This window comes from Mercurialis annua, linkage group LG6 (assembly GCF_937616625.2).
Source record: "Mercurialis annua linkage group LG6, ddMerAnnu1.2, whole genome shotgun sequence".
Classification (NCBI taxonomy): Eukaryota; Viridiplantae; Streptophyta; class Magnoliopsida; order Malpighiales; family Euphorbiaceae; genus Mercurialis; species Mercurialis annua.
In genome coordinates this window covers 35,237,811-35,309,899 of record NC_065575.1, presented here as the reverse complement: position 1 = coordinate 35,309,899, position 72,089 = coordinate 35,237,811, and the positions used below count along the sequence as shown (strand labels likewise).

At 37.4% G+C, this 72,089-nt stretch overlaps 4 protein-coding genes and 1 pseudogene across 4 annotated transcripts; 2 read left to right on the top strand and 3 right to left on the bottom strand.

The window, feature by feature from the left end:
* Positions 1–285: 285 nt before the first annotated feature.
* LOC126687800 (uncharacterized) lies at positions 286–2,259 on the bottom strand. The gene has a single exon (XM_050382354.1). It carries the CDS (start codon positions 2,257–2,259, stop codon positions 286–288), a length of 1,974 nt encoding a protein of 657 aa, XP_050238311.1.
* A 39,311-nt stretch (positions 2,260–41,570) lies between these two features.
* On the bottom strand, positions 41,571–44,095 carry LOC126685971 (uncharacterized). Its single transcript, XM_050379977.2, has 2 exons — positions 42,146–44,095; positions 41,571–42,065 (listed from the first exon to the last, which is right to left on the bottom strand). The coding sequence occupies exons 1-2, from the start codon at positions 42,656–42,658 to the stop codon at positions 41,571–41,573; spliced, it is 1,008 nt and encodes a 335-aa protein (XP_050235934.1). The 5' UTR covers positions 42,659–44,095.
* Positions 44,096–44,114: 19 nt separating this feature from the next.
* On the bottom strand, positions 44,115–45,648 carry LOC126685972 (uncharacterized). Its single transcript, XM_050379978.2, has 2 exons — positions 45,313–45,648; positions 44,115–45,208 (listed from the first exon to the last, which is right to left on the bottom strand). Exons 1-2 carry the CDS (start codon positions 45,343–45,345, stop codon positions 44,831–44,833), a joined length of 411 nt encoding a protein of 136 aa, XP_050235935.1. The 5' UTR covers positions 45,346–45,648; the 3' UTR covers positions 44,115–44,830.
* A 1,308-nt stretch (positions 45,649–46,956) lies between these two features.
* LOC126654023 (uncharacterized) lies at positions 46,957–48,356 on the top strand (annotated as a pseudogene).
* Positions 48,357–62,593: 14,237 nt separating this feature from the next.
* LOC126687007 (transcription factor MTB1-like) lies at positions 62,594–65,329 on the top strand. Its single transcript, XM_050381350.2, has one exon. It carries the CDS (start codon positions 63,192–63,194, stop codon positions 65,055–65,057), a length of 1,866 nt encoding a protein of 621 aa, XP_050237307.1. The 5' UTR covers positions 62,594–63,191; the 3' UTR covers positions 65,058–65,329.
* Positions 65,330–72,089: the final 6,760 nt, after the last annotated feature.

The window sequence follows — 72,089 nt, the reverse complement described above, 5'->3', positions numbered from 1 at the left end:
AGGTCTGCCGAGTATGACGTTGTAAGCAAGCGGCATAACAACAACCATGAACAGTGTTTTAAATTTCTTAGTGATACCGAACAGGCCTCCTTCTGTGGATCCGTTTTCTTTCCCCAGCTCTACCGTTAATTCTGCTACTCCTTCGGCTTGTACCGGTTTTCCCCCTAGGCCAACTAAGGGGGTTTTGACTGGTTTAAGATTCAGTATTGAGCAGCCGATTCCGAGATATGCCTGTTTCGTGATGAGGTTAACTGAGCTTCCTTCGTCTACCAACTGTCTCATCACCTAGAAATTTTCTATCAAACCCGAGATTACCAGCGGATCCTGGTGGGGAAAATCTATTCCTTCCCCATCAGTTGGACCGAAGCTTACTTCTGGTATAGTTTTCGCCACTGATATGTTCATCACCATCTTCTGCCTTTTTCGTCTTCCTCGCTTGTATTCTGGGTCCGTCATTCCGCCTGCTATTGTGTTAATTATTCCTGACACGTTTTGTCTTTTTGGTGGCGGTGCTTCCTCTCTTTTTCCATTGTTATCCCTTTGGTTTCTTCCTCTTGAGTTGTAATTTTTGCTCTGTGCTACAAAGTCTTTTAACCAACCGACTTGTACCAAACGGTCGATTTCTTTTTTCAAGCTTCCGCATTCGTCGGTGATATGGCCATGGCCGTCGTGGAACTGACAATATTTTTTCCTGTCTCCCTCATATTGTAGTTTGGGTGGGTATCTCACTGGCTCATTGTTATTTTGTATCCACATCAAGATGTGTGATCTCGGGGTATTGAGTGGAATGAAGGCTTGGTCTTCTACTTTTACTGGTCGGTGTGGGTCTGCTCGCTGTGGACCGGCTTGTTGTTGGTTTCTTGGTCCGAATCTGTCGTGCCTTGCACTTTGATCGAAGTTAGGCCTCGGTGTTCGGAACGATGTTGTAGTTTGTGCGGCTTTTCGCCGCTGTTCTTCGTCTAAATTTATGTAGTTCCAGGCTCGGTCCATCAGCTGGGAGTAAGTTTGTACTGGGTTTGTTATCAGGTTATCCCGGAAGGCCATCATTGTTGTGTTGTCTTTCATTGCATCTATCACAGTATCATCATTCAAATTTCCCACTTCGACCGCTTCTGCGTTGAATCGGCCGATATAACTCTGCAGACTTTCTCCTGGTTTCTGGTAGCAAAGTTTTAAGTCACTGGACTTTTTCTTTCGTTGTATGCTCGGTGCGAAATGTGTTCGGAAAGCTCTTGCCAGCTCGTCGAAGCTTCGGATGGAGCCTTCTTTTAGGCTTTGATACCAGATGGCAGCTGGTCCTTTTAGGGTAGTCGGGAAAAGTTTGCAGACGGCCGCTTCGGACAAACATTGTACCATCATGACCACTTGGAAACAACTCAAGTGCGTGATCGGGTCCCCTGTTCCATTGTAATCGTCTAACTGCGGTGTTTTGTAGTTTAAAGGGAAGGGTTCTTCTCGTATTTCTGCCGACAGTGGGTTTCCGATGTTCAGGAAGCTTGTGTTTCTCGGCTCTCTCCTTCTACATTTTTCCATCTCGGTTCTAACTCTTTCGGTGATTTCTTGCTCCAGGTTCTTTTTCTTTGGTGAATTAGCGCCCGAGCTGTGTACGCTCTCTTCGATCTCAACCCGTTTTGGTGTCTTTTTATGCCCCTCTGGAGTTTTATGTCCGGTCTGTGCTGGCTCTGGGTTTTGTTCTCGTGGATTTTTCTCGCGGTTTGCTTCCTCGGGTGTTTTTTGGCCTTGGTAGAATTCCTGTGGGTAAGGTGGTGCAGTCGGTATGTATGGTGGAGTGGTAGTGTTATCCTGGGTTGCAGTTGGGGCTGTTGGCCGAGTATGGACCTGTTGTACCTGTTGAAGGAAAGCTAGCTGCCGAGTATGAAATTCGATGTATTCTTGGATTTGTGCTGGCGTAGGATTTTGGACTTCTGTGGTGGTTTGTCTAGGTGCGGGGGTGGTGTTTGGGGTGAATGCGAGGTTGATGGGGGTTACACCCGGTCTTAAGAAAGTTTGAGTGGTTTGGTGCGTAGGGGTGGAGTATGATGTTGGGGGAATGTTACCCGACGATGGCATTCCCCACGGGTAATGAGTGGTAACCCCTGACATAGGGCTCTGGTGAACGCCTGCCATCGATGTAGTGACCGGGCAAAACGAGCTTTCGCCGCTAGCTCTTCTCGGTGGAGCGTTGAGCCCCTCTCCCGTTCTACTGCTTTGCGTATTATTGTCTCCGATTGCGGGATCATCTCCTTCTACTCTGCTCATCCTATTAGTTTCCAGAAGGATAGAAAGGGGGAAGCTTTCTTATTTTCTTTCCCACAGACGGCGCCAAATGATAACTTGTGATCTTGAATCGTAGCTAGCTCCGATGAATACTTCAAGGCCGTACCTACAAGGTACAAAACAACCGTGAGAAGGGTGCCGGAAGGGGATTCCGGCAAACCACTCCGACGGTCTAGTTAGTAACTGTTTTAGTGAGAGAAAGAATAAGAAGTGAAAAGAGGCTAAGAGTTTAGAGAGAGAAAGAGAATTAACCTTTTTACCTACTTTTTCATAGCCTTTTATACTATGTGTGTTGTTCCTCTTTGTCTGGGCCGACAGGCCTGATTTTGTTCTCTTTGTCTGTGCAGATGTTGTCTGGAATGTCAGGGTACGTTCTGACAAGTTTGTCGTTGTGTCTTGTTGAAGGTAAACTCGGATGGAACCGAGATGGTATGCATGGTGCTCGGTGCGGCCGAGATGGTATCTTTACGTATGGCGTTCGGTGACCGAGATGGTATATATGGTGTTCGATGCGGCCGAGATGGTACCTTTACGTATGGCGTTCGGTGACCGAGATGGTATATATGGTGTTCGATGCGGCCGAGATGGTACCTTTACGTATGGCGTTCGGTGACCGAGATGGTATATACGGTGTTCGGTGCGGCCGAGATGGTACTTTTTCTACGTCTGCTGTTAATTATGCGTTCTGGTTGATTAGTTGGATTGGTTTCTCGTCGTGATCTACTCGGTTTGTGTGCTATTTCGGGTTTGTTCATTTGTGTTGTTATCACTATCAATCTTACTTGAAACTGCAAAAGTAATTATACAAAAACATAACTTAAATCTAAAATCCAAAAGCATATAAAATATATAAATAATACATCTCTGAAACACTATTGATACATGATACATTTCAAATACTTAAATAATACACATGACACATAAAATTATTAATGTAGAGGAGATTTATTGCGTCAACCACATTCTTTAGAGCTGACTTCACCTTGCTGACTACCATTTGATCACATATTGTCCAGCCTACGTTCACCTTGCTGACTACCATTTGATCACATATTGTCCAGCCTACTAAAATGAAGTAGATTATACAACGTACATGATACACGTGAGTCAGAAAAAATAGCATATATAAAATACACTACTAAAGCGGTACTAACATTCTACTACATGATGTATATAAATAAGAGCGTATGTTCGTAAAATTTATGTAAAAAATAGAGTGATAAATATACCAGAATGCAGGAAACTTGCCAAAGCTGGCCATTAATGAATTCCACAGTTAATGGTGGTTTGTCTCCTAATCCCTTTTTATATGTTTTTTTTTTATGATTATGAATTTTAACATTTTTGTTTGGAATTGCCAAGGGGCAGCTAATAACGCTTTTTTACGCACTCTCATTTCTTTCCGTGACTGCTATAATCCCTCTCTTGTTGTTTTAGTTGAGCCAAGAATTGCAGGGGTTAAGGCAGACAAGATTATCAAACGGTCTGGGTTTGATTTTTCTCACAGAGTGGAGGCTCAAGGGTTTAGTGGTGGTATTTGGCTTCTTTGGAAGTCCAATATTCATGTGTCTGTGGTACACAACCACCATCAATTCATCCATACTTCAATAACTCAGGGTCACAACAACAATGAGAAGTTTCTGTTTACAGCTATTTATGGCAGCCCACATCCTTCTAAGCGCCAAATTTTGTGGAGGGATCTTTCCTTACTTCGTATCGATAACGCCTTTCCCTGGCTTTTAGCTGGAGATTTTAACGCTATTCTGAATGCTTCGGAGAGGAGAGGTGGTTCTCGGTTCAGGAATGCTGGGTGCCCTCACTTTAACAATTTCTTGGATTCCAATGCGCTTCACCAGTTGGAGTTTATTGGACCTGCTTTCACTTGGAGACGAGGCACTCTTTTTCAACGTCTTGATAAAGGTATTTGCAATGACAATTGGATCAGAAAATTCCCGGATGCCATTACTCACCACCTTCCTAGAATTAATTCTGATCATCGACCGATCCTTGTCAAGTTGAATACCAATTTGCCAAATATTAGAGACCAAAAACCCTTTCGGTTCCTCGCTCCGTGGCTTACTCATAGTGATTTTAATCAAGTTGTTAATAATGGTTGGGATAATAACAGCTCTCTTAAGGATAATATGCTCAACTTTACCAATAATATCTGTGAGTGGAACGTCAATGTCTTTGGCAACATCTTTAAGAAAAAAAAGAAGTTAATGTCTCGGATTAGTGGCATCCAAAAAGCGTTGGAAAAACGTAATTGTAGCTATCTTACGGAGCTAGAAAATCAGCTCCATAAAGAGCTTGCTGATATCCTTTTGAGGGAAGAAACGTTATGGCTTCAAAAATCAAGGTGTGATTGGATTTTATTTGGTGATCGCAACACGTCTTATTTCCATGCCAAAACCATTGCTAGACGGAAGAAAAATCGCATCTGCATGCTCAAGAATCCTGAAGGGAACTGGTGCGATGATGATATTCTCCTAAGGGACATGGCAGTGTCTTTTTTTATTGAGCTGTATACTGAAGACGTTCATTGCAGGCCTAATTATCCACATCGTGGATTATTTCCTGTCCTTCAAAATTCTATGATTACTTGCCTGGACAGGGAAGTTTCCCTTGAAGAAACCCACAAAGCTCTTTTCGATATGAAGCCTTGGAAAGCTCCTGGTCCTGATGGAATTCCAGCGGCTTTTTTTCAAAACCAATGGTCGGTGGTGGGGAATTCTGTGTATTCATTGGTTCAACAAATTTTTAGGGATGGCATTATGGACCTTGATTTGAACAGAACTCTCATCTCCCTTATCCCTAAATCTGACAAGCCAGAAACTATCAAAGAATTCAGACCCATCAGCTTGTGTACGGTTTTGTACAAATTAGTGACTAAAATTATCACTAATAGACTCAGACACATTATGCCGCACATAGTCCACCCAACCCAAGTTAGTTTTATTGCGGGTCGGAACATAACAGATAATATAATCATTGCGCAGGAGATTATTCATTCAATGAGATACAAAAAGGGTAAAGATGGCTGGTTCGCCATCAAAGTCGACCTTGAGAAAGCTTACGACCGTCTGAACTGGAATTTCATTGAGGACACTCTTTCAGATGTCGGCTTTCCGCCCAATTTGATCAAAGTTATTACGCACTGTGTGTCGACCTCTCATATGAAATTATTATGGAATGGGTCTACTTCTCGAGAGTTTAAACCTTCTAGAGGCATCCGTCAAGGGGATCCTCTATCTCCCTATCTTTTTGTTTTGTGTATGGAACGTCTCTCTCAAAGAATTTGCTTGGCAGTTCAAAACAGAGAGTGGATTCCGATTAAATTGAACAAAAACGCTCCTAACATTTCTCATCTGTTTTTTGCAGATGATTTGGTGTTGTTTGGCAGAGCAGATGAAGGCAATGGTGCCACCGTTAAATCTATCCTTGAAGAATTCTCCATTTGTTCTGGTCTTCGTGTTAGTTTAAATAAAACTCAAATCTACTTCTCTTCAAATGTGGAGTTCCAGAGAGCGGAGAATATTTGTAACTTGATGGGGTTCCAGAGATCGCATGATTTAGGAAAATATCTTGGTGTTCCTCTTCTTCACTCTCGTGTTTCTAGAGACACTTATTCATATATCCTTGAAAAGATTAAAAGGAAGCTATCGGGGTGGAACGCTAGTATGCTTTCCATGGCGGGTAGGCTTACCTTAGCCAAGTCCGTCTTGATGACCATCCCGGGCTATACGATGCAGACCACATCTCTGCCTAAATATCTTTGTGATCAAATTAATCGGTTAGTTCGTAACTTTGTTTGGGGGAACCAAAATGGTACTAACAAACCGAGTTTAATTAATTGGAATGATATGTGCTCTCCTTGTTACAATGGAGGTGGTGGTATCCAAGATTTAGAAAAGCAAAACAGCGCTTTCATGATGAAGATTGGGTTCAACATTATCGCTAGGCCTGATCTGCTCTGGGTCCAAGTAATAAGAAGCAAATATAGATGGTCTCAAAATGGGTATACTTACAAAGCTAAAGGAGTTAGCTCTGTTTTGTGGAGGCACCTCGCTCATATTTGGAATGACATTGAGTTCGGTATCCATTATTCTCTTGGTGATGGAAGAAACGTTAAATTCTGGAGTGACAATTAGCTAGCTGATTTGGGACCGATTAAACTCTTAGCTTACTCCCCTCTTCTTAACTCTGATCTTGATAAAAGTGTGGCTGATGTGGTCGTCAATGGGTCTTGGGACTGGGCTTACATAACTGGTTTGGTCCCTTATTCGGTGCTCATGCATCTTGCTGCAGTCAGACCTCCTCAAGAGTCAGATGGGATTGATCATTGTTATTGGGGTCTTACCAGCAATGGAAGATTCAGTGTCAATTCAGCTTATAAAATGCAGGTTAATGACCACGGAGAAGAAGACAGTAGTAGATGGAAGAGTATTTGGAAATGGCCGGGAGCTCATAGGGTTCGAACGATGCTTTGGTTGGCTGCGAGGAACAAGTTGCTAACAAATTATGAACGTGGTCGACGACACATGACCGACGACATATCGTGCATGATTTGTGGTGATTGTACTGAGGACATTGATCATGTTCTTAGACATTGTATCTTAGCAAGGGAAGTTTGGAAAAAGCTTATGCCCACTAATTCTATTTTGTTTCAGAATTTTTTCCTTACTCCTTTTGATGAATGGCTTTTTGATAATTTGCAGGGTAATATTAATGGATTGGAGACCGAGAGATGGATTATTATTTTTGGCATAACTTGTTGGAGTCTTTGGCAACAGCGCAACAATTTCATCTTTAATAATGGTCGTCGCAGCTCTGATTCTCTTGTTCTCGAAGTTCTTCGGATGGTTGATTACACAAAACAAGCTGAACGTTACAATATGCTTTCTACGCCAGGTCTAGGAAGGAAAAAGGAACTTCTAATTGGTTGGAGTCCTCCTCCTCCCTCTGTTATTAAGATCAACACTGATGGGGCTGTTCGGGCTCCGGCTAATAATGCGGCTTCAGGGGGTATCGCTCGGGATAACAACGGTAACTGGCTCTTTGGATTCAGCAGAAGGATCGGTTATTGCTCAGTTCTTCAAGCTGAACTCTGGGGAGCTTTGGACGGATTAGAGATTGCTTGGAGCAGAGGTTATAGAAACATAATCTTGGAACTAGATAGCAAAATTGCAGTGGACGCCCTCCTCCGATATGACATGAGGATTAACGCTAATTCGAACCTATTGGCTGCAATCATGAATTTATTGAAAAGAGATTGGATCGTTCGCGTTCAGCATATCCACAGAGAAGGAAACCGTTGCGCTGACCGGATAGCTAGTTACGGTTTTTTTCAGCCTCTAGGCCTGCTCGTCCATGATAGAATGTTAGCAGGAGTTTCCAAGATCGTTATTGATGATATTGCGGGGGTTTCCCTTCCCCGTATGTGTAGAACTCGTTAGTTCTTAGGCCTTGGCCTTTCCCTTTGTATCAAAAAAAAAAAAATAATTTGCTTTAGTTTAAAAAGAAAACTCACCAAAATTCTGCCATCTCACACGTTTTATATTTTATATATCGTTTTCTTATATTCATTTTTTTTCATTTTCATTTTTTATTTTCATTTCTATGCTAGCTAGCAAGATATATATGTCCAACTTGGTCTGCTAAGAGACCGAGCTGAGAGCCAAAATTCATGCTCGTATTTGAGTAGTTAGCAATGCATTGAATTTCAATTTTATAAACATGTACTTCTCTAATATTTTTCACATCAACTGAACTCTTTTGCATACCCACAAAAATTATACCAATAAATTAAGAATCCAATTATCATAAAAATTATATTTTTTCATTGTTTTACAATACTTGATGAATAAATGAAGTGAGTAAGAAACATTGGAGTTAAGAGCACGAACGAGACTAAAACAACGATGGTGAGTGGAAGTAATCGACAACTGGATATTTTCAAAAGGCTTAAAACAGCAAAAAAAAAATGAATTTAAAAAACTGAAGGAATTCTTTCCCAAAAAATAATTGACGAAATTTGAAAACTAGTTGAAAATTTTCAATACCTAAAAATTATAAAAAAATTAAAATTAGCAATAAGACATAAAGAAATTCAAAAATCAAACTTCGAAATTCGAAATTCAAAATTGAAGCTTTGAAAAAGTGGTGGTTTATGAGAGGGAGAAAGAGAAAATGGGGAGGGGGGATTAAAAGAGAAATAACCAACAATTTGTGCATGTGTTACTCGCTTATTTCTTTTTCAATTGTGTGCCACATATAGGACTAGAAAATTATATTTTTTGTGTAAAAATTTACCGTTTTCAGCTCTGTAGTGTAAACATCAACTTAACATTCAATAAAAAAATTTAGCCCATTTAGTGTTTTTATAAAGAGTCAGCGTTTTTAGAATTTTTGTATAATTTTTCCTAAGAATTAACATGGGTCAGGCTAAATGATGCATAGGCCCATCGTAACTATCTCCATACATTGTCTGCAAATTGCACTCAAGCCCAATTCTATAGCCGTTCTTTCGTATTAATTACAAGCTCCATTATCAATTGCTACACACCAAATCAAGTAGTATTTGATTTGATTCTATTTTAAATTAATTTTACTTTAAAATAATTTCAAATATATTTATATTTATAATTTATAAAATATATAATGCGTCTATAATTTTATAACTTTTATTTAGAAATTCATAGTATTTATTTTTAATCTACTATAAAATTTATTTATTAGTTTTACTTTTTTTTAATTCCATAGAATCTGCTTTGTTTGGTTCATACAACAATAAAGGTGATAAGTCTTTTTGAAATGATATAAATTTTAGAGAATGAAATTTTTTTATAATACACAAATACCTAGAATATTCAAAAATAAATATAGAAATGGTATATTAAATCCTTTGTGAAATACAATATCTAGTCAAATTAAACTATTTCAATTAAGTATATAATTTGTTTGCTTTGAATTGAATATTATACTAATTTATTTTGGGATGCGAAATATAAAACTTCATTTACAAATTAAATAATTTTTATAGTAGAACTAAATTGAAAACTATGTTATATTTTAAAAAGGAAAAATATTTGTTTATGCCCCTAATATTTATTTCGATGTCCAGATTGACTCTACGTTTAATTTTGGCTGAAATACACCCCTGAAATACACCCCTGACTCAAATTTTCTTATCATCTCTTTCCTACGTGACTGATGACATGGCTGGACCTAAGCACATGTTTTGTTTATGCCTCTAATGTTTTCCTTGAGGCCCGAATGTTCCCTTAATTTAATCACTAATTTAAATTATTTTTTCAATAAAAATTGAAGGATATATTTAAAAAAGAATTACACTCCATAACTCTGGAGTCAGAACAAAAATCAGTACCAAATATTATAAGTAATTTTAATTTAATAATTAATTTAATTAATTATAAGTATTATAATTTAATCTATAATTGAAATCTTAATTAATAAAAAACTAATTTTATCCCGCCACCACCACACTCCATTCACCGTCGCCTGTATTCTCGCACTCCAAACAAAAATCGGACAAAAACCGCTCATCTTTTTTAGGGTGAACAACCATTGTTCATCCTCGAAAAGAGGATGAACCGAGGATGAACAGATCTGTTCATCCTCTTGTTGAGGATGAACAGACACTCATCGTCAAGAGGAGGATGAACGTCCGCTCGTCCTCTTTGGATAAACAGTGGTTGTTCATCCAAAGAGGATGAACGGTGTTCGGCCGAGGTCGATGGCCGGAGTTGGTGGTAATCGGCCGGAGTGGGAGAAAAAAGGCGGTGGTGGACAGAGTGTGACAGTGTGGTGGTAGCGAGACTAAAATTAATTTTTTATTATTAATTAGGATTTCAATTGGGTTATAATTATGGTTAAATTAGAATTATTATGATTAATGAAGTTAATAAAAGGTTAGATTAAGACTTATTCATCAAAAAATGCCAAACTTTTGCGGCTTAGGTCAATTTTAACCAAACCTTTAAAAACCACCATATTTAATCAAACCTTATATGTTGTGTTTATTTTTCAGCCATTTTTGAATCGAACTGAATTTTGTGCCTAAATGTCATCCATGTCACTGCCAACTTAGCAAAACTAGCTGACATGGCATATTCCAAATCATTAACCCAAACCTAACCAAAGCAAAGACTAAATCAAACAAAATCAAATTCAATTAAATCAAATCAATTCAATGTTTTTTTAAAATTATATTTAATTAAAATAAAATATTAATTATCTCAACATTTTATTCTATTCTGATTAAACTTGACGCCGACTAATAAATTTATTTAAATTTAATTTTAATTAATTTCTATATAAATTTTAATCAGTTAAATAAAAATATAAATTAAATCATCTAAAATTAAAATAAAAATTTTTAATTACCGCTAATTTATTTCCTAAATTATGTTATTAAAATTTTCGATGCCTAAATATTTCTAAAAAAAATTAAATAATTTTTTTTTGAATTTTTTTATCGAAATTCAAACCCACTGTAGTGGTGGGTCTGTCAAAAAATGACAGATCCACCACCACGGTGGGTCTGTCTGTTCTCACAGACCCACCATCACGGTGTGTTTGTTTGAGAACAGACCCACCGGTGGTGGGTCTGTCATTTTTTGACAGACCCACCACTACAGTGGGTCTGAATTTTTGATAAAAAAAATTTAAAAAAAAATTATTTAATTTCTTTCAGAAATTATGTTGAAAAATTATTCCGGCGGTCGATTTTTTGTATGTGTCTCGGTGACGACAGATTTTTGACTGAATAAAATTAATTAAAATGACGGTGAATTTTTTTAATATTATAATGTTGAGATAATTGAAATATGAATTTTAGTAATTAATTAATTTGATTTAGTTGGGTCTGATTTTTTTTGTTTATTATTTGGTTTGATTAAGTTGGGTTAGTGGTTTAAATGTGTCATGTCAATAAATTTTGCTGAGTTGGAGGTGACATGGCTGACATGTGGGCAACAATTTCGGTTCGATTTAAAAGTGGCTACAGTTGACACATAACATATAAGGTTTGGCTAAATCTTGTGGTTTTTAAAGGTTTGGCTAAATCTGACTCGAGACGCAAAGGTTTGGCATTGTTTGGTGAATAAGCCTTAAATTAAAACTATTTATGATATTTCATACCAATTTTTGTTCCGATGAACTCGCCGGAGTTACAGAGCGTAAAAATTCTAAAAAAATAGTTTATTTTTTATTGAAAAAATAATTTAAATAAGGGATAATCCGGCCCTTGGGATAAACATTGGAGGCATAAACAAATCTGAGCTTGGGTGTAGCCACGTAGAAAAGAGATGACAAAAAATTTGAATTATGTAATCCTGTTAAAAATAAGGGCATAAATAATTCAGTTTTGAAAGGTCAGTGGTGTATTTCAGCGAAAATCAAACGTAAAGAAAAATCCGAGTCTTAGGATAAATATTAGGGGCATAAACAAACCTTCTCCCTTAAAAAAAACTAAAATTCATTCTACTATAATAATATTCATTCTATACGAATTGAATATTATATTTGCAATAATTTTAATATTATTAATTTTTTTTTTGAATTAATCACATTTCATTAAATCGAATCCGAAACAGCTATATTGCTAAGAAAGTTAAAAATTTAAGTCCGACGACCTGACATAAAATAGCTAAATAATTTACGCTAACATGCAATACCTAATTCGCAGATATACTACTTGCAAAAATAAAAAATAAACAGTTTTGCTAGTTAAGTGCAGTCCTCGATCAAAGTTCTCCAACACCGTAAACTTATTTCTGATATCAAAATTTGTAGTCGTTGCACCCGATTCAACCACCACCAGACACATATGACAGACCTTTCAAAAAAAAAAAAGGGACACAAACCTTTCAAAAAAAAGACAATAATTTGTTCACAAAAAACAAACTAACAGTAAAATACAATTTAAAAAAAGCTTATACACAACTCCGTTTTTATTGTTGATTGGTTTTCGATTTATCTTTAGTTTCTAAATATTTTAATAAATGATTTATTAAAAGTCCCTTATTGTGAGTACTATAATTATATTGTTTTCAGATATTAAATTTATCTTTTGTTATTAGCAAAAAAAGCCTAATATTCTACGACATTGATTTGAATATTCAATTAATTTTTACTAGAACTTGAGTCAAGTATAATTAACTTTATAAAATTCATAATTAAACTTAAAAACAATTATGTTTAATTCAAATAATTGATGAAGAATATAATATTTATTTCATGTGAAATTACTAATTTATTACTTTGTTTTAAGTTTGATAAATAATAATTTTACATTTATTATTGATTAACTTTTATTTTTAACAGAGAGTACCAAAAATTTATTAAAATTTAAATTGAAAAAAATAGGGAAAATAGTTTACTACCGGCCATTTTAGGATTCTTTTGCGCAAAATACCTGAAAATGTTACGAGTCCAACCAAATCATAGTAAAATGTGAAATGAGAAAAGAAAAATATGTTAGATTTTTAATATTTAAATGGTTAGGTCCATAAAAAGTTCATAGATCAAACCTTGGAAAATAAATTCCTCACTTTGTAGTCTCCTTACAGAAAAGTATGATAATCTACCAATATCTGTTCGACCATTTTTTTTTTACCAAAGATAAAGATAGGTTAGATTAATTAGAATTTGAGTACATCATAATAAATTAAAAGTTTAATCATAGAAAGACATTTTATTTTTATTTTTTAACTTTTTATTATTTATGGTCCAAACTTTTAAAATCTCATAATCTAACTTTAAATATTCAATTTTAATTATAGTTGTTTGTTTAAATTTGAGTGGGAAATGGTTCAAAATATATGCTATTTATGTTTGAATTATTGGTGATAAAAAGATAGATTGAAATAACATAAAAAGTTTTGATAAAAAAAATACCATAAAAAGCATATTTAATTTTTTTTCCATTCTATGAATGATATTTAAAATTGAAAGTAAAAATAAACAATAGAATTAAATTGACAATTTTAAAAGGTTGTGTCATAAAAAAAAGTTAAAAAAAAAAGAAATATTTTTGGACGTGATATTTTTGGATGATTAAACCGAAATTTAATGTTGTAAAAGATTTGAAAAATAAATTAAACTTACTAATTAATTTACTAAAAACAATGAAACAAAATAAAGATTTATCGGCACAACAATGAGCGAAAATAAAATTCACGCACCATTCACATTCGAAAAACTTTCGTAGCTTGCTTAAGTCCTTATCATACTTCAATTCATCATAAAAAAAAAGACTTAATTACTTAAAAACCACTCACCTTGAACTTTTTTTTCGTCCATACCATGACCTAGGAAAAAATTCATTTATACCCTGACGTATATATTTATGTTTCACCTCTACCCCGAGGCACTAAATTAATCTCTTTTCATTAAGAAAAAAGTTTAAAATAGTTCTTCATTTTTAATCTAAGCTAATTAAAGTTTAATTAGAAATGAATTTTTCTCTAAATGAAGGATCATTTTAAACTTTTATTTAAATGAAAAGAGGTTAATTTAGTGCCTCGGGGTAGAGATGAAACATAAACACATACGTCAGGGTATAAATGAATTTTTTTCTAGGTCATGGTATAAACGAAAAAAAAGTTCAAGGTGGGTGGTTTTTAAGTAATTAAGCCTAAAAAAAAACTCGAATCACCTTCAATACATCAAATTTTTTTATATTCAGATAGGTATATAACCTATTTTGGATTTAAAGGATACTCAATTTTGTCAATGTGTGAGTTACACACCTCACATGACCACCATATACCCCGTCTGACCGACCTGGCGGATTGATTTCATTTAATATTTATTATCTTTTAGTTAAACAATTATTTTAAATGGGAGTTTATCTCTCCTAGAGAGAGAAAACAATTTCTAGAGAGAGAAGGTCGATTTTAATCGGTTTCGAATGCAGGGTACAACAATTTTCGGTTTTTAGCTGAAATCGTCATCTCTCAACTCAGTGGCGGATTCAGAAATCTATATGCTAGGGTCCATATATAGACCAAAAAATTTTAATTAAATAATATCGAAAATAAATAAATCAACCATTAGTTTTCATATCTTACAATATTATGTAATTATATCGTCACTTACAATATTAATTTTTTTTGTTTCAATATATGTTAATAAATTTATAAAAAAATTACACGTTATTAAATAAGTAATTAATATTGATAACTCGTTATATTTTATAAACCATTCTTTATTTATTCGATCGTAGAGAAGCTCAATTTATTATTACTATAGCTATATGTAAAATTAACGTAATTGTTAATAAAAAGTATACCAATAAATAAATTATGAGATAAAATTGCATATATTTTTTTAATTGAATTTATATGTTATATAAATAAATTATTGAATAAAATTCAAATAAACCTATGTTTTTAAAATTTAATATGAGATATGTATATCTCAAAAAGTTTGTTTTACTTACTGATAAATCACTATCTGGGATCCGAGCTTCTATCAGCCTGCACACCACAAACAGAACAGAGGTCAGAAGGAACTCCGGTGGGGGTCACCGGACGTTCACTCCGACGCTCAAGTAAGTATTTCAAGTAGGGGAAGAAGAAGAAGAGAAAGAGCAATCAGAAAGTAGAGAAAAAGAAAATTACCTAGGGTTTGTCCTTAAACCCTCTATTTATAGTTAGGGTTTAAGGACAAACCTGCCTTGCTGGCAGGCTGTGAGCCATGCGGTCCCATAATTCAGTTATGCCTACGTGGCAGAATATCCCTGCGGGAGGCGCGATTTGTTAGGTGTGTCAGAGGAAACATTCCTCACGTACCTGTCAGAAGATCTTCTGTGGTCCCAGGATCTGGTACACGAGCGTGTGCTCTTGGGCCGGACCTCAGAGCCCGGTCAGACCTTGAAGCCCGGATAACTTGGGGACCAAGTTATCATGGTTCTTGTATTTGAGAATATCTCGAAGATCGGGTCGCATGATCCGATCTTTCGGGTCCATGAACCCGGAGCTCGGCCCGGGTCTGAGTCGAATATAACTCGGAGCCCGGATAGAATCCTTGTGGTCCGACCTTATCAGACATGAATGTCTCGGATGATGTTCGAATGCCCATCGATCCGATGACCCCCCAAGTCATGTGATCTATGATTTTGAGAAGGTCGGACGTTGTTATCAGGTCGATGAAATGCTTGACTTAGCGATGTTCGTTCCTGGCGAGGTTGCTTTGCCCCTATTAGATGTGCTACGTTATCACTAGTCCCCCCCCCAGTGCATCGGATATTTATGTCCGAGATGGTAGTGTTCTTCGAGGTCTTAAGTCACGTGAGCGGTGGCTCAATTGTCCTAGTGTTAACCAATTCTGACACCGAGCCGCTTGTCAGAAGGATTAGCTGGTGGGATGTGAAAAGACCTGTCCTTTCGAGGTGGTGTGCATGACAGCTGTTGGGGTGGGTGTCCTTGATGGCGGTTGTACTCCTTACGTTTGAGCCACGTGCCAAGCAGTTATTGCTGGTGCAATTTTCTAGGAGACGTTTTGAGTGAGGAGAGAGAGAAAATTAAAGGCGTGCCTTTTCATTTTTCCCTCTCTTTTTCACTTATAAACTTCATTTGTTCAAAGTTGATAAAACTTTTCGATTTCTCATTTCTCTCTGTTCTTCGTCTGTTTTTGCAAATCACAAAGTCTCTGTTTTTCGTCTTCTCCAACTCTCTGTTCTTCGTTTTCTGGTTGCTGGAGCTTCTACTGCTGTGTTTGCCTCCTTTGCCAAAAGATTCTCTGTGTTTGCAATCGTCTTCTCCAGAATTCTCTGTTCTTCGTACAAGTAAGTGTTTCTGATTTGCTGTTTGCTTTCTATTTTTCTGGTTTGGATGCGTGTTCTTGCGTTTTGGCTGAGTTTTTTTTTCCTGAATTAGTGTATCTGTTTTTAGATTTGGATTCTTGTTTGTTTAAAAGGTTTCATATGTTTATTTGCCATTTGTTCCATGATTTCACTATGTACTTGAGGTTTGAGTTTCTGAGTAGGTTTCTAGAATTTTGACTTCATGTGCTGCGTTATCACTCTGGTAAAAATCTAGGAAATGAATTTCCAGAAATCTGGGAATTCATGGTGGTGTTCTTCGTGTTATGATGATTTCACCCTTTAGAAGTCTTCTGCTGATTCATGATTTCAGTGTTTCGTTGTTTGTTGTGTTTTTTTTTTTTTTGAAACTCGTCTCATCCGAGCTTGTTTCTTTATCCTTAGGCATGTCGGGTGAATCATCAGAACGTGAGGAGGGGAGGGGTTACGACGATGATGATCGAGGGACGGCTGAGGCGTCTGTTGAATTTCTCGTAGTTCGTTCTAGCCGAGCTAATTTCTTGGAGGCGGAAGAGGTGGGGACCTCCCGACCTCGAGTCTCGAAGAAAGCGAAGGGAAAAAACACAACCGCGGATGTTGGTGGCCAGCCCGATGACCGGGACATTAAAGTGTCACGGTGCACCGTTGGTTTTTTAGATGCAGTGCGGGCAACTTTTGGTATCCCGGAGGAGTACGAGCTCTCCGTTATTCCCGAGGGGCAAAGATTGAACGACACTCCTCCGGCAAATACGATCATGCTGACTCTGGAGAACTTGCAATCAGGGATTAGATTTCCTCTGTCCGAGGAGTACCAACGGCTGAGCGCTTATTTCAAAGTTCCGTTATCTCAGATCCACCCTAACGGGGTCCGGCATTACTCGTGCTTCCTGAAGCTCTGTCAGTAGACTGGGGTCGTGGATTCTATGAGGCTCTTCTGCTGTCTGTATCTGATGTCATTAAAAGACCGGAACCATTTCGCATATATCCGGTTCCGACTCTCTGAGAGATTTCAAGGAGGATTATTTCCGAGTTACTCATCCGACCGCCTTTCAGGGGATGATTGCTACCTGGAGTTCGGGGTGTCATAAACCGGATAAATGGTTCCATGTCCCCAGCCCTTTTGAGTCGGCTGACATAGTTAAACTACGAGATGCAACGCCTAGTGGGGAAAAAGCTCATGCCGATGATCTTTGCCCAAAAGTCGTATTTGACTATTGGAAGACTTCGGTGCCCTCTGGTAGATCCTCGTATATTTATGTGCTTTTGGTTTGTGTTTTTTTTGTTGTTTCTTTTATACAACTTGCTTAACTTGCTTCTATCTATTGCTTTAGCTGTATTGACCTTTGTCTGATGTTTCCTACAATGAACAGTATTGATGTGGCCAAGCTCGCTGGTAAGAAACGCAAAAGACCGGTAAACCGAGCTACTACCCCGGCACCTGCTCCTACTGCTAAAGCTCCCGCAGCTCCCGCAACTCCCGGCGTGTCGAGGCCCGAGGTTGCTGAGAACGCTGTCCCCGAGGTGGGCCTGAACCCCGTGCCTCTTCGGGTTCAGTTGCCGGGTGGGATAGAGATCCCCCCTACCGCGGAGCCCGTGGGGACCATCCCCTTTGTAAACTTAGATCAACCGAGACCGTCGATGGTCCGGTCCAGAAAAAAGCTGATCCCCGAGGGGTTGCTCCTGGGGCGACTGGCCCGAGCTCTAAAGCCCCCCGTGCTTCCATGGCTGATCTGCCGAATGTTTCTTCGGATTCTAGCACGGCGGCCTCGGGTCCACAGACGATAACTCGGGCTAGCTTCACTGAGTGGGTAAGTCGTCACAATGATGGTGCCCGGGCTACCTTAAACGAGCTTCCTATTGCAGGTGATGTGGCCCGGGTAACCACTTTGCCTATCGACTTGGCCCACTATAAAACTCACAAGCCGGAAAATTTATTGGCTGTTGTCTCCTCTCTGTGTCTCCAGGTATTTTTACATTTTACTTAGTGATGAATCACCAAACAGAATCCAAGCTTTTCCGACCTGCACACCACAAGCAAACAGAGGTCAGAAGGAACTCCGGTGGGGGTCACCGGACGTTCACTCCGACGCTCAAGTAAGGTTTTGAAGTAGAGGAAGAAGAAGAAGAGAAAAGAGTGAGTTTTCAGTTGAGAAAAAGAGAAATTACCTAGGGTTTGTCCTTAAACCCTCTATTTATAGTTAGGGTTTAAGGACAAACCTGCCTTGCTGGCAGGCTGTGAGCCCAGTGGTCCCAGAATTCGGTTATGCTCACGTGGGAGAATATCCCTGCAGGTGGCGCGATTTGTTAGGTGTGTCAGAGGGAACATTCCTCACGCACCTGTCAGAAGATCTTCTGTGGTCCCAGGATCCGGTACACGAGTGAGCGCTTCTGGGCAGGATCTCGGAGCCCGGTCAAGCCTTGAAGCCCGGATATCTTGGGAGTCAAGTTATCATGGTTCCTGTATCTGAGAATGTCTCGGAGCTCGGACCAGATGGTTCGGTCTTTCGGGTTTATGACCTCGGAGCTCGGCCTAGGTTTGAGTCAAATACGACTCGGAGCCCGGATAGAATTCTGGGTCCGACCTCATCAAGCGTGATTGTCTCGGATGATGTTTGGATTCCCATCGATCCGGTGACCCCCCAAGTCATGTGCTCTATGATTTCCAGAAGGTCGGACATTGTTACCAGGTCGGTGAAATGCTTGACTTAGTGATGCTCATTCCTGGCGAGGTTGCTTCGCCCCTGCTAGATGTGCTACGTTATCACTTAGTAATTTTTCGTGTTGTGTTTTTTTGCCCTATACTTATAAAGTATTTGATTTCTGATTTCAGGCAGCTCAAGTATCCTACTTGGCGGACCAGAATGCCAATAAGAATGAGGTCGACCTTTTGCTGGCCAAGAACCTTCTTCTGTCTGAGCAGGCTAAGGTTCGAAATGCTGAGAAGCGTGCTGCCGAAGCCGAGAAGAAAGCTTCTGATGGAGCCGCCCTGGTTGCTAAGTTGGAATTGCAACTGAAGAACTCCGAGGATCGAAGGTCGGAAGACTTGGAGATGCTGGAAAAGTTGAGAAGTGACGTCAGCCGTCTGGAGACTGAGAAGTCTGCCGAGAAAGAGGATTTCTCGAAGCAGCTTGCTGACGTTACTCGTCGGAACGAGCTGGCTTCCAAAGGGCTCCGGGATTCAGTGGAAGATTTAAAGAAGAAGTTGGCGGAGGCCGTTGGGCGAGCCGAGAAAGCCGAGGCCCAAGTCGCTGAGGGTGCCACCGAAGAGGAGGACTTGTATGAAGATTTCCAGAGGATGCTATACGTCGGCGAGGTCCAAGTCGGCGAGTACGTGAGAGGTCGGTTTGGGGCCGACGCCGATGTTTCAGATTTCAAGCTGGATGTGCTAGAATTACATCGCCGAGCTAAGGAGCTGCCCGAGGATTACGACGTCCCGGCTGATATTGAAGATTACCTAGTTGATGATCAGGACCAGGGTCCGAACTAGTTCTGAGCATGTTTTCTTAGCTTTGTAAATTTTTGGACAAGTTTTATTTTTGCCTTTTGTGATTTTTTGAATATTGAGCTCCGGGCTCTCTTTTTTGTAAGATTTGAATATTTGCCTTGGCAGTTTTTTATACTCGTTTTTTGCTTGTCTGAATGTCTGTGTTTTCTTGTGATATTAATGTTGTCTCTCTGGGTGAATTTTTGCCCTGTTTTGTATCTTTGAAAATTTTGACTATGTATATGATAACATGTTTTCTTGAATAACTTGGTTCGGTTTCCAAGCTGGTTTTGTTAGTGTGAATTTTCTAGTTTTTCTCATGGATTCTTGACTCAGAGTTGGGAGAAAAACGCTAGTATAGGTTCTTTATTATTCCGAGATCAAGTTTGAACAAGTTGCTCGGTGTTAGTGATCTGCTATGTCTGGATAGCCCGATTTGATCATTACCCGGGGTTATGATAGCTCGTAGGTGGCACTTAACCCGTTGATGGTTCGTAACCCGTGGGTGGCACACAGCCCGTAGACGGCGCATAGCCCGTGGATGGCACATAGCCCGTGGATGGCACATAGCCCGTGGATGGCACATAGCCCGTGGATGGCACATAGCCCGTAGATGGCACATAGCCCGTAGATGGCACATAGCCTGTAGATGGCACATAGCCCATAGATGGCACATAGCCCGTAGATATTTTTACCGAGTAGATTGCTCGGGTTTTGAAATAAAAGCATGAATTCTTTTTAATCTTTTTTATTCATTGAGGGGAAAAACTTATGTTTGAGTTTTACAAAAGCCTAACTCAAACATAAGTGAAAAAACCCCTAGGTACCTCGAAATAAAAACAAGTGACTACTGATAGTATTTTCGAAGAACCTGGGAGTTCCAAGTTCTCGGGAGCACTCTGCTCGACATGTGTGCTATCTTGTAAGCTCCTGCTCGTCCGACCTCAGTAACCCGATATGGGCCTTCCCAGTTAGGTTCGAGCTTTCCCACACCAGCATTTCCCTTAGCAATATATGCCCGTCTTAGGACCAGATCTCCGACTAGGAAACTCAAGGGTTTAACTCTCTTATTATGATACTTAGCCATTCTTTGCTTGTATGCTTCGATTCTCAGCGCTGCCTGCTCTCTTCGTTCCTCTAACAGGTCTAGGCATAACTTCTGCTCTTCCTCGTTCTTGGACTCATCAAAGAACTGGACTCTCAGGGTTGGCATCCCGATCTCTACTGGTATCATTGCCTCACACCCGTATGTCAGAGAAAACGGGGTGTCTCCTGTCCTGGCCCTCGGAGTAGTTCGGTAAGCCCATATGACCTTAGGTAGCTCTTCCAGCCACTGTTTATCAAACTGCCCCAGCCTGGCCTTGAGCCCTTTTAGGATTGTCCGGTTGGTTACTTCGGTCATCCCATTGCTCTGCGGATGAACCACCGAGTGAAACGCAGGTCGATGTGCAAATCATTGCAAAATTCTTTGAAGGCTCGGCAGTTGAACTGCTTTCCATTGTCGGTTACCAACGCTCTGGGTATCCCGAATCGACATACAATTTGCCTCCAGAAGAAATCCCGGATCCGAGCTTCTGTGATGGTGCTCACTGCTTCTTCCTCGATCCACTTCGTAAAGTGATCTACTGCCACTATCAAGAACTTTTTCTGCCCCGTGGTTGGCGTGAAAGGTCCCAGGATGTCGATCCCCCATGTTGCAAATGGCCAAGGACTGGTGATAGGACACTGCTCTGTGGTTGGAGCATGTCGGATGTTCTGATGCCTCTGACAGTTCTCACACTTTTTTACTATCTCCTCTGCCTGCCTGACCATCAGGGGCCAGTAGTATCCCTGCAAAACTGCTTTCTTTGTCAACATGCGAGGAGCTATGTGTGCCCCACAGATACCTTCGTGTATTTCCCTCAAAACATACTCACCCTCCTCTGCCGTTAGGCATCTCGACCACGGGTGGGTGAATGACTTCCTGTACAAGACTCCGTCGAGGAAAGCATAATAAGGGGCTTGTCGCAAGATTTTGTATGCTTTGTCTCTGTTCTCTAGCAGAGTTCCGTCCATCAGGTAGTGGGCTATGCCTTGCATCCAATTTTCCAAAGGCTGGGTCAGATAGATGGTTTCGTGGTTGTCGATGCTGTAATGCTTTTGACTGCTTTGGCCAGTATGTCGGCCTCTTGATTTTCCAAACGGGGAACTTGTTCTATCACCCATTTTCCTCCGAGCTCTCGAATCTTGTTCAAGAAGAACTTGACTCTGTCAACGTATCTTCTCATTTCTGGATCCCGAGCTTCGAAAGTACCCAGAATTTGACAAACGACCAACTGAGAATCGCTCTTTATCGTTACATGCTCGGCTTTGACCACAGTTACCATTCTCAATCCGATCAATAGAGCCTCGTATTCCACGGCATTGTTGGATGCCGGGAAATCGAATTTCACCGAGCTTCGGAGTGTAACTCCGTGAGGGCCTTTCAAGACTACGCCTGCCCCAGATCCTTCCAGATTTGATGCCCCATCGACTTCTAAGACTCACTGTAGAAGTTGTTCATCAGCCTCCTCAGGTTGGTCACTCACTGTGGTCTCGGCTATGAAATCAGCCAACTCTTGTGCTTTCAGAGCCGGTCTCGGTTCATACCGGATGTCGTATCCTCCCAACTGGACCGACCAGCTGACCAGCCGTCCTGACATTTCTGGCCTCTGCAACGCCTTTCTCAGAGGTTGGTTCGTCCGTACTACAATGATGTGAGCTTCTAACTATCTCCTTAGCTTTTCCGCTGCCACTTTCAATGCCAAAGCAAATTTCTCAATTTTTGGATATCTGACCTCCGGGCCTTTCAGGACCCTGCTGAGATAGTAAACTGGGGTTTGCAGACCTTTATCTTCCTTCACCAGGACTGCCGCTGCTGTCTCATCATTCACCGAGAGATACAAGTTAAGATTTCTCCTGGCTCGGGTCTGCCTAGCACTAGGGGTGTGCTGAGGTAAACCTTAAGCTCTTCAAAAGCTGTATTGCACTCCTCTGTCCACTTGAAATTCTTTGTATTCTTCAGGATTTTGAAAAATGGCAAACATCATTTGGCCGAACAACTCATGAACCTTCCCAGTGCCGTGACTCTTCCATTCAACTTTTGCACTTCTTTTACCGAGTTTGGGGCTTTCATGTTCATTACTGCCTCGATTTTCTCCAGGTTCGCCTCGATGCCTTTCTCCGAGATGAGGTGCCCAAGAAATTTCCCAGACCGGACTGCAAAGACGCACTTCTCCGGGTTCAGCTTAAGGTTGAAACCCTTCAGCTTTTCAAAAGTTTCTGCCAGGTCCCCTGCGTGATCCTCGATCCCTCTGGATTTCACAACTATGTCATCTACGTAAACCTCGACGTTCTTGCCCAATTGATCTTTGAAAACATGATTAATGAGTCTTTGATAGGTTGCCCCATCATTTTTCAAACCAAAAGGCATCTTCTTGTAGCAATATGTCCCCAGATCCGTGGTGAATGCTGTCTTTTCTTCATCGTCTTTGTTCATTGGGATCTGGTGATATCCCTGAGAGGCATCTAAGAATGCATAGACCACGAATCGACACGTCGCGTCCACCAGTTGGTTAATGTTCGGCAGAGGGAAACTGTCCTTTGGGCATGCATTGTTTAGATCAATGAAATCTATACTAAGCCTTCATCTGCCGTTAGACTTCTTGATCAAAACCACATTGGCTAGCCACTCCGGGTAATCAACTTTCCTGATGAACCCTGCTTTCAAAAGCTTCTCCACTTCGTCTCGGATAGCAATCTGTTTCTCTAGAGAGAAAGTTCTTTTCTTTTGCTTGACAGGCTTGCACTTAGCATCCACGTTTAACTTGTGCGAAATTATCTTCGGGTCTACCCACCCGATATCCTCTCGCTTGTTGGTAAACTCCTCCACATACTGTTTTATCCGAGCTATGATAGTTTCCCGGTGCTCGGTTGGCCAATCTACCCCCAGCTTTACACACATCTCGGATCCCTCTGTAAGTTCGATCGTTTCTAAGTTTTCACGGGGTTTCTAAGCCTTTTTCTCTCGGAGGAGCAGCTCCGGTGTATCGATGTTCATCGTTTCCACCGTGCTGCCCATAGTTGCCATGTAACATTGCCTAGATAGGGTTTGATTTCCCCTAATAGTTATGACCTCATTTTCCACTGGGATTTTCATCATTAAGTAACGAATACTAGTCACTGCACCTGTGCTATACAACATATGTCTACCAAGAATACCATTATATGCTAGAGGCATGTCAACTATCATGAAAAGTGAATGTACCTTCCGTGTTGGTTCCGCCAGGATACCCTCTATTCCGTCCTCCTGGGGTATCTCGATGCCGAGCTCCAAGTCTAGCTCAACCATGCCTTCTGGGATGACTGGAGCTCCTCCCAGCCCCAGGAGGGGAATGTTCACTGGTTTAAGATCAGTCTTGAATCCTCCCATCGTCAAAAAGACTGACAGAGTCAACAAGTTAACCGAGCTACCATCGTCGACCAGCAATCGTTTTACCCATTTCGATCTGATGATAACAGATACAATCAAAGCGTCCTCATGAGGAAATTCTACTCCTTTCGCATCCTCTGGCCCGAAAACAATGCTAGGCCATGGCGATCCCGTAGACACTGACATGACCATCTTTTGCTTTTTCTTTTTGCATTTTCGACCATACTCGGATTCCAAAGTTTCTCCTGAGATAGTGTTGATCACCCCCGTGACTTGTGTTTTCTTTGATAGGGATTGGGCTTCCCTGCTCCCCCTGGCTCCGATCTGACCGAGTTTACCCTTGTATTTCCTCGGTCTTGGCCCTCCTTGGCCACCACGAAATGTTGTAATCGTCCCTGGCAAACCAGCTTGTCTATCTCACTCCGCAAACGCCCACATTCCTCTGTTTCATGACCATAGCCATCATGGAATTCACAGAACTTGGATCGGTCTCCATCCTTTACCAGCCTCGGGGGATAACGAATCTCTTCATTATTGTGCTTGATCCAAGATAAAATCTGCTCCCTCGGAGTGTTAAGTGGTACATATTGTCTCGGTACCCCTGCTCGGTCCACATATCCTTCCGTTCCTCCCCCAATACTGAAACTCGGCTTCGTACCAGGCCCCGTGCTAGGCGGACTGGATTGAGCATTAAACGGCTTGTTACCCCTGTACCCCGAAGTCTCATTCAGAGGTCGACACCGATCTTGACTACGGTTAGATCCCTGAGCATTCTGCGTTTTACTGGGAACCGGGCTAGCCATCCCATAAGCCTTCCTTTGTCTCTCCTCATCCAGGTTGATATAATTCTAAGCCCTGTCCATCAACTCGGTGTAAGTGTCAACCGGGTTGGTGAGCAGGCTATCTCGGAAGACTTGCATGCTGGTGTTATCTTTCATAGCATCAATGGCAGTATCATCGTTCAAATCTTCTATCATGATTGCCTCAGTATTGAACAGAGCAATGTAAGCTTTTAAACTTTCTCCCTGCTTTTGAAAACATTTCTTCAAATCACTGGATCTTTTCTTTCGCTCGATGCTCGGAGCAAAGTGAGTTTTAAAGGCCATAGCGAGCTCCCTGAAGCTAGTAATAGAGCCCTCCTTGAGATTCTGGTACCATTTTTGCGCGGCATCGCTCAACGTTGAAGGGAACACTTTGCACACCGTGGCGTCTGAGACACTTTGGACTCCCATGGCAACCTGAAAGCAACTTCGGATTTACCGTTATATCTGTCAATGGACGGATATTTAAACTTATCTGGGAATGGGTCATCCCATATAGCCTTTGATAAGGGGCTAGCAATGCCACAGGTAGTGAAAGGTCGAGATTCTGCCTTGTGCCCTTTATGCTTATCCAGCTCGGCCTGGACAAGACGAGTGACTTCATCACATAGAGTTTTCTGATGCTGTGACGCTGCACCCGAGCTGTGAACACTTTCAGCCCCGTTTCTCCTGACCGGTGGAACTCCTTCTCTCGCGGTCCGCAGAGGATCTGCCTCCGGGTCTGGGTCTCCCCTCCCCAAGCCAGCGTCTCCGCGCTGTGTCCCCGGTGGTAGATTCTCATCTTGCACCCCCTCCCTACGAGGAGGAGGAGGATCATTCCGACCTTCGTCTCTCGGAAAAGGGCGATCATGCCGACCTTCGTCTCTCGGCAGAGGACGATCGCGCCGACCTTCGTCTCTCGGCAGATTAGTGTCACGGTGGTCTTCGCCTCTTGGCGCTTGATGCTCTGTTGGACCCCTAGGTCTTGGTCGTGGGTGATCGTTCCGACCTTCTTCTCTCGGAGGACGACCATCCCGAAACTCAGCAGCTCGGGGTGGAGTGGCCACGGGGGTTGCCGTGGGATTGTAACCTGGGTAATACTGGGACATGACTGCAAAATGCATCTGCTGGGCCTGATGCAGTTGGCGAGCCATGTATTCTAAATATTCTTGAGCTTGTAAGACCGCCAGAGGTATATATTGCCCAAAAGTTGTTCCTGTTCCCGTAGCCACCAGCGTAGCGTCTACTGGAAAGTTGAGTTGAGTGGGAGACAAGGTATTATGGAGGAAACTCTGAGGCACGGTGGTTCCTGGGGTGGATAAGTTGGTGTGGCTTGCATCTGAAGTAAAAGGGTTTGCCCTAGGATAGTTTTCCAATCCATACAAAGGCACAAAACCAGCTCCACTGCCGGAGGCCCTGGATCCTCCAACCTGAGCATTCGCCGGAGGAGTTAAGCCAGTGATCACAGAGGTCCGACCACTAGCAGAAACTCCACCAACCAAGTTAGTGTCGGTAACCGTAGTTCCCAGAGGGTCTACTCTGTCCAAAACAGGATCATCAGCCATTGTTTCTCGTCAAGATCTGATCAGCAACGTCAAAAGAACAAGAACAGAACAGGGGATATAATACGTTTCCCACAGACGGCGCCAAGTGATAAATCACTAACTGGGATCCGGGCTTCTATCAGCCTGCACACCACAAACAGAACAGAGGTCAGAAGGAACTCCGGTGGGGGTCAGCGGACGTTCACTCCGACGCTCAAGTAAGTGTTTCAAGTAGGGGAAGAAGAAGAAGAGAAAGAGCAATCAGAAAGTAGAGAAAAAGAAAATTACCTAGGGTTTGTCGTTAAACCCTCTATTTATAGTTAGGGTTTAAGGACAAACCTGCCTTGCTGGCAGGCTGTGAGCCATGCGGTCCCAGAATTCAGTTATGCCTACGTGGCAGAATATCCCTGCGGGAGGCGCGATTTGTTAGGTGTGTCAGAGGAAACATTCCTCACGTACCTGTCAGAAGATCTTTTGTGGTCCCAGGATCTGGTACACGAGCGTGTGCTCTTGGGCCGGACCTCGGATCCCGGTCAGACCTTAAAGCCCGGATAACTTGGGGACCAAGTTATCATGGTTCTTGTATTTGAGAATATCTCGAAGCTCGGGTCGCATGATCCGATCTTTCGGGTCCCTGAACCCAGAGCTCGGCCCGGGTCTGAGTCGAATATAACTCGGAGCCCGTATAGAATCCTTGATCCGACCTTATCAGACATGAATGTCTCGGATGATGGTCGAATGCCCATCGATCCGATGACCCCCCAAGTCATGTGATCTATGATTTTGAGAAGGTTGGACGTTGTTATCAGGTCGGTGAAATGCTTGACTTAGCGATGTTCGTTCCTGGCGAGGTTGCTTCGCCCCTATTAGATGTGCTACGTTATCACTTACCTATAATTTAATTTGTATTAAATGATTTTTAATTATTATGTTTGCAATACACTAAGAATGATATTTTAATGTGAACCTGTAATTTTAATTAGCATGCACCAACTTAATTAGAGTTTTAAAAGGTGATTTCATCTTAATTAAAATTTTAAAAGATGGTTTTATGGACTAACTTCATTAGACTTTAAAAAGGTGGGTATAGACTAAAATATAAACATTTGTTATTTATTTACTTTATATATATATAATTAGAGATAGTAAAAATTTCCAAAAAAAAAGGTGGGATCCATGGACCCCATTCTTGTAGGCATGGATCCGCATCTGCCTCAGCTCGTTTATTGCTTTGTTTTTCATGTTGTTATATAAATAAATTGCTCTGTTTATAGAGTTTTATGTGATTTTCATGTGTTTCATTCAAAAGTAAATTCCTAAAAAATCACGAACTTTACACGAAGTTACATTTTAATCATGACCTTTAAAAGTTGCCATTTAAAGGCACGAACTTTCATATTGTTTTAAATTCATCATTTCAGTGTATTTTTATTGACTAAATTCCTCACTAAACCATTAATGAAAGACTCAAGTTATTAATCAACATCAAATCTTGTTATCTTTCAGTTACAGTATTTAGGATTAGAAATTTTTAGTCAAATAAAATACACCGAATTTCACTTTGGTGATAGATTTGAAATAAAATGAAAGTTCGTGACTTTAAATGACAACTTTTAAAAGTCATGATTAAAATGAAACTTCGTGTAAAATTCGTGATTTTTTTAAGAATTAACCCTTTATTCAATATACAGTTTGTGTTTTGAAGCTCATTGGACCGTTCAAGATTTTTAGCTTTTGTTCAAATTTTAGATTCAAATTTTTTCTATCGTTTGAAGTATATTAGTAACGGAATAAGAGATGAATAGAAGTTTTGAAGGTGTACTTGGTGTCGGGGAACTCTGAACTCTTGAAGTATTCCTAATTACATAACATGTGCAAAATTTGTGTCTTTTAATTGATATTCTTGTTTTGTTTGTTTTTCGTGAATCAATTATATGGTTTCAGATAGTTTTTTTCGCTTTTCTATAATTTTGAGCTACGACATGCTTGAACGATTTAGGTTGTAATCTCGTTTTCCTAAATATATAATCCGCCTTTGATAAAAAAATTATTTAATAAAATAATTATTTTAAAGTAATTTTTAATAGTTAGTCAACTTAAAACGCTCTCTTTAATTAGTGTCACGACTCCTATATTCTTTCTGTTAACGTTTTCAATTCTGCAATATTAATTAATCCGTTAGGAAAATGCTTTATGACCCACCTGTAAACACCTATTTTCCGGACAAGTGAAAAGTGATAAGGAAATGAAGCGTACAATGATGATTACCAGAGAAATCTATCCGGATGACGAGCTATCAATTTGCTTGCTGGAATCCAAGCAGGTGTAATCTGCGCACAGTTACAAACTTGGAGAATTAAAACAAAATTAGCTGTAAATAGCCCATAAAGGTCCAAAGAGATTGTAGCATAAGTACAAAAATTGGATTAATTGTAATGTCTTAAAAGTTATTGGCCAATTTGCAAGTTTTACATACTAAAATTGACCATAACCAAACATATAGGTTCTTAGTAGCCCTTTTTAACATTTTCAGGCACCAAACTGCACTTTTAGCACCTATTTACTTAGCCATCAAGCCATAATACAAATTTAATTAATTAAATAGAGTTTAAAGCTAATTATAATACTTCATTACATATCCCTTAGCAATTTAAAGCTTAGAAAACTCTAAGCTAACCCTAGGTCACCCATTCCCCTATAAATGAACCTTAAGTCAACTTGGATAGAGGTGGCACACAAATCCTAGAAAATAGACTGAAAAATTCGACCACCCCCTAGATTATCCATAGCCGAATTTTATACACCACCCACACAATAAATCACATCAATTCTGGTCCTAAAAACACTAAAACACGTGTTATTCTCCAAGAACGCGACATCAACATCAGATTCGAAGCTGGATTCTGCATCTACTTCGCCAACAAATGAGCTAAGAACTCATACCGGTAATTCTGAAGATCCTCTCTTTATTGCTTTTTATATTCATGCCTATTGAATTTAGTTGTTCAAAATTGCATATTTTAGCTTGTTGATTTTGCCATGAAAATTGCCATGTTTAGCTAAAGTCAACATTTTATTAAATTGTCATGAAATCGATGAATAAGCATCTTAATGAATGATTTAATGTGTTTAATCTATTCAAATCCAGAAACTCAGTTAATTAGAGCTCTTAGGATGCATGTTTAGTGTGTTTTTAAGCTTGTTTGCCATGGAAAAAGCTATTTTAGAGCTGCTGTAATTTGCTATTTTCGAGGTTTAAATCAGGTTTAAACACTCTTTTATTTCCATATTTGAATCCCTTGTTCGATTTTATGCGTTTTCAACTGTCTTTGCACGAAAAATGGAGCTAAAACGAGTGAGAATGGACCAAAAAACGAAACCCTGTAACTGCTGCCTGCACCGCCGCCACCACCCTTGTAACCGGCGGCGCCGCCAGAACAAGGGGGCGCTGGCAATCACACCGGCGCCGTGTTCTTCATCCTCAGCTTTCCAGATTCGATCTAAACTTCCAGACGTATTTTCCGACTCATTCGGGCTCCGAATCAGGCCCGATTTGAACCCGGACATAGAGAATTTCATGTAGCTTAATATTTTGTAATGTAACGGGCCAAATTCAATGTAAAACGGACTCAGAATTCCAATAATATAATATAGTGTATAAATCGGGCCCACGAGCCCGAGGCCTAGCAAACCAGCAACTTTTAGAGCCAATTCCGGGTTAACCTGAATTTGGAATTGACCCCGGATAAAACCAGTGGAACCGGATTGACGTGACGCACAACTCTCGTGATTTGACCGCCCGATCCGACCAGACCAATGGTCAAAACCAGCACGAGTGTTAGACACTCAAAAATCAATGAGGTTTAAAAGTATCTCTAACCTTATATGTATATCAAACTGCCCCTGAGCATGCCAACACTGTTTACCGCTTTCCAAAAGCATATCAATTAACCGATGAAAGGATTAATCACATAAATTAGCCAATTAATGCAATTCCAGCCAGTCACTTAGACATCTTAGCACTAATACGAAAAAGTAGTAACGGTTGTATATGTTTTTCAAGATCACCTAATAAAATCATTCTCACTTAAACATGCGGTTTTAAGCTTTGTTCATGTAAAACATCCAGACCAAGCAGACTTATGCTATGTGCTAGAAACCTCTAAGGTTAGATGTATGTTTAGGAGTACCTGTTACTTGCTTCAAATACCAGTCCAAATCGGGTTATATGCGCGCCAAACGTGTTTACTGCTTTCATACTTGTTTATTTACATATTTCATATCCTATGAATTGCATATACTGTTGAGATGAGACTAAAACGAATATGTCCAGTAAATAAAGCCGGTAACAGATAAGCCAAGTATAAGAGTCTCGAGGAGGGTCCACGAACCCTAGTCTTTGATTAGATGCAAGGTATTCTTACCCATAAACGAGTAAGGTTACCTAGTCGGTTAAAATGCATTTCTTAGTTGAACTAGGTGGCGACTCCATTTTTTAAACCATTTTCAAATTGAGAAGTCAGCCATAAGCCTTGGGCGAGCGGCTCCCGAACCCCACTCCGCTCACACCACCATTTTAACCCATCTTATATAACCTTCTTTATGTGTCAGTATTTCATTTTTTCAATTTTCTTTCAAAAGTGTATATCTCAAAAACCAACTTTCTATTCATCCACTCTTTTATTGCAATGCAGGTTGGTTAAGAAAAAATAGGTTAAAAAAGAGGGTTATGTAATACTACTCTCTCTGTTATATATTTTTATTTTGATTCCATAAATTCTATTTTTCTTTGAAAAAACAAATATACAACAGCTAACTTTTTTCTATCAACATATTTTTCCTTTTAAGTTTTATTTTTTCCTTTTAACATATCATTATTGTGATATAAGCTGTTTTATTTTAAAGACGGCGCAATTGATAAATCCAACGATTAAATAGGTATAAAATTATCATTTTTATATTTAATTTCAATTTAATTGCGTTTTTTAAAGTTTGTCAGATAAAATTATAATTTTCATATTTTTTCAAATCTATTGCCATTTAAAAATCAGGGAATTTTTTTATTGCTTGGCAAACGGTGGTAAACGTGCAAAAAATTGTTGTAAGAGTTAATTACATATTAAATTATTATTTTTATATAATTTTTAATTTTATCACGATTTTTTTTCAAATTTATCACGGATTTTCATCTGAAAATTCCGGATATTAAAAGGTGATAGATTTTAAAAAATTAATTAAAAATCATTGGTTTTATATATATGATAATTTTTTTAAAACTTGATTAAATTAAGCATTGATGTGAAATGAGGCGATTTTATATGTTACCAACCCTAGATAAAATGTAAATGATTCATTCGATTATTTTGTTTCTATATAATTTTGCAGCAATAGACATTATTGTAATAAAATGAAAAGCATCAAATGGACATATGTTCACATTTTGGGACGTACGTCCCAAATATTTTGATTTTTTTATGTCGTTTTCCATGTTTGTTGTAAACATTCACGATATTTTACCATTATTTAAATTAGTTCTATTGCTTATTCGATTGGCAAATTAATATTCCAGAGTTATTATTGGAAGAACCCAAAATAATTTAGCTAATGTACATTATGTACTAGTATTTTTTAAATCATTGGCATGGCCCCCATATTCACATGTAAGATGGGATAAAGAAAATTAGCGTGGATACCTAACATAATGAGTAAAACGTTTCTTTTCCAAGTGCCAAAAATATCCAAATTATTATTATCTATATGGATTCCATGTGTTTGTTACCTTCAATTTAACACTCAAATAAATTAGTTTTCATTTTATTAAAATGATTAAATTATAAAAAAGAAGTAACAATAAGTTGGAATTTAAGTAGAAATAATAATAGTTTATTTATTAAACTAATAAAAAATAAATTTAAAAATTAGCAAGTTGATTTATTGTTTATTTTATGATTTTTAGAATTACATTTAAATAATAAATTTTATAATATATCATTTTTAGTTTTGAGTCAAACTTTTCAATTTTTAAATAGGCCAAATGATCAAAAGATCAAACCTTTCATGAAAATTTCACAAAAGTCCAAATCTTTCACTTTTATCCAATTTGTCCTGAAATGCATAATTTTGTTTCAATTTTGTCCAACTATGCAATTTTACTTATGTGGCGCTGATGTGTGGCATGCCACATGAGCGCCACATAGGTGCCACATGAGCAAAATTACATAATTGGACAAATTTGATACGAAATCATGCATTTGGAAACAAATTGGATAAAATTGAAAGGTTTTGACTTTTGTGAAACTTTCATAAAAGATTTGGTCTTTTTTGCTCATTAAGCCTTTCAAATAAATATAAAAATACAAATACAAAATAAAATGCACGTATTCACTTTCGGTTATATCGCCTTATATCACCTTAAATATAGACAAATTTATATAATATGATGAATAATTACTTATTAAAAATAAAATTTTGCCCAAATTTTATTTGACAGTAATAAATTATCCTAAGTAATATTTTGTGTCATGATGTTTATTTTATTTTCTTATTATTTGATAAGATGGATTATAGTTCATGAGGATGAATATCCGCCCAGGTCGTTCATGCCCGTCTGTCTTGCGCCGGATTCGGATAGTAAATTGTATCTCAATTATGGCCTTAGCATGCACTCGTAAAAGTACGAAATTTTTATAGACGGGTTCAGATTTTTATTATTGTATAATTCATCATGTAAGTCCAATCCCGGTCTGAATCTGCATATGTATAGTATAAGGGCCGGATTCGAATAAAAAATATGAAATTCATACTAGATTCAGGTTAGACTCGAACTTGCATTAAAATCAGAAAGTTCGGTTGGCTTAGATCGAATCTGATCTATAAACAAGTATAAAATAAGTCTAAATAACATAAAACAAAGAGATCGAATATGAATACGAATCAGTATATCAAATTTGAATAAAGAATATTTGAAGTATAATTTGTAAAAACACTATTTTACATAAAGTGGTTTTAAAACGTTTTCACCCTTTATGTAATATTTGCTTATAATATCGTGAACTCATTCAGTTTTATATTGACCCTGTTGTCCCTCCCATTTTTCAGGTATGGTGAGTATCAATTTAAATGTGATCACATACATATATGAAATTATTTTATGAAAGTATAATCGATTTAAAAAGCGAAAAATTTACTATGTTTTTAGGCTTGCTACGGTTTCAGAGCTACCACTCTCATTCCCTAGCGCCTGTCGCAGCTCATGAATTTGGGTCGTGACAAAGTTGGTATCAGAGCAATGGTTTAATGTTTCTAGAACATTGTTCTTTTATGATTGGACTATAGGAGAGACTCGATCAGTATTTAGGAACTACTACGGATTATAAGGATTTCCACTCATGTTTTTTAGACGATATCATCATTTTCATCGATTTTTCAAACGTTTTGCAAAAATGTCCTCTCCTATAAATGCTGTTAGGAGTTGAGTTAGATGTGTGCATGAGCACAGTATATGTTCTGTGTTTACTCGAGTAAGTAATATGCTTTCGAATATCTTTAGTCTGCAAAGAGTTGTATACTCTCAAGACTCATATTATATGAGAATATCACTGTTAATTATGATGATTTTGATTTGATTGGATGCTATATGATCGATAAGATATGTCATGTTTTGCAGTGCGATCACTCAGGAGAGTGATATGCTCACGGGTATGTAAATTTGTAATGACTTATGTAATGAGTGAAATGTATGTTTTGTGATCGATTTATATGAGTAGAAAATGTACGTCATGGTTTATAGTAGCTATGGTTTAGCTAATAAGGCAAGCCATTATAGTATAGATATGTCGCATAAGAGATTAATTGTTATTGAGTATATGATGCAATAGGAGAATCGAGAACCTAGATGCAAAACCTTGAGATATTCCTTAGAAAGGAAACAAAATATAGAAGATGCGACATCGAACACACATGAAAAAGGGTTTAACATACCCTACAAAAATGTCAGACATATATGAAAGAATGATATAAGCTACGCCCTGTATATAGATCCATAGTATGTGATACAAAAATAGAAAAGAAAATAACACACCAATAAGATCGATAATAACCCTATTGAAGAAAAGTTAAATGTCATAGAATTTTCGATCTGAATCAACTTACGATGTTTGAAAAAGAAATAAAAGTTTTGTGATTTCTTTTGAAAGTACGATTGTGCGCAGACCCATCATATGGCATTGCCATGTAACATATGATAGAAATGCATCATAGTATCAGCACATATGTATATGTATTTTAATAGAAAAGTAATGATTTTACAAAATGTAGAACATGCATCATACATTTGTTGATACGAGCAAAGATGGAGATTTGAAATAGCAACTCTTTGGTGATAAAAGGTGCCATCACTCTTATGCGCAATTGTACTAAAAGTGTTGAAATACTATGATCGAGATCGTATTGATTTGAAAATAAAACATTTTGAAAGTGCCGACGGGAAAATTCAAAATGATTTAATACGTAAGGAAATCAGATGGGAATCTCTGTGACCATAATAATAAAAATCGTAATAAAGAGCAATAACAAATGCGAATATCGTATAGATGTTGTGTTGGTAGTAAACCTAGTTTTACATATCGTAAGAATAACATATGAAGATGGTAATCGTATAGAAGAAGTAAGTCACTTCGAGATTAAGAGGTGTAGTTATGATAGTAGATATAACTATCGAGATTTATGATCGGTGTATGTAACCATCACCATGGTATGAGCTCGTAATGCGCAAGTACATAAGTATTAGAGGGAACAAAGTTATAGATCGATAGCGCTTTGAAGAAGCGGGTGAAGAAAGTGATCGTTATGGCTAGTGAGCCATATAGACATCAAAATATGTAAAAGGATATGAAGAAAATACTCAATAAAGGAATTGAGCTATAACAATAAGTGTTATCGGATAGGTCGAGATAAAACATAAGAGTTTGGAGTAAGATACCTATAAAGAGGTATTCAAACATAAGAGGGTGTAAGAACCCAAAGATAGATAAATGATCCGAAGAGATCGGTTAAGGTAGTTAGTGTTGAGAAAATTTAAACAACCTGTGTATATCGCATAGTACTCGATAAGAGTTATCGAGGAAAGTAATACGAGAAAATAAGATGGATCAAACTGTTCTCTTGTTCATATAATTGTTCTCTTATTTTGATGCTACTGATTTTGTACACAACAAATTGATTTACATTTTTATGGTGTTTTGTGGTGTTTTTACCACTGATTTCGTATACAACAAATTGATTTATGTTTTTATGGTGTAATTACACTAAAAAAACATATGATACATCATAAAATACAATAGAAAATACCATAAAAACAATATAAAAAACACCAATAGAAATATAAAAAAATAAAAAATAGAAAAGAAAGACAAAATAGAAAAAGATAAAAAATATTTTTTTAATTATAAAATTAAATAAAATAATTTTGGTAAATAAAAAAGATATGAAATGAAAAGGAATATAAAATTTGAGTAGCACAGTAAATTAATTTAAAAACAAAATATTGTAGTGAATTTCCTCATTTAGAATAGATTTATGACCAAAACAATTAAGAATATTTAACTAGCAATTTGCTCTCAATTTATAAGCATTAATTAACACATAAATTAATTTTATGGGCAAATCAGTTACAAACTTGATAATTATAGGAAATTATCCCATTTTGACAATTTGTTCCATCAATTTATAAGTTTTCAGGCCATTTCCAACAATGCACTATTTTGTCAATTTAGTGTGAAAATCTTTTCCAACTGTACTCTATATCCAATTCTATTATAGTATAACTTATTTTTTTACTCTATATATAGAGTCACTCTATTATAGTATACCTTAATATAGAGTACTGTTGGAGATGAAAATAGAGTAACTCTATTTTATTTTTAGTTTTCTATTTTGTAATAAATTTCATTATTAAACATATATTAATTTTTGTTACAATATAGTCCAAATAAGAATTTTTGATTTAATCGAAAATTTAAATACGCAACATTAAATATATATATTTTTTATAATTAATTTAACACTTTATAAATAAAATATATTTAATGTTTTTTATTATGTAATAACTATATTTTTATTTTTTTAATGGATATAATTATTTGATAAATTTTAAAAAGTTTGAACTTATTTAGATAATATAGTTTAACATAAAATAGATTTGCATTAATTAATTCAACAGTTAAAAAAACACACAAGAACGACATTAAAATTAAAATACACGAAATATAAATAAAATACATATAATTTAATGATGGATACCGAATCCTACTGAAAGTATAATGGAGCCGAGTTGCAGGGGATCCACTCTCAGGCGACGCCGGACTCCCCCTGAAGACCGAAAGATACGGAGGAGATGCCGAATCTCTGAGATTCGGTAATACACTAATAAAGACCGAATCCCACATGATCCGCCAAGAGCGCGTCAGGTCCGGGATTCGGGTAAACGACTGAATATGGAAATATTGTCCTATTTGGACACAAACACTACATATGGAAGGATAAGCTCTACTTTAGGAAGATAAGACTATTTAGGAAGACGTTCCTAAATAGGACTCTTATCAGATTAAGGTAGATCTCGACAAATCAGGAGAATCCCTGCGATACGGCCGAATCCCTACAAAGTAGGATTCACCTGCCTAATACAACTCTACTAGGTATATTCGACTACTATAAAAGGAGCACGAGGTATGCCTAGAATCACAATTACATTCACATACTCAAAACGCTGCTCAAAGCTCTAGACTGACTTTAGCATCGGAGAGTTAATCGGACAACCACCGTCCGGTTAGCTTCTACCCTGTTTTGCAGGTTCACTCACCGGTTCAGAAGGCAGACTCCATCAATTGGCGCCGTCTGTGGGAAAAGCTTAACTAAACTTCAAAAGAAGGAGCTTTTCTGAACTCAAAAACAAATCTCATTGAAGAAGATGACTTCTGAAAGAGTAAACCTGAAGAACCAAACGTCACAAAGAAAACGAAAAGCAACAGAACTCTCAACTCCTCCTCCAGTAACTTTTGACGGGGAGGACTTCGGGAGAATAGCCGAAGAGCACAACGAAGCTCTGGTAGTGGCCATGATCATCGAACATTGGAACGTTGAGAGAATCCTGATCGATGAAGGAAGCGCAATAAACCTAATAACAAAAAAGGCCTACGAAAGCCTAGGAGGAGACCTAGCGGAACTAAAGAGAAATGCCACGCCTGTGGTAGGATTTGGGGGCTTGCCGATTAAGCCCAACGGAACAACTACTCTTGACGTCAAGCTAGGAAGGACAGGGAAAAGCGAGGAATTACCTACACGGTTTAGCGTCGTAGAAATCGACCTGCCATACAACGCAATACTGGGGAGACCATTCCTCCACGACTCAGCTGCCGTAACAAGCATAAAGGCACTAACCATGAAGATACCGACGAAACAAGGAATTATCACGATACAAGGAAATCGAGCCGAGGCGAAAAAGTGCTACGAGCAAGCAATAAAAGAATCAGGCGAAGCAATGGCAATAGAAGAAATCCTTAATCACGACATCGAAGAAAAAGAAACAGCACCAGAAGGCGAAACAAAGAAACTCCAACTCGACGGGGAGAAAAGAGTAAATCTCGGCGCAAACATGAACCCGAAGATCGAAAGCGAAATCACGGCCATGCTGAAAAACAACGTCAAAACCTTCGCTGCTAACGCATCAGAAATAGTCGGAATAGACCCCCAAGTCATTACTCATGATCTAAATGTAGCAGAAGCAGCGAACCCAGTGAAGCAAAAGAAAAGGAAATTCTCGGAAGAAAAACAGAAAATAATCGCTGAAGAAGTAGAAAACCTGGAGAAAGCAGGATTCATACGAGAAGTCCACTACCCCGAATGGGTAGCTAACGTAGTGATCGTAAAGAAAGCCAACGGAAAAAATAGAATGTGTGTGGATTACACCGATCTAAACAAAGCGTGTCCTAAAGATAGCTACCCTCTCCCAGATATCGATCAACTCGTGGACTCTACTGCTGGACACGCGATGTATAGCCTAGCCGACGCAGCTCAAGGCTACCACCAAATCCAGATGAAGGAGCAAGACCAGGAAAAAACTTCATTCATCACGGAGGGAGGAACTTACTGCTACACGGCAATGCCTTTCGGCTTGAAAAATGCTGGAGCAACATACCAAAGACTTATGAATTTCATGTTCAAAGACGAGATAGGAAAGCGAGTCCAGGTGTACGTAGACGACCTAATCATCAAGAGCGAGAAGGAAGAGACCCATGCAAAAGATCTGGAAGAAACATTCAACATACTGAATAAGTTTGGAATGAAGCTGAACCCCGACAAATGCACGTTCGGCGTACAAGGCGGGAAATTCTTGGGATTCATGATATCTCAAAGAGGAATAGAGGCGAACCCCGAGAAGATCAAAGCAATTATGGACATGAAGGCACCAAGAAGCATAAATGAAGTTCAAAAACTCAACGGGCGAATCACAGCACTCGGTAGATTCATGTCTTGCTCAGCAAAAAGATGCTTGCCTTTCTTCAAAGCCCTCAAAGGAACACAAAAATTTGAATGGAATGAAGACTGCGAGAACGCCTTTGAAGAAATAAAGAAGTTCCTCGTCACCCCTCCATTGCTAAGCAGACCGCTGAAAGGGGAGACGCTATACCTATACATCAGCACCACGCACGAGACCATCGGGACAGTGCTGGTAAGGGAAGAAGATAACGAGATGAAGCCAATCTACTACATTAGTCGAGTCCTGAAGGGCGCGGAGACACGATACCCCGAGATCGAAAAAATGGCACTTGCCGTACTGACCACAGCTAAAAAGCTGAGATACTACTTCCAAAGTCACAACGTTGTGGTAAGGACAAATCAACCATTGCGAAAGGCGATCCAACGACCAGAAACCTCCGGAAGATTAGTCCACTGGTCCATCCAACTCAGCGAACACGACATAAGATACGAACCTCGCCCAACTCTGAAAGCACAAGCTTTGGCGGACTTCGTAGCAGAAATAACTCCAACCGAGACTGGCCAACCCAAACCAGCCTTGGTATGGGAACTCCACGTAGATGGAGCATCGAATGAAAAAGGAGCTGGAGCAGGAGCCATCCTCAAAGGACCCGAAAAAATCAAGATCGAATATGGAGTAAACATCCAATTCGCCGCCAGCAACAATGTAGCTGAGTATGAAGCCCTAATTGCAGGCCTCGGCCTCGCATTAGAAATAAGAACGGAAATCCTAAAAATCTATAGCGACTCCCAGCTGGTGGTAAATCAGGTCAAGGGAGAATATCAAGCCAAAGAAACAGGGATGATCGAATACCTGAGTCAAGTCAAAACACAGCTTCAACAGCTGGAAGCACAAGGAGGACAATGGGAAATCATTCAAATCCCGAGAGAGGAAAACACCGAAGCCGACGCCATCGCCAAATCAGCGTCAGAACTCGGAGATCTATTCACTAAAATGCAGCTAAAGGAAATTCTCGAATCACCAAGCACCAGAAAAACAGAAGTCATGGCAATCGAGGAGGTCGACTCCTGGATGACTCCACTGATCAAATATCTAGACCGCGGCGAATTACCAACAGACAAAGTCGAAGCCATTCGCACCATCAGAAAATCTGCCAACTACTCTTTTCACAATGGAGTTCTTTACCGAACCTCATTAACTCATCCATGGTCTAGGTGTGTCTCTCCTCAGACAGGAGAATCCATCTTAAAGGAAATCCACGAAGGAATATGCGGCGCGCACGAAGGAGCAGTTACCATAGCAAGAAAAACAATACTCCAGGGATACTACTGGCCGACCATCAAAGAAGACGCAAAAGCATTAGTCAAGAAATGTGATAAATGCCAAAGACACGACAACATCAGTCGTGTACCGGCAGTGCCTCAAGGATCAATGGAAAGCCCATGGCCGTTCGCCACTTGGGGGATTGACATAGTTGGACCGTTCGAAACGGGAAAACATCAAGCGAAATTCCTAATCGTCGCAATAGAGCACTTCACAAAATGGGTAGAGGTAGCACCTGTCGCAACCATCACCGCAGCCAAAGTAGAGGAATTCTTCAAGAACGAAGTAATATGCCGATTCGGCATACCCCACACTGTAATAGCAGACAACGGCAAACAATTCAATTGCAAGCGGTTCAAGGCATTTTGCAAAGGACTAATGATCAATTTGAAATTTACTTCGGTGGCGCACCCCCAGACAAACGGAATGACAGAAGTCACCAACCGAACCATAGCACAAGGAATAAAAAAGAGACTTTCTCAGTACAAGGAGAACTGGGTAGAAGAATTATACAGCGTTCTATGGGCATACAGAACAACTCCTAGAAAAGGAACTGGCGAAACACCTTTCAGGCTCGCCTACGGCACTGAAGCAGTAATTCCAGTAGAAATTGGCATACCCAGTATCAGAGTAAACTATCTAGAAGAAGAAACCAATGAGGCTAGAACAAGACTATGTCTAGACCTACTAGAGGAGAGAAGGGATGAAGCGGTAGCCCGAGCCGCTACATACAAGAAGCAAGCCGCAAAATACCATAACAAAAGAATGAATTTTAGAGAATTTCAAAGAGGCGATCTGATCTTACGAAACGCGGAAGTTGGCAGAGGAAACGCAGGAGTAAAGAAAATGCAAGCTAATTGGGAAGGCCCCTTCATCATAGAAGAAGCTACTGGCAAAGGCGCATATAGACTAAAGACAATAACTGGGTCCATGGTACCCAGATATTGGAATGTAGAACACCTGAGAAAGTATTATCAATAAATTCATGGCTTGTACTTATTTCCATTTTTGAAATAAAAGGCGATTTGGCGAAACAAACCTTATAGGCTCGCTCGAGACCTAATACATACAATTTAACAAGAGTCGTTTGAATCTTAGTTAAAAAATAATTTAGACTCGTCCGAGTCAAATAAATAAAAGGATCCATTCGGACCTACAAATAAATCACACCAGCAGAAGTTTAGATTAACTTCTCAAAATAACAAACGAGTTTAGATTAACTCTACAACTAAAGAAAAGCAATGGTCAAAAGATCATTATATTCACAGAAGAAAAATTACAAAGGATCCGCCACGATCCAATACAAAAAAAAAAGGCGAAAGCAAAAAATACTAAAAAGCAAAAAATACAAAAAGGAGAAAATAAAAACTAAGCCTTATTCAAAGCATCTTGCTTCTGCTTATCAAGCTTCGCCTTCACCTCCTTCGCCAAAGAAGCAGGATCCAACTGATTGACTCCAGAAAGATCGACGCCAGGATTCTGCTCCCGCAGCTTTGCCCCGATCGCCAACCGGTATTGTGTCATGACTTGGGAATAAAAGCTCCCAGAGTCACCCAATCGCCGGCGGAGACGCCCCTCTTCTTTCTTCAGATCATCCCTCTCCTTAGCGAGAGCACCTGAAGAAGATTGTAGAGACTCGACTTCCTCGGATAAAGTTCGAACCCGAGCCTCTAAAGCGGAAATCTCCCGAGTCTTGGTAGATACGGAGGACCTCAGCTGTTGGATCAGACCAGTCGCCTCGCCAGCCTCCTCCTCCATCTTTTGTTTCTCGGAGAGCCAGGATTCGGAATCTCTCTGAAGCTTCTTCAATTGATCCACCGCATCCCTTCGGCGGCGCTCCAAAACAGCGATGGACTGGACCACCTGCGAAAGAAAACAACAAATAAGAAAAATAAAAGAAAAAAGGAGAAGCAAATCATAATATAAAAAAGAAAGAAGCATACCGAAAAACCGCCGAGACAGGCGAACTCAGCCAAATTATCGCCATGTTCGCGATCAATGGACTCAATGTCCTCTTTTATCATAATATTCTCCATGCAAGCATGAAGAATGGCGACGTTTGAAAGACGAGGCGGATTTTGCGCGTCCGCCCAAGCAGCAAACCGAGGCGCCTCCTCAATAGACACCCCAAAAGATTTCTTCTTCTTGGGACGCTTGGTAGAAGCCCCAGCCTGGTCCTCAGCAGGACGCTTCTGGCCAGCAGTAGGCAACCCCTTCAGAGAAGGACCTGACTCCTTCGAAGGAAGCAGAGGCGACTCGGAAGTCGCAGCAGGAACTTGATCGCCAGAAGCGGGATCAAGATCAGGATTCACCGAATCAGGCGTCGGATTCGGCACGGCGATTGTAGAGGGATTAGGAATGCCGCTGGTGACCTCGCCCATATCTACAGTCATATCGACATGAAAATTGTCAAGCAAATGTTCAAGAGAAGTCGACATCCTACAAAACAAAAACATAACAACAAAAGATTAGAAAAATACCTTCTAAAGGAAGACCCGCCAAAAGTATCTCACGACGACTCAAATACTGTTCTAAAAGAACGCTGTACTTGGGCTTGTCAAAACGACAATCCGACAGCAAAGACTGGGCGAAGTCTTTCTCCCCATCATCCAAATCAGGTACGTTAGTAAGCGAAACCTTACTAGAAGTAAAACTCCGCGAAAAAGAGGAGAAAGAAGAGTGCTGAACCAAGAAAAACTTAGGGGTCCAACCCTTCAAAGAAGAAGGAAGACTAAAAAGGGATCGATTCGGTCGACCACCAGCAAAAATAAATTCCTCACCCTTTCGGCGGGAGAAAACATAAAAATAATTAAAAAGAGCAAGCGAAGGCTCCTGCATCCGAACCCTACACGATTCCATAAAAGAACAAAGAAGGCGAATCGCGTTCGGATGCAGTTGACCCAAAGGAACACCTAAATTATGAAAGACCTCTACGATTAAAGACTCTAAGGGAAACCTTAGACCCGCTAAAAGCTGTTCATGAAAAATTACTATCTTAGAAGGCGAATCCGTGCTATGATTCGCCCGATACGATTTCGCCGGCCTCAGAATAACATACGACCCGGGGAAGCTAAAATCCTCGGCATAACCGAGTATCTGCTCTCTTGACAAGGAGCTCCGGGTATATTCTAGCTCGTCACGAGCACCCTTCGCCCCCTCAGTTACTTCTGACATTTTAAAATTTTTAAAATGGGGGGGAAACACGGAATGATGATAAAATTAAAACTCTAAAAGATCAAAAGAAGGGAAAAGAAGGAGAACAAGACGAAGAACAAGACGAAGAACAGAAGGAATAAAATGAAAACTGAAAAACTACCAAGAAATTAAATTAGAGAAAAGGTAAAATACCTCGCTAGCAAATACGCAGGATCAAAAGAAAGATAAGGAGCAACTTGAAAACGAGGAATCTTGACAGCAGAAGAAGAAAACCCACAGAAAGCTTGAAGAAATCGAAAGTCTAAGCAGAGCGCAGAGAAAGCAAAAGTTGAAGAAAGAATAATTGAAGAAAATGAACAATTATATAGCCTAAACCAAAGAAACTGAAAAGACGAGATCCCATAATTACAAATAAGGACTAACTAATGGCGCACGAAGACACTTGTCCTTCATCCAGTCATAACCGTCTACGGATGGACAACACGTGGCAACGCAGAATCTCACTAAAGATGAAACGCCGCCCACAAACATATGAAACGACTCGCCCGTATAAAAGAACTCAGCTCCAAAAGAGCTAAAATCCACTAAGGCATAAATGCCAAACTACTTCAGCTCACTTGCGGGGGGGCTAATGATGGATACCGAATCCTACTGAAAGTATAATGGAGCCGAGTTGCAGGGGATCCACTCTCAGGCGACGCCGGACTCCCCCTGAAGACCGAAAGATACGGAGGAGATGCCGAATCTCTGAGATTCGGTAATACACTAATAAAGACCGAATCCCACATGATCCGCCAAGAGCGCGTCAGGTCCGGGATTCGGGTAAACGACTGAATATGGAAATATTGTCCTATTTGGACACAAACACTACATATGGAAGGATAAGCTCTACTTTAGGAAGATAAGACTATTTAGGAAGACGTTCCTAAATAGGACTCTTATCAGATTAAGGTAGATCTCGACAAATCAGGAGAATCCCTGCGATACGGCCGAATCCCTACAAAGTAGGATTCACCTGCCTAATACAACTCTACTAGGTATATTCGACTACTATAAAAGGAGCACGAGGTATGCCTAGAATCACAATTACATTCACATACTCAAAACGCTGCTCAAAGCTCTAGACTGACTTTAGCATCGGAGAGTTAATCGGACAACCACCGTCCGGTTAGCTTCTACCCTGTTTTGCAGGTTCACTCACCGGTTCAGAAGGCAGACTCCATCATTTAATATTATGGTAAATCGGAGCTTGATCCACCAAAATTATTAAAATAACTATTAAAATTGTTTTGGTGTAGGAGGCGGTGGTTGGTGTTGTTGACCTCTTTTATCCATAATTTTTCTTTTTTCTGCTATCATAAATGCACGAAACTGACGATCTTCAATAGGATTAAGATCCGCAAATAAAATCTCATTTTCTTCTTTGAATTCTTGGATTGCCGCTTTTCTCTCACTTTTGGTATTAGCCTTTTTCAACATGTCAACAACTTGTCTATTTTCTTCCAAAAGCAGTTGCATTTTTTATGTAATTTTGACTCTTTTGAATCTTCCTCCATTTTTCTCTTCGATTTTGCCTTTTTAACGCCAATGGGACGTGTAGATAAAGAACCACCTGCATTAGATGCATCTAAATAGATTGAAAATGATGAAAGGCCAGGTGATGCGGGAGTTCCATAATTAGGATTTTGAGCCTGCGATTCTACGGATTTATTGACGTTTTGATTATTTCTCAAAACTTGATTTGTACCATTAAATTTTTCAAAATCTTTCATTATGTGCCACACATGATCAAATTTGAAACCTTTGATATAAGTCTTATCTTCCTCCAATAATGTTTTTTCTTGCCTTAACTGGAAATAATTAATTAAAATCTTGTTAGAATTAGTATAATACAAATGAAAAATATATACATTTAATAATAATATTATTCAAAAAAAATTAATAAAATACTTACAATGTCTTCATTTGAAGCACCACTAGGATGCATTCTTTCAATTTGTCTAACGCACCCGATTAATTTTCTTACACCTTTCTCAATTAGCCGGTATCAGCTAGTTGATGGGCGTTTAGTACGTATTCCGAATGTAGGTTTTTTTATCTTCATTGTATTTTTCTTCTATTCGTGACCAGAATTGATCGGAACTTTGCAAAATACCAGAGATTGGATCTTGCGAAATTTCCAAATAAATTTTGCATAAAAAAACATCTTCCGCATGACGGTATCCGGATGATCTCGATTTTTAAGGAGGTTAAAGTGTTTGAGATAAAATGAGTTTGAAAATTTTAGAAGATGTTGTAATATGTTGTGAAAAACTCTTATGGATATGGAACTTATTTATACAAAAATATAGAACAAGGACAATAATTCTCTCTGCGTTTAATTTCTACCGTAAAACGATTCACGTGATTTTTTTCAACCATTGAATATAAAAAGTGAAAGGTCGTATCACTTTTATGAAAGAATCAAACAAGGACAATAATTACCTTTACGTTTAAAATCTACCGTTAAATGGTATGCGGGAATTTTTTTTCTACCGTTGGATTAAAAAAAACAAAAAATCGTATCACCTATACAAATAAAAAAGACGGGGACAATAATTATCTCTGCATTTAATTTCTAACGTAAAACGATTCACGTGTATAAAAGGGGAAAGGTCGCATCACCTTTTATGAAAAAAATAAAAAAAGGACAATAATTACCTCTACGTTTAATTTCTATCGTTAAATGGTATGCGGGAATTTTTTCTACCGTTGGATTAAAAAGACAAAAAATTGCATCACCTATACAAACAAAAAAGACGGGGACAATAATTATCTCTGCGTTTAATTTCTACCGTAAAACGATTCACGTGATTTTTGTCAACCATTGAATATAAAAGACGAAAGGTCGCATCACCTTTATGAAAGAATCAAACAAGGACAATAATTACCTCTACGTTTAATTTCTATTGTTAAATGGTATGCGGGAATTTTTTCTACCATTGGAATAAAAAGACAAAAAATCACATCACCTATACAAATAAAAACGACGGAGACAATAATTACCTCTACGTTTAATTTCTACCGTTAAATGGTATGCATGAATTTTTTCTACCATTGGATTAAAAAGACGAAAAATCGCATCACCTATACAAATAAAAAAGACGGGGACAATAATTATCTCTGCGTTTAATTTCTACTGTAAAACGATTCACATGATTTTTTTCAACCACTAAATATAAAAGACGAAAGGTCGCATCACCTTTATGAAAAAATCAAAAAAGGACAATAAATTACCTCTACGTTTAATTTCTACTGTTAAATGGTATGCAAGATTTTTTTCTACCGTTGGATTAAAAAGACAAAAAATCGCATCGCAAATAAAAAAGACGGAGATAATAATTATCTATGTGTTTAATTTCTACCGTAAAACGATTCACGTGATTTTTTTCAACCATTGAATATGAAAGACGAAAGGTTGCATCATCTTTATGAAAGAATCAAACAAGGACAATAATAAAAAAAATAAGGACGATAATTACTTTCTTATTGTATATTGAAAAAACCCTTATAAATTGGTAATATTGAATAGCTTGTCTCAAACTCTCTCCAACACTTTTCTTATGAACTAAAAAATTCTTATCAAAATGAATTTTCATTTTGGCAGTACAATAGACTCATCAAGTTCATCTTCCGATGATGATAATCCACTTGAATTATCAAACGGGGAATATCAAGCGACGTTGCAAATTCTAGCAACTAATAATATAATTATTGATTATTATCTAACTACACAAAGCAATGACACGCCTCAACACGGTGGATCAGTTCCAGGTCATTGTGTGGTTCATCGAGAACATAAATTAGCTGATATGAATTTATTCAATGATTATTTTTCTGATAATCCAACTTACGGTGAGGAGTATTTTCGTCGCCGCTTTCGCATGTCACAAAGTTTATTTCTTCGTATAGTTAATGCAGTCAAACTTCATAACCCATATTTTGAACAACGACCTAATGCTTCTGGAAGAATTGGGTTATGGGGTCTACAAAAAATAACTGCGACATTTCGAATATTGGCTTATGGCATATCTGCCGATGCAACAGACGAATATGTAAAAATTGGTGAGTCTACAACAATTGAAAGCTTGAAATTATTTTGTCGTGTTGTCGTTGAATTTTTTCACAACAATATCTAAGAAGGCCAAATAGTGCCGATATTGCAAGGATGCTCCACGTTAATGAGAAGCGTGGTTTTCCTGGAATGTTGGGTAGCTTGGATTGTATGCATTGGAACTAGAAAAACTGTCCAACTGCATGGGCTGGACAGTATGCAGGTCGTAATGGATCACGTACAATAATTTTAGAAGCTATTGTTGATGATGATCTATGGATATGGCACGCCTACTTTGCCAGGAACTAATAATGATATTAATGTTTTAGAATCATCTCATCTTATTTCCGATATTGCAGACGGTAGAGCTCCTCCAGCACATTATGTGATAGAAGGAAAAGAGTATGATATGGGTTACTATTTAGCTGATAGTATATACCCAAAATGGAGCAATATTGTTCAAACAATTCGTGAAACTCGAAGTCCTAAAAAGAAATTTTTTGCTATGAAACAAGAATCGTGCCGAAAAAATGTCGAACGTGCTTTTGGATTCTACAGTCACGTTTCACAATTGTAGCAGGACCCATACTTTTTGGAGAAAAGAAGTCTTGCATGATATAATGACGACGGGCATTATTCTCCATAATATGATTATTGAGGATGAACGTGACTTAAGTGCACCAATTGTTGATGAAATACAATCTCCAATTATAGATGTTGAAATGGTAGTCGATGAGAACACCCGGTTTGAAGAATTTCTTGCTCGTCATCGAAGAATTAAGGACAAAACTGTTCATGTTGCACTTCGCAACGCGTTAATTGAACATGTGTGGAATAAATATTCACATTCTAATGTTTAATTTTAAAATAATGTGTGTTTGTGTTTTTTCAATTAAATTGGCGATTGTAATAGACTACGTACTTTAATTTTAAAAAATGTGTGATTGTGTTTTTTAATGAAAATAAATATTGTAGTAGATTGCTTTAATTTTAATATGTAATATTATGTTTTTTAATGAATATGTTTTAACATTTTTAGTATTGTTTAATAAATAGAGAATATTTTAATAAATTTTATTATTTAATGTTTTTTTTTAATAAATATAGTTATTTTATATATTAAAAAAATATATAAACATATTTAACAAATATATTATTAGAGTTAATAATATATTTTATTATAAATAAACACATGAATGTATTTTGTAAGTATTAAATAATCTATGAGTGTAAGTGTAAAATGTTTAAAATTTTGTTAAATAGGAATATAGTGAGAATATTTTTTTAGAGTGAAAAATAGAGTTAGTTGTTGCAGATGAAACACTGTAACAGTGTAATTCTAATATAAAATTTACACTGTTTTAAGAGTTATTGTTAGAAATACCCTCAATCGACAATTTGGCATGTTAACTTATAAAATAATTTGTTAAAATGAGACTAATTATCATTAAATTTATAATTAATTTATTTATAAAATTAATTTATATGTTAATGTCCATCGCTTATAAGTTAGGAAGCAAATAACTCTTTAAGTCTATAAATTTCAAAACGAGAATAAAAGAAATGCCAAGTAGTAATCCCGTGCGTTTATCCACACAGTAAGAAGAAAAGAGACGCAAGAGAGATGTCACCACGTAAACAAAGGGAAGGTCCAAAAACGTGGTATTATGGAAAGGAGACACGCCAAACACATTATCACCAAAAATTACTGAAAATATATTATAGAATCCACGTCACGCTCTCTGAAGCACACACCAAAAAGCCACCTCGGTTCACGTTAGAGGCACGTGCTCTTCACGAGCCTTTTTGACTAACTTTTTTTATTTAAATATATTTCAATGTTTTACGCTCTCAATCGGAGGGCCTCAGTTGCTTTGCTCTGATTGGCTATTTAAATCTGTTCTTACGATCAAATCGAGAGTTCTGAAATTTGGACACGTAAGTCGAAGGTCCCCCATGAAAAGCACGTGAGTCGTGTGTGAAGTATTAAACGTGCAGTAAATTGATAGAGCCGCTCAAAACGCGTGACTGTTTAAGTTGATATCGCATGATAAATGGCTTTGTTTAGATCTCGTGGGATTTTTATCAGTAGTTTTTTTGGAGTAAATTACTTTAAAGATCTTTAAATATATTATAATTTATATTTTGGTCTCTCTTATTTAAAAGCAAATTTATTTATTTTTCTCATTTTTAATGTATCAACAATTTAATCTCTCATGAACCGTAACTCAAATGGTATAAGTATTAGGCAGCAAACTGTTAGGTCGTGGATTCGATTCCTCCCACAAGCGCTCCCCCCTCCCCAATTATTAAAAAAAAAACAATTTAATCTCTAGTATATTTTGTGATGCTAGTCAAATAAGTCAAAGAATTTAGAGGAAAATTGATTTTAAATTTGAGGGATGAAATCGTAGACAAAAATAAAAATAGGGGATTGTTCCAAACAGTTCTTTTTAAAATAATTGTTTTTATTTAGATTTTTTTACTCGGTTGACTAACACCAAAAATGGACAGAATGACTAAATCGTTGACGGAAATAAAAGTGATGGATCAAATCGTTTGATTTTCAATTAAGAAGGATTAAAATGTGAATCATGATATTTGTGGGGATGTCGGAGAATTTTCTCTTTTTTAAGCAAATGATAGTTTTTTGAGTAACTCCAATACTACTCTTTTCATTCTAAAAGAGTATATTTTATAGAAGACAAAAAGTACAAATTAGCTTTTGTGGTCAGAGTTTAGGACTATTTAGCCCTTTGAAGTAGACCGTGGCTCAATTAAACCCCTATAGCCATCAAAAATGGTATATAAAAAACAAACACCACTAATTTCGTTAAAATTTCTATTTTTTTTAATAAAAAATTCATATAGGCCTTATGATTTAAGATTAGAACATTTAGCCTCTTCTAATATAAAAGGAGACCAACTTTTTAAAAAATAATAGTAATTATTTTTGGTTATTTACACATTTATTCAAAATTAATGATTATTATTTTAATTTTTTTAATTTTTTATTATTAAAAATTTATTTAGTATATTTTTATTTATACAAAATTAAATTATTTATTACAATAACTTAGCATTTAATTAATAATATAAATGTAGACACCTATCTTCCGGAAAGGTAAAAGTGATAAGGGACTGAAGCGTGTAATGGTGATTTTCAGAGAAAATCATTCGGGAGACGAGCTATCGATTTTCTTGCTGGAATCCAAGCAGGCATTATTAGTGCACAACAGTGGATTTGGAGGATTAAAAATGTAATTAGCCGCGAATAGCTCATTAAAATGCAAATCGACTGTAGTCTAAGTCCATAAATTGGACTAATTGCAATGTCTTAGAAGTTTATGGACCAATTTGCAAATTTTACGGACTAAAATTAACCATAACCTAACCTATAGGGTCCCAGAAGCCATTTTAATACTTTCAGGCACATAAACTAACTTTTAGCACCCTTTTTCTTAGTATTATTTCTTACAAATTTTGTAAATAATTAACATAATTTTGTATATATTTAATTAATAGGCTTAAATGCACTAAAAATCACCAACTTTTGCGTATTTTTGGTATTTAACATAATTTTTTAATTTTAGCATATTTAACATGAACTTTCTAATATTTTGCAATTAAAACACGTGTGCGTTTTCTTTAAAAATAGTGTCATTTTAAATATAAAATGGTGTCGGTGTCTTTAATTGTAAAATTTTGAAAGTTCATGTACTTTTTGGCTAAAATTAAAAGATTATATTGAATACCAAAAACACGCGAAAATTGGTGTTTTTTGGTGTATTTAAGCCTAATTAATATTACCTAACCTAATTATCTAATATGTATATATATCCTAATTATCTAATATAAATATTACCTGATCTAATTATCTAATATAAATATGTATATAAAATAACTAATATAGTAATGTATTACCTTACCTTTTTAAATTTAATTAATATAATAATATAATACCTTACCTTTTTAACCTTTTTAACTTAATAATATAGATATCTCAATTACAGAATAATATAATATAGTACATATTTTAATAATTAAATTAAAAATGTATATTTAACTTATATAAATCCCAGGTAAAATGATAAATAGACACTAATTTTATCCAAACCCTAACCCTAATCAAATTCTATAAATACTACTACTAACTAAACCTTAAGGGTGGCAAATTTTAATAGCAAAAAAACATAGAAATCCTAGAATGTCATCACCATAGCCGAATCACCTGAACAATTTGCACACACCACACAACTTAATCCAAAAATAAACTACTACACTTTAGTTCACCAAAAATACGCTACTACGCACTAATTTGAATATAGATTCCGCATCCAAATCACCAGAAAACGAGTCAAGGACTCAGAACGGTACTTTTGAGGACCCTCCCATCACTTTTTGTGCCATCATATTCATACTTGTTGAATTTGATTGCATATTCAATTATTTTTAATAAAAATAATTATCATATTTTTAGCTTTAAATCACTTCAAAAACATATTTTCAAATGATTTCAAATACATAACAACTTTATTTGTTATATCTCATTAATTTTGGGGCGTTTAACCTCTGTTTTCTGAGTGTTTTCATGAGAAAACGGAGCAAAAGGCGACAAAAATAGCTGTTGTCCAGACGCCGCCGCAAACGCTGCCGGTCGTACTTCCGGCGCCAGTAGTGTAAGGTGCCACCGCCGGCACTGTGAGCGGCGGCACCGCCTATTCCCTTCCCCCCTCCCCGAGATCCCAGATTTCGATCTAGAACGTATTTTTAAGTTTTCGGACTCGTTTGGACTCGGAATTAGACTCAATTTGATTCCAAAAATACTGTTTTAGTTGTAGAATATAGCTGTAAAATTTAATTGGGCTTAACTCGTTGTTTTTAGGGCTTCAAATCCAATTTTGTAATCTGATTAATAAAACAAGACCCAATGAACTGGGCCTAATCCGACCAGCAACTTCCAGGCCACTTTTAGAGGTCAACTGAACTCTGAATCAATCCCGATTTGAACCATTGAATTCATATCGTTGAGGCGGTCAACTTTTGTGTTTTGACCAAAAGTCAAATCCAACAGGACCGATGGTCAAACCGAGGCGAGTGTGAATCACTCTGAGTTGACAAGGTTTAAAAATATTTATAACTTTTTATGTATATCAACTGCCTATGTGTATGATTAAATTGTTTACTGCTTTCCACAACATGATCCAAATCAATATTAACAGACTAAAGGACTAACCAAGTTAATTTAGTTAAATCAAATCAATTCCAGCAAAACACCTAGACATATTAGGATTGCAATGCAAATGTAGTAAATGGTTGCATAGGTCATTCAAGTCACTTAATAAAATCAATTAAAATTAGACTGTCGGTTTAGGTTTTATGCATGCAATAAATCTAGACTAACTAGACTTTTGCTATGTGTTAGAAACCGCCAGTTTAGATGTATATTTAGGAGCACCTGTTACTTGGTTCGCATATCCAGTCCAGATCGAATCATATGTGTTAGAACAAGCCCTAGTGTCACGATCCAAAATTATTGAGCCGCAACCGGCGCTAGGGAACGAGAGTGGTAGCTCCGGAACCCGTAGCAAGCCTCAAATCACTATTAATTTTAATAATAAACAAATAATAATAAACCACGGAAGAAAATATACATATATATAACATATAACCAGATATTTACACTAACTGTTCAAAAAAACCTTGCGGGCTCTAGTTACCGTACCATGTACGAACCGGCCTCGCGGTACTATATACTTCAGTTAGTGAAACATAACATATCACCGGCATATGGGGCCGTGAGTAAAACATTCTAACTATAGCCTATCAAAAACATATAAACAAGACAGCAAGTAATATGTACAATCAAAAATGTACTACTGTCTAGGCTACGACTCTGTTAATGCGGGACCACTACTGCAGCATTCACAGAAGTAAGAAACTATACATGCACAGCTGACTTCTGGACTTCAAAGTTGGCTTCTAGCTAAGTCCACACACTAAGCACCTGAAAACATCAAAGGTGAGGGGTCAGTATTTGGGAAAATACTGAGTGAGGTTGCATTTTACTAACGGTATTATCATAAAACATAGCATCGCATTTCAAGAAACAATAATATAAAAGTAAAACATATAAACAAGTATTTGATCCGTACGAAACTAATATCCTAGCATGCGACACATCTCTTGAATAATCAAATCATACTAATCATATATCGTCCAATCTAATCATTACATTTCAAGTTGTGAGTCCAACTCACTGGTGTGTCCAACCCACTAGATACGGGGACTCCAGGTTACACCGTAACCGAGTGCTCACTCGTATCAAATCATTATCCAACTTCGAAATTCTTATTCATATCATGTCAATTTATTTCTCAAATGCAAACACACTAGACTGACTCGATACTAGTGATCACACAGCCTATTGACACCCAATAGGTAGCTAGTTTCTTCGGATCGCATACTAGTTCTCGTGTATAAGCTTGGTAGAAACGTATAACAATTACTCAAATCATATAACATGCGATGCGTAAAAACAATATACATATCTATATAAAATAACTTTATAATATATAATACACGAAAGTAAAGTGCAACTCACTGAAACTGCAATCCAATCAATGACGTGGTCGATGAAATGATATGCCCTCGCTATCCCACGTCTGCTAACCTCTCTGCCCGCTAACATGTCTGATTCATAATAATTAATGTTTAATGATTAGACGTGAACCTTGTATTATAATACGTGTAATATTTTAAATTCTAAGGTTATGTGTAATAACCCGGAAATTTAAGAGTTAAAATATAGCCACGTGTCTAATATTTTATTAGACGGGGGTAGGTAAATTAAATTTAAAGATAAATTTAATTTACAAGTGTCCCTAAATTTTTAATATGGCTATAGGATTGCAAATTTAAATTTTTAGAATTTAAATTTGAATAGTTATATAGTTAACGGAGGGAATATGGATTTATGAATTGGGTGCAGAATAATTCATAAGTCCCTAGCGAATATTTTTGGTACTAATATTCGCAAAATATTTTAAAAAGGTTATCGTGAAAATTTGATAAAATTTGGAAGCAGAAATTTTATCAAGCGCAGTCAATGCGGACTTAATAAATCGAAAATGATTTATTAAGAATAAAATATAAGTCGGATGGGAATAAAAATTATATTTTTATTCTCGTTATATTTTATTTGATTTTTGGTAGAATTTTCACGAAATTTGGAAATCGTTTGCGTTTAGGATATGGACGACTAGTTTAGAAGTTGGTTTAAAGTGCATGATTGAGCTAGTACTAAACTGCACTTTAGCCAATACTATATATATGTTACCAAATGAATCAAATGAGTGCAGAAACTCATTTTCTTAGGTTTAAAAGGTTGAGGTGCTAGCTTAGGGCGACAGTGAAGAACGGTTTCGCGCCGTTTCGTCCATTTCTCGATTCTAACTCAATTTCTTCGACGATTACTCAAGTAATCGAGGTATTATATCCGTATTAAACGTTTATTTCGATTTATTTCGAATATAAACTCGTTTATAAACGGTTACCGTATCGAATTATCGTTTTAAACGTCCGAATTGATTTTAAATTGTGTATACGTGATTGTGGACGTTAGAATAGCGTTTTTGGACGTTTTAAGCAGAACGGGGGGTCCCGGAAATTCATTTCCGGGGCTGTGCGGGTACGCAGCCCGCTGTGCGCGAGCACAGCGAGCTGTGCGACCGCACAGCATGGTGTGCGTTCGCACACCATGCTGTGCGAACGCACAGCATGTGCTGTGCGGGCGCACAGCAATGAAATGCTGTGCGACCGCACAGCCAAGCTGTGCGACCGCACAGCTGCCCCAACGAGCGGTCTGGGGTCGATTTTTCTTCGGTCTTTTGAGGACTTTCCGGGGGCGATTCCGACGTGCTTTCGCCTAATAACCCGAGGTGTTTTCCAACCGAACCTAAAATATTTTTAATAAATGTTTTTAAATCAAAGTTAGATATTTTAAAACAATAACTTGTGTTAGAAGAAAGTGAAAAGGTTTTATAACCTAAACCTAAAGACTTTTAAAAGGAGATTTTAAAAGTAAAATTAAACGTTTATAATGGACTTTAAAAGAGTTAAAGTCAACGTTTAAACGGTTTTGAAGATTTAGCAATCGGTTTTGCTAAATGCTTAGTATATGACCGAGAATTGTTTTGACAATTAGGTCTATACTATAAATGGTTTTCTTTAGGTATTGTGATACCTAAAATAACTTCCAGAGTGAAGTTAGAACGTTTTCTCAAAACGAGAATTTATAATATGGTTTTAAAAAACAGACCATAAGTGTTACGTGTTTGAATGATTATATGTTTGACCTAGATCTGGGTTTAAGGACCTAGAAGTTTTATAGGAAACATATATTGATGTGTTTTATCCTGTTTGCTTTGTGTGTTTAGTCCGACCAGCTAGCCAGCAGTCTGACCACAACCACAGGATTAAGTTCCAGACCTAGCGGTGTTTGTGAGTTCATTTGTTTACTTTTGAATATTAGTATTCAATTGTTTTTAAATCATAAATCGCACTAAGTATGAAACTTAGCCAAGGAAGATCCACTGAAACGAGCTATCTATTGGGCAACAATAGGACTGTGTGTCACCGGTGTTAATGAACTAGATGAGAGGTAAATATTATAAGCATACATATTGAGATTAGGTTTTAAGCCAGATGCTTATAAAGCGGCTTAAACCTAATGGGTAGTCCTGAGGTGGCAGTGATTTAAGTTCCGGCCCAGCAACCCTATACAGAGTCAAGATGGCTGTGATACATATGTATACAGCACATCCTGTATTAAACAAGAGTTGTGCATATGCATTATATATATGATAGCACTATAACGTAATCAGGATTAGGGTTTCATTTGGATCGAGGACTGGTAATATTTTTATATACCGACATTTTGTCTATACGCGATTTTGGTATTTAACTGTAAACCTATCTACTCACTCAGAAATATTTATATTTCTGACCCCGTTGTTGTTTATCATTTTCAGGTACCTAGCTACCGGGTCTGGTCAAGCTTCCATCCTTTTCCATCAGGGAAGCTTATTCTGTTGTTATGTAAATAACACTTTAAACTCGTAGATGCTGCAATAGTGTATATAGGTTTGATATGCCTGTAGCCACGTCATGGTTCCTCTGTCTATATACTCTGATAGGAACCTGACTTTGTCTAGCTCTAATAAGTGGCTACTCAATAGGCATATGGTGTTTTATGGTGTCCCCTACGGGTGGCCAAGCTTCGTGTCTTTGGTCTGCAAAGACACTGTGTGTAGTTTTAGCTGGCCTTACGTTTGTGTGCCTGCTGTGCATGTTTTTAAATATGTTTGATACAACGCTTTGAAAAGGAAAGTGTTCGATGTATTTTATTAAACATATTGTTCGGGTGCGCGGTTTGAAACAGGGCTGCCTGCGAGGCAAGGCACGTGAGCTAAGTCCCTGTACCACCGCACCGGTTTTCAGAAATGCGCGTGGGTCAGAATAACTAGGGTTATTCAACCAGCATTTCTGAAAGCGCGATTTCGCCTATATAAATATTTTCAGAATGTGTTTTCCACGTTAAACGGAAAAATGTTTTAACGGTGTTTTCTGAAAACGGGTCGTACGCGATGTACGATATATATTTATATTTAAGAGGCGAAAAATTTATAGAGGTTTTAGGCTTGCTACGGGTTTCGGAACAACCATTCCCATTCCCTAGCGCCGGTCTCGGCTCGAGTTTCGAGGCGGAAATCGGGTCGTGACATTATGTTTCATTCTTAACGTTATTCGTGAACTCGATATTTCTTTATTGTATTCATGATATATTGAACTCTGCTTCTCATATTCTAGAAACGTATAAAATCCTTAACGTTTCCCGTTATCGTTAACTATCGAAAACGTCGAACTAAACCTTTACTTTTTAAATTATCGGGGTCCTTAATCGTCTTTAGGGTCTAATATTCAAAATACTGAAATCCCGCTCAATTAGGGCTAAAAGCCCAATTTGGTCCCTGCGGACCCATTGTGCGGGCACAGAAGAACACTGTGCGAGTGTGCGTTCGCACACCATGGGTGTGCATCTGCACACCAGTGTGCGTTCGCACACCTTGGGTGTGCGTTCGCACACCGTGTGCGATTGCGCACACAACCCTGGAAACGTCGTTTCCGGGCTCCCCGTCGTGCTACCACTCGCCAAACACTTCATTTCCGATAAAACCCGTAACTCGGTTTTCATTAAAACGCTAAAAACGCTCTGAAATCATTAAATTCTTAATTATAACTAAAACGGCTATATATTCGAACTTGAGCACCAATTTTCGAGATATTACCTTGAAACGAAGCTTAGGATCGATAGAGCTCTCGATTCGGAAGAGATTTCCGCGAAAATCACTCGATTCGGACGTCGAACGGCGAAACGGCGGCGAAACGATCGTAATCGGCGATATTTCTCAAATTCTCTCGACTCTTCTTCTGCTCTCTGATTCATATTTCAAAACCTTATATATTAAGGTTAAAATCTCACTTTGGTCCTTGTTCTTTTTATTTATTATTATTAATCTTTTAAACTTTTCTTTCGTACGATTTAGTCCATAACTAAATCGATAAACTCTTGAATTATTACTTTTACGTATTACTTATATCCGATAAATAATACGAAACTAGATATTAATACTTTCCCGTCAAAACCTAAAATTTCCATTTTCGAGACATAGTGGCTAAATTACCACTTTCGTCCCTGCACTTTATTTTGGGCTTTTCTTGACATTTTTCTGTTTAATTCCAATTTTAATTTTAGAATTGGAATAGAACCTTAATTTCCTCATAATTAATTTCCCAAAACCGACTTACTTGAAATTTATTTACTTTACTATTATCAGAAATCTTTCCGATTTCGCCACTCTGGCGAGTCCAAACTGGACACGTGGCCCAAATAAATACTTATATCTTTTGGGGTATTACACCTAGAGCCTTCAAGACAAGCCCCAAAGGATCTGGGCAGCGGAGGATCAAAAAGTTCCCTATAAGACGGGATTCAAACAACCAATAAAGCCTAAGCTCCAAATATGGCATAAAGACGTCGGAATACGATAGGTAGACACCAAAGTGTGGTATAAAAACACCATAGATTGCATAAAGACGCCGAAATACGGTAGACACACTCCGAAATATGGTATAGAAACACCATAAATGGCAAAAAGACGCCAAAACCTGGTAGAAAGACACTAACATATGGTAGAAAGACACCTAAGATCGGTAGAAAGACGCCGAAAATGGCAGAAAGACGTCAAAGTCTGGTAGAAAAATACCAGCATCCGTTAAATTGTTGAATAAGTAACGAAAATCAGGCACCTATTTAATAAGGTGGCCCTTGGGACGGCCGATGGGGTTTTGTCCCTTCTACAAATCTAAAAAGGTCCGGACATGATAATTACCAGGTTCGAGCCATCTGATCACTCTCAGGATGGCTGAGAGTTTATAGCTCCATTCCACGGGCACATACTTAGGCAGCACAGGCTCAATGGCAGCTGAGAAGACTACTCTCTGCTAGATATGGGGTAGACCAGAACCAGGGGGCATGAAGTCAGAGTCATGCGCCACGACATGTAATGCTCAAACTAGGGCATTACTATACCACCGGGCGAGCGAGTATCTCCGATGGTGGGCAGTATCCTTGTCGCTTGTCTAACAACAAGTCTCTTCTTTAATAAGAATTGACCTACTTCGTCAATTCTCGTTAAAGAGGGGGAACACTGTAGACACCTATTTTTCGGACAGGTAAAAAGTGATAAGGGGCTGAAGCGTCCAACCAGAGAAATATGTCCGGGTTACGAGCTATAGATTTGCTTGCTAGAATCCAAGCAGGCATAATCTCACAACTGCAAACTTGGAGGATTGAAACACAATTAGGAGTAAATGGCCTATAAAAATCCAAAGAGATTGCAATCTAACTCCAGAAATTGGACTAATTGCAATGTCTTAGAAGTTTATAGATCAATTTGCAAGTTTTACGAATCGAAATTTACCATGACCAAACCAATAGGGTCTTAGTAGTCCTTTTTAACACTTTCAGGCACCAAAATAGACTTTTAGCACTTTTTTAATTAGCTAGCAAGTCAAAATCCGAAAATTAAAAGGAAAAATTAATTGAATAGAGTTTAAAGATAATCCTAATGCTTCATGACATATCCCTTAGCAATTTAAATCCCATAAGACTCTAAGCTAACCCTAGGTCACCCATTCCCCTATAAATTTAGCCTTAAGTCATCCTGGCTAGAGGTGCACACAAACCTTAGAAATCAGATAGAAAATTGGCCCCTCTCCTAGAATAAGCTATAGCCAAAATTCACACCACACACATACACAAATGTCCGGTCCTGAAACACTAATACGCGTTAATTCCCCAAGAATGCAGCACCTGCTTCGGATTCGAAGTTGGATTCCGCATCCACTTCGCCAGCAAACGAGCCAAGGACTCAGATCAGTAATTTTGAGGACCCCTCAAATTAGTCTCTTTTATTTTCCATTGATTTGTATGCCATAATCATCATATTTGCTGTAATTATGTGATTTAGGGTGTATAGTAGCTTATTTGTCAAAATTGTCATATAATTGCCATGATAATTAAATTCAAAACTTTATCAAAATTGCCATGAAATAGATGAATAAGCATGTTAATGACAAATTTAATGTGTTTAATATGTTCAACTCCGGAAACCCAGTTAATTGTAGTTCCTAGGATGCATGCTTGATGTGATTTTGAGCTTATCTGCCATGAAAAAGTAATTTTCAAAGTTGTTGCCCACCAATTATATTTTGTTTAAATCGGCTTTAAACAATTTATAAATGCTATATTTGAATTTCTTATTCAATTTTATATGATTTTGGCTACTTTTGTATGAGAAACGGAGCTAAAACGAGTGAGAGCGAATAATAACAAAACGAGCCCTAAACCTGCCATCATACCGCCGCCGCCGCCCCTATAACCGGCGGCGCCGCCAGAACAAAGTGGCAGCGCCGCCACTTCATCCCGCCGGCGCCACGCTCTTCGTTCGTCAGCTTCCCAGAATCGCTTCCAGATCCTTCCAAACTCGATCCAAGCTTCCAGACGCATTTTTGGGCTCATGCGGACTCCGAATCAGGCCCGGTTTGAACCCAGACGTAGATAATTTAGCATAGATTAATATACTGTAATGTAATGGGCCAGACTTGATGTAAACGAACTCAGAAGTCCAGTAATGAAACATAGTGTATAAACCGAGTCCACGAGCCCTGCAAACAAGCAACTTTTAGAGCGAATTATGGGCTAACCCAAACTCAGAATTAACTCCAGATCAATCCAGTAGAACCAGATCGACGAGACGCACAACTCTCGTGATCTGACCAAGAACCCGTTCCGACAAGACCGATGATCAAAACCCGCACGAGTGCCTGACACTCGAAAATTCAACGAGGTTTAAAAGTATCTCTAACCTTGCATGTATACCAACTGTACATGGGCCAGTTTGTAATATTTACCGCTTTTCAAAAGCATATCAAATCAAATATTAACCGATTAAAGGATTAAGCACCTAAAAGTATCCAAATGATGCAATTTCAGCCTATCACTTAGACATCGTAAGATTACCACGAAAAAATAATAACAGTTGTATAAGTTTTTCAAGACTCAGCTAATAAAATCAATCAAATCAAATATTAGACATCAGATTTAGGGTTTGTGCATGTAAAATATCCAGCTAATAAAATCAATCAAATCAAATATTAGACATCAGATTTAGGGTTTGTGCATGTAAAATATCCAGACCAACGAAATTTTACTATTTGCTAGAAACCTATGAGGTTAAATGTATGATTAGGAGTACCTGCTACTTGCCTCAAATGTCAGTCCAGATCGAATCATATGCGGGTCAAACCTGTTTACATGCTTTCATACATGTTTATTTACAACTTTCATATCTTGTGAACTGCATATACTGTTGAGATGAGCTAGATGCGAATATGTCTAGTAAATAAAGCCGGTAACAGATAAGTCAGACACAAGACTCTCGGGAATGTCCATGAAACCTAGTCTTTAATCCGATGCATGATAATCTTATAGGATGCGAGTAAGTTATCTAGTCGGTGAAAATGCATTTCCTAGTTGAACTAGATGGCGACTCTATTTTTCAAACTATTTCCAATTTGAGATGTCAGCCATAACCTTGGCCGAACGGCCCCCGAATCCTGCTCTGCTCTCACATACTACTATACGTAAATAATAAATTATAATTGTATAAGATTTATGTATTTTTATAATAGTTTAAAATTGAATTGTATTTAATTTTAAATTAATGACTAAAATTTATTGTTGAACAAAGAGCTCATTGTTCTCAAGCCTCTCATATTTATTATAATTTATAATTTAACATCTCTTTTTTTAAAATTAAACAATTTGATATTTCAGTTTTAATTCCGTCAACAATTAAAGATTTCTAATAGTTCCGTTAATAATTTATATTCACTTTCAAACGATTTAATACCTCACTTTCAATTATTTTAATAATTTGGTATTTCACTTTCAATTATGTCAAGTGTTTGGTATCTAATTTTCAAACGATTTAATGCCTCACATTTAATTTCGTTAACGATTTGATACATATATTTAACCGAAGTTTGCGAGTGTTTGTAGAATTGAAGTTCAAGTACCAAATCGTGTTATTTTCAAATAAAAAATACCAAAATATATGTGGACTATGACGCATGTGAGAGGGTTGGAATAATTTGCTCTTGAATAAATAATAAAAAAAAGTATTGATAAAATTTTGGTTTTTTTAAAGGAGTTAATAAAATTTTCCATATGAGGAATAAAAATGGTAAAATAAAAAAAAGAGGATGTCCTTTGATAAAAAAAAATATGGATGTGTAAGCTAAAAAGAGCAACCACATGTAAATAAAGTAGAGTATTTACAGCTTTTATTAGACCAACAAACAAACCACACAAAATCGTTGCCGACTACTCCTCAACTTCCAGCAATTTCTTTTTTATCCATTTCAATTTCTATTTCATTTTTCTTTAATTAGGGTTTTTTTTTTAATCTAGAAACCATGGTTACTTTTATATCCCTGTCTCCCCTTAACCACGGTCCACTCATACAGTTAAGCAGCACCAGCAAACACAGCAACAAACCCTTTCATCTTCTCTCTCTTTTTTTCTATTCTGAAACCAGAGAAGAAAAAAAACATTTAAAACATTAAAGAAAAAACCTTTCTTTTTTTTTAATTTTTTTTTCCTCTTTTTCGTCTCCCATTCCTTATTATTGTAACCAATTGTTTGCTTTCCCGGAAAATTTTCAATTATTTTCTCGATTGCTTGAACTTTTTTTTCTTACTGCTGACCTGAGTTAAACCCTAATGCTATCTTGTTTCATGATCTTCTGAATTTGTTTTCTTTAACTGCTGTGTACAATTAGTCTTTCAATTTCCTTTCTTTTTTCTTTAATTTTACTGGGTTATCGTTGTAACTCAGTATTTTTTTAGTGTTCTTCGAGATCTGAATTTTTTTAATTCTACCAGAGAAGCCATGTGGAGGGATTTTAAAATTTCAATCATTAGATTTTTCTGAACTCTTTAAGTCAAACAAACCCATGTTCCCTTTTGTCAAATTTTGGGTTTTTTAGCATAAAGTTTTAATATTGGGTATTTAAAAATTGAGTTTTTTTTTTGTTTGAATTGGGGTTCTTCAGATGAAGATTGAGATAGACATGGGGGGCGGTGGGTATTGGAATGATGAAGATAGGGGTATGGTTGCAACTGTTTTGGGTACTAAAGCTTTTGATTACTTAATCTCAAACTCAATCTCCAACGAAAATCTGTTAATGGCTATAAGTAGTGATGAGAATTTGCAAAACAAGCTCTCGGATCTAGTAGACCGCCCGAATGCTTCGAATTTCAGTTGGAATTATGCGTTTTTTTGGCAAATTTCTTACTCAAAGTCTGGTGATTGGATTCTAGGTTGGGGAGATGGGTCGTGCCGAGAGCCTAAGCAAGGGGAGGAATTTGAAGCAGCTAGAATTCTTAGTCGACGAGTGGAAGATGAGACTCAACAGAGGATGCGAAAAAGAGTGCTGCAGAGGCTGCATACGTTGTGTGGTGAATCGGATGAAGATAACTATGCTTTAGGATTGGATAGGGTTACTGATACTGAGATGTTCTTTTTAGCTTCTATGTATTTTTCGTTTCCTCGCGGAGAAGGCGGTCCGGGTAAATGTTTTGGTTCTGGGAAGCATGTTTGGATCCCTGATGCTATGAAATCGGGTTCTGATTACTGTGTAAGGTCGTTTCTGGCGAAGTCTGCTGGAATTAGGACTATTGTGTTGGTGCCTACTGATGTCGGTGTTGTTGAAATAGGGTCTGTTAGATCCATTCCTGAGAGTTTTGAGATGGTTCAGTCGATAAGGTCAATCTTTTCGACTCATAATGCGTCTATTAGGGCTAAATCATTGGTGTCACCACCTCCACCAGCAGCAGCACCACCACTGTCAGGTTTGCCAGTGGTCAATGAGAAGAAAGATGAGAATTCACTTTTTTCAAATGTGGGAATTGTAGAAAGAGTAGAAGGAATCCCGAAAATTTTCGGGCAGGACTTTAACAATTCAACACACGGCCATGGCCATGGGCATGGACTTGGTTTTAGGGAGAAATTAGCAGTAAGGAAGATGGAAGAAAGGCCTTCATGGGATGCTTATCAAAATGGAAACAGACTTGGATTTCCTTCAACTCGAAATGGTCTTCATAGTTCGAGTTGGGCGCATAGTATTAGTCTGAATCAAGGGAATGGGACAGATGTTTATGGTTCACATACCACACCACATACTCGGCAAGAACATGTTAATGGGGTTAGAGAAGATCAAAGGGTGAAGCATTACCAACCACAAAAGCAGGTTCAAATGCAAATTGATTTTTCATCGGCTACTTCAGGACCTTCCGTGATTGGTCGGTCAGTTACTGTGGAATCTGAACACTCAGATGTTGAAGCTTCATGTAGAGAAGAGCACGCTGGAAACATCGATGATAGGAGGCCTCGTAAAAGAGGCAGGAAGCCCGCAAATGGAAGAGAAGAGCCCCTCAATCACGTCGAGGCAGAAAGACAAAGGCGAGAGAAGCTAAATCAGCGATTTTACGCTTTGCGAGCAGTTGTGCCCAACATCTCCAAGATGGATAAAGCTTCCTTGTTGGGGGATGCAATCGCGTACATCAACGAGCTACAAGCCAAGCTCAAGACAATGGAAGCAGACCGCGAAAAAATCGGCAGCAGTTCAAGAGACGCATCAGCTTTAGAGGTGAACTCTAACATAAAAAGCCAAAGCCAAGCTCCCGAAGTCGATATTCAAGCATCAAACGACGAGGTGATCGTAAGAGTAAGTTGCCCGTTGGATTCGCATCCAGCTTCACGAGTGATCCAAGCTTTCAAAGATGCACAGATCACCGTAGTAGACTCGAAACTTACCGCAGCAAATAACAATGTGTATCATACATTCGTGATAAAGTCGCACGGATCAGAAGAATTGACAAAGGAAAAGCTGATGGTATTATTATCTCAAGAACCTTAAGGTGAGCAGTTTAACATTTTATTAGTTGATAGATTATTAGAAAAGCTAGCTTCTTCAGAGTTTTGATATAGGGGAAGAGGCATGAACTAGAAGTAGAAACAGTAACTATAGACTAAGTAGTAGGGAAGCAATGTTTATAGTATACATATTCTGTGATTCATTATGAATTATATTTGTTAAGTTTTAACAACTTTGCCATTTTTGGGCATTCAGAACTCATAGATTTGTTCCCATATTTATCAAAATTAGTAAATTTTTTGTTAGTTGCTGAAGTTATGTGTTTGTCAAATTGGATGGATTTAGCTTAATTTGTTTGATTATTGCATTTCCTTAACTTGCCATCTTCTGGTTTTGGGATTTGGATTTGATTGAAGCTACTTCATGTTCTTGTCCATATCGTCCAACTTGTGAATGGGAAACAAGGTGGTCAGCCGCTCCTGCTTTGTTTTTTCCGCTTCTGTAGCTTATCACATGTCGGCTGTTTTTTTTAGTTTTTGAATTAAAAGAATCTGGAAAAAGATAATAATTTTAAATAAAGTGTCTTAGGTCCCCAAAGTGTATTCTTTAGGTCTCGGTTTTGAACCTCAATAAAGCAAGTGGTTTAAGGATAATTTAAAATCTAAAATTAATTACTAACTACGATCTGCGAATCAAGATTTATATCTTGTTTCATGTGAGGTCATTGAAAACGGTTATATCCTTTCTGAATTCTTACACCTGTAACTGCTCTTTATTATTAATGAAAAATTATTTGATTATCAAAAAAAAAAAACTACGAGCCGGTGGTTTAAAGATGATTAAAAAAAATTAAAATAAATATTAACGTAATTAAATTCTACCCTTTACTAAAAAAAGGAAAAAACAATTCTGCGTAGGCCAATTATAGGAAAGTTGGCCCTCGTGTTTCACCTTAAATGCTTAATGATTTTCACATGCTTGTTGTGAAAAATGCAAGATATTTTTGGTGGAAGATGAAAGCGATGCCTATTCTAATAATTGATTAGTTTTTTTATCTCAAATTTTTGTGGGCAAAATGAAGTGAAGTTTTTAATTGAGATGCACATGCAAAAGGAGGAAAGCATAGATCCTGGTCTTAAAATCTAAGGCCATACCCACTTTCAATTATGTCTTCTTCTATAATTGGATCTGACTATCTGAGGTTACTCAAAAAACTGTACACGAAACAAGCTGAGTATAACGTTAAAGAAAGATAACTATTTTAAAATATAAAAAGGCAAAATACAGTCATTTTTCGATCAACGTTGTGCTAAAATGATAAAGATAAATTCAATTTTATTATCATATTGACAAATAAATAATGATAATGTGCAGTGACGGTATTATGATTATTGTATTAAGGGGACCGAATTGCAATATTCACCATATATGTGGGGATAATTTTTATAAGTTGAGGAGAGCCAAATTGTAATATGCAGTAACTTAGTACTGATTTTGGTAATTTTAGAAAGTTGGGGGCTAAGGCCATCTTCAATATGATATATTTACTTATACGGAATAAAAATGATATACTAGTATTTCAGTAAATTTGAATATATTTTCTTAATTATAGTAGTTCGGCTATTAAAAAAATGGCAAAGCCACCCTGTCAAACATTAAAAAATTCAAATATTGAAATAAAAAAATTAGAAAAAAAATATAAAAATGATATATTAACAGTGGTCATCCATACAATTTGAGGGAGATGTCATTCAAGTTTCAAACGCGGTGGCAAAAGGGCTTTGCCCAAATGCTTCATGCGTTGGAATTTGTCAAGATATTTGGCAAACTAAATCTACCTTCAAATTCTGTAACGTTAAGTTTGTAGGACGAAAGGAGTTAGAGAAGCTCATAATTTGGCTCAGACAACTAAGGCCAGATTTCTGAACTTCAGGCATAACTGAATATTCGTATCTTCCTTTCTGTATCTGTCGATTATCTTGGAAAAAAAACTATAGAAAAAATCGTTAGCATAAAATAACGGCATTTGGCGCCAAAAAAGAATTATAATATACAAAATTAAACATTTAAAAAATTAGTTAATGCAAAATATTAATTAAAAATTAAGTAGAATAAAAATTAATAGTACGATTTTGATATGAGTTGAGCCAATATTAAACTTGATGCAAAATCACAATAATGTTTAAATATGGTGGTCCATTGGTATCGGCACTAAACCCGTGACTCCATTGGACTAATGAAGTAGGCTATGACAAAAATCATGTGGAGCATCTGTATTCCCACAAGCTCTTTAATTATAAAAGTTAAAGCACCATTTGCACTCTTTTAATGTAACCCGTGCCTAATTTCCCATCTTCACATCACATTCAACTCTTTTGCGTGCTCTTTCCATTTTTTTAGAGCACAATTAAAATAAATTTCGTTACTAAATTAAAAACACTAATCATCTCAAAAACTACCGACCTTTATTTTTTTTCTTTCAATAGCACCATGACCTTATAATTTCGTCAATTGCACCCTATTTTATATTTTTACATTTTAATAGCACCCTAAAACATCAAATTGAAACTCTTTTTATTTGGATAAAGTTCAAAACAAATTTTTTATGTTTTCAAAAGTTTTAGGGGCGAAGCAACCTCGTCAGGAACGAACATCACTAAGTCAAGCATTTCACCGACCTGGTAACAATGTCCGACCTTCTTGAAATCATAGAGCACATGACTTGGGGGGTCACTGGATCGATGGGAAGTCAAACATCATCCGAGACAATCATGCCTGATAAGGTCGGACCAGGAATTCTGTCCGGGCTCCGAGTTATATTCAACTAAGACCTAGGCCGAGCTCCGAGTTCATAAACCCGAAAGACCGGACCTGGTGACCCGAGCTTCGAGACATTCTCAGATACCAAAACCATGATAACTTGGTCCCCAAGTTATCCGAGCTCTAGAGTCTTACCGGGCTTCGAGGTCTTGTTCAGAAACACACGCTCGCATACCAGATCCTGGGACCACAGAAGATCTTCTGACAGGTACGCGAGGAATGTTCCCTCTGACACACCTAACAAACCGCGCCACCTGCAGGGATATTCTCCCACGTGAGCATAACCGAATTCTGGGACCACTGGGCTCACAGCCTGCCAGCAAGGCAGGTTTGTCCTTAAACCCTAACTATAAATAGAGGGTTTAAGGACAAACCCTAGGTAATTTCTTTTTCTCTACTCTGAGCACTCTCTTTTCTCTTCTTCTTCTTCCTTTACCTCAAATCTTACTTGAGCGTCGGAGTGAACGTCCGGTGACCCCCACCGGAGTTCTTTCTGACCTCTGTCTACTTGTGGTGTGCAGGTCGTTACAGCTCGGATTTAGTTTGGTGATTCATCAAATATCATATAATGTTTTAAATTATAAATACAAACCATCTTTTACACATAATTAAACATAATTAATTAAATCAAGACGATCTATGGAAAACCAGCAGATCTGCTGCTCTTCCATGGAAGACGAGCTGTCCGTCTTCCATGGAAGACGGACAACTCGTCTTCGGAAGCGGATGAGCGGCGACGGCGACGGTGTCGGATTTTAATTTTATTAATTTTTTTAATTTTGTGTAAAAAATTTAATGGAAAGAGAGTGTGTTTGAATGTATTTTAAGTTAAGAGATCTTTTTGAATTTAGCCAAGTAGAAAAAAAATGATCCTTGTATATTTTTGTTTTATAAAATTTAATTCTTGTAATAATTAAATTATCTATTTTTTTAAATTTAGGGTGCTATTGAAACGTAAAAATACGAATTAGGGTGCTATTGACGAAATTATAAAGTCGTATTGTTATTGAAAAAAATAAATAAAGGTGGGTAGTTTTTTAGGTAATTGGCATTTGAAAAAAAGTTTATACTAGTATATGATAGATCTAAAAATACCGTTTCGAATGAGAGCTGTTTATAAATTTTTCTAAAATATGTAAATTTTAAAATATTACAAAAAAAACATAAGAAAAATGAGAGTTTTTGGTTAAAAGTCAAAATCCAGCATTTCAAGTGATTTTAAAGCGTGTTGTTGAATAATATTAAAAAAAACACGGTCTTGTTCATGTATGGGATTAAGAGTTTTCTTCTATGCATGTGAGATATTGAATTTAAATTTTGGATTGAGATATTGAATTTAAATTTTGGATTAATGCATTTTAAGGTCTCTCAATTTTACGGGTGTTATTTATCTTATTCCTGAACTTTCATTTGAATTTATCTGATCCTTTAATTATACGTCTTTTATTTATCTGGTACTTAAATTTTCATTTGGACTTATCTTATCCCTTAATTTTGGCTATTAATCACCCATGACCCCTGACTTTCGGGGGTTCGATCACAAAACCCCCTGATGGTTAAAAACGATCACAAAACCCCCTGATATTTTTGACGGCGTTCACAACCCCTTAATCCCAAATATGATCAAAATAACCCTGGCGTCGTCTTTTTCAGTCAACTGTCATTCTAAAAAACACTGACAACGCCACGTCAGATGTCATGTCAGCAACATATCTTAAAAATTTCAAATACACAAAATACCTCTAATTTAATTTAGAAAAGATAAAAAAACAAATCAACCCAATCTAATTTAAACCATTCGAGTAACCCAACAACCGACCCAACCACCACCCCCACCCAACCATCGCCGCCACCCCACCACTGCTTGAAAATTTTCCGGTCATTTTTTCCGAGTTAAAGATGACCGGAAAATTTTTCGGTCATCCAAAAAGGAGCAGATCTGCGAGGATCTGTTCTTGAAACAGATCCATGGATGACCGGAAATTTTTTCGGTCATCACTCATTCGGAGAAAATGTCCGGAAAATTTTCCGGCGATAGTGGGCTGGCGGTGGTGGTTGGGTGGGAGTGGTGGTTGGATCGATTGTTGGGTTAATCGAATAGTTTAGATTAGATATTTGGTTGGTTTATTTTTATTTTTTTTGTCTTTTTCTAATTTAAATAAGGGGCATTTTGGGTATTCGAAATTTTTAAGGGATTTTGCTGACGTGGCGCCGTCAGATTCTTTTTTAGAATGTCAGTTGACCAAAAAAGACGGCGCCATGAATATTTTCGTCCTCAGGGGTTCTGTGAGCACCGCCACAAAGATCAGGGGGTTTTGTGATCGTTTTTAAACATCAGGGGTTTTGTGATTGAACCCCCAAAAATCAGGGGCCATGGGTGATTAATAGCCCTTAATTTTATGTTTTTTTTATCTGATCCTTTAATTTTATTTTTTATTCATCTAGTCCTTTAATGTTACATTTTTTAGAATTTGAGAAAGCGAAAAATTAAAGTTCAGGGATAGATTAAAATTAAATGAAAGTTCTAAAAACAGGTAAACAAAAAATGTAAAATTAAAAGAACAGATAACCCAAATGAAAGTTTAGAGACCAGATAAATAAAAAGCTTAATTACTTCAAAAATTCCCACCTTTAATCTTGTTTTCGTTTATAACTTGACTTAGGAAAAATGTCACATATACCGTTGACGTTGTACTTATATTTCACAGGTACCCCAAATTTCAAAAAACAGATGATTTATTGAAAACAACTAAATATGAGGATCATTTCATATTTTTTCTATTAAAAAAAACTAGAAACAAATATTTTATTTTTAAAAACGTTCAAATAAGTCCTAAAATTAATTAATTTTTTTAATTTAAATAAAATAAGATAAATAAAATATTTTTTATTAATTTCAACTTATAAACATACTCCGATTCAAAATACAGCTAATATTATTTAAAAAAATTACGGTTTTCAAGCTCTTCCTTCCACTTCCTCCCATGGAGGAAGGAGCTCGCTACTCCTCCTTCCATGGAAGGAAGGAACAGATCTGCACCTTCCTTCCATGGAAGGAAGAGAGGGAGGAGGAGCTCACAAATTTTTTAAAAAAGAAATTATTAAATTTCATGGTGGATTTTAAATTTTTTTACGGTGATAAGTCGGAAATAAAAATATTTTATTAGTTTTATATAAAAAAAATTACGGTTTAAATTTTTAAAAAATTACTGATAATTAATATAAATTAAATTATTATTATTATTAATTGATTTTTTTTAAAGAAAAAGATGTTTTTGTATAATTAATAACATTGACGTGTAATTAGAATGTATGCTAAAATTGAAAGACTATTTTAAACTCCTTTTTAAATGAAAAAAGGTCAATTTAATACTTCGAGGGTAGAGGTGAAATATAAAGACAATGTCAAGGGTATATGTGCTATTTTTTTTTCTAGATCAGGGTATAAACGAAAAAAAATTAAAGGTGAGGGTTTTTTAAGTAATTAAGCCAAAATAAAATTTGTAAAGTTAAGGGATCTTAAAAATGGATTAATCCTTAAATTTTCACATGCATAACTAAAAAAAAAACTAATTTTATGTACATGTTTGAATTGTTATGAAATCTCACTAAATATTCTTCAAATTAAAATTTAAAATATTGCTCCCTCTGGTTCATAATATTTGTCGCAATTGAGAAATTATTTTGATTCATAATATTTATCATATTAGTATATTAAGAAAGCAATTATTGTTGTTTTTTCAAGTTTACCCGATATTAATCCATTAAAAAAATACAATAACACTGTTTGCACCAAAATTAAAAATATGGCCAAAGGCCATAAAAGCCCATATTCTTTTAAAAGATAGGAAAAAGCTACCGTGAATAATTGGCTAAGATTTGACCAAAGATAATTTCAGAGGTTTATTTCAGAGGTTTTGACCAAGATTTGACGAAAGATAATTTCAGAGGTTAATTTCTAGAGGTTAATTTCCAGAGGTTGATTTTCAGAGGTTGATTTCCAGAGGTCGGCTCCAGGAGTTAATTTCTAGAAGTTGACTACTCCAGAAGTTTAATTTCAGAAGTTAATTTCCAGAAGTTAATTCCAAAGGTTGACCCAATCTATTTCAGACGTTGATTTTAGATGATTGGTTTCAGAGGTTGATTCCAGAAGTTGATGAGTTATTCCTAGGAGTTTCAAAAGGCCTAAGTCCATTTTCAGAAGGTTAAGCCCATGTTCTAAATGGCCATTAAATTATGTTTTAAATGGCCCAT

Coding starts and splice junctions, on each gene's coding strand:
- LOC126687800 (XM_050382354.1), bottom strand. CDS start 2,259: ATGAGCAGAGTAGAAGGAGATGATCCCGCAATCGGAGACAATAATACG.
- LOC126685971 (XM_050379977.2), bottom strand. CDS start 42,658: ATGTTTTTGTTTTGTAGGATGTCGACTTCTCTTGAACATTTGCTTGAC. Junction 42,066..42,145: donor CCTGTCTCGGCGGTTTTTCG/GTATGCTTCTTT, acceptor TTTCTTTCGCAG/GTGGTCCAGTCCATCGCTGT.
- LOC126685972 (XM_050379978.2), bottom strand. CDS start 45,345: ATGCATCCTAGTGGTGCTTCAAATGAAGACATT. Junction 45,209..45,312: donor GTGCTTCAAATGAAGACATT/GTAAGTATTTTA, acceptor AATTATTTCCAG/TTAAGGCAAGAAAAAACATT.
- LOC126687007 (XM_050381350.2), top strand. CDS start 63,192: ATGAAGATTGAGATAGACATGGGGGGCGGTGGGTATTGGAATGATGAA.